We start from the raw sequence: 72,089 nt of genomic DNA, 5'->3' as shown, positions 1-72,089 counted from the left end.
AGGTGCCAGGAGAAACAGTGTATTGTAGATGCCAGGAGAAACATTGTATTGTATGTGCCAGGAGAAACAGTTTATTGTAGATGCCAGGAGAAACAGTGTATTGTAGATGCCAGGAGAAACAGTGTATTGTAGGTGCCAGGAGAAACAATGTATTGTACATGCCAGGTGAAACAATGTATTGTAGATGCCAGAAGAAACAGTGTATTGTAGATGCCAGGAGAAACAGTGTATTGTAGGTGCCAGGAGAAACAGTGTTTTGTAGATGCCAGGAGAAAATGTGTATTGTGGGTGCCAGGAGAAACAATGTATTGTAGATGCCAGGAGAAACAGTGTATTGTAGGTGCCAGGAGAAACAGTGTATTGTAGGTGCCAGGAGAAACAATGTATTGTAGGTGCCAAGAGAAACATTGTATTGTAGATGCCAGGAAAAACAGTGTATTGTAGATGCCAGGAGAAACAATGTATTGTAGGTGCCAGGAGAAACAGTGTATTGTAGGTGCCAGGAGAAACATTGTATTGTAGATGCCAGGAGAAACAGTGTATTGTAGGTGCCAGGAGAAACAATGTATTGTAGATGCCAGGAGAAACAGTGTATTGTAGGTGCCAGGAGAAACAGTGTATTGTAGGTGCCAGGAGAAACAATGTATTGTAGGTGCCAGGAGAAACAGTGTATTGTAGATGCCAGGTGAAACAGTGTATTGTAGATGCCAGGAGAAACAATGTATTGTAGGTGCCAGGAGAAACAATGTATTGTAGGTGCCAGGAGAAACAGTGTATTGTAGGTGCCAGGAGAAACAATGTATTGTAGGTGCCAAGAGAAACAGTGTATAGTAGATGCCAGGAGAAACATTGTATTGTATGAACCAGGAGAAACAGTGTATTGTAGATGCCAGGAGAAACAGTGTATTATAGGTGCCAGGAGAAACAGTGTATTGTAGATGCCAGGAGAAACAGTGTATTGTAGGTGCCAGGAGAAACAATGTATTGTAGGTGCCAGGAGAAACAATGTATTGTACATGCCAGCTGAAACAATGTATTGTAGATGCCAGAAGAAACAATGTATTGTAGATGCCAGGAGAAACAGTGTGTTGTAGGTGCCAGGAGAAACAGTGTATTGTAGATGCCAGGAGAAACATTGTATTGTAGGTGCCAGGAGAAACAGTGTATTGTAGATGCCAGGAGAAACAGTGTATTGTAGATGCCAGGAGAAACAATGTATTGTAGGTGCCAGGAGAAACAGTGTATTGTAGGTGCCAGGAGAAACAATGTATTGTAGATGCCAGGAGAAACAGTGTATTATAGGTGCCAGGAGAAACAGTGTATTGTAGATGCCAGGAGAAACATTGTATTGTATGTGCCAGGAGAAACAGTTTATTGTAGATGCCAGGAGAAACAGTGTATTGTAGATGCCAGGAGAAACAGTGTATTGTAGGTGCCAGGAGAAACAATGTATTGTACATGCCAGGTGAAACAATGTATTGTAGATGCCAGAAGAAACAGTGTATTGTAGATGCCAGGAGAAACAGTGTATTGTAGGTGCCAGGAGAAACAGTGTTTTGTAGATGCCAGGAGAAACAGTGTATTGTGGGTGCCAGGAGAAACAATGTATTGTAGATGCCAGGAGAAACAGTGTATTGTAGGTGCCAGGAGAAACAGTGTATTGTAGGTGCCAGGAGAAACAATGTATTGTAGGTGCCAAGAGAAACAGTGTATTGTAGATGCCAGGAGAAACAGTGTATTGTAGATGCCAGGAGAAACAATGTATTGTAGGTGCCAGGAGAAACAATGTATTGTAGGTGCCAGGAGAAACAGTGTATTGTAGGTGCCAGGAGAAACAGTGTATTGTAGATGCCAGGAGAAACAATGTATTGTAGGTGCCAGGAGAAACAATGTATTGTAGGTGCCAGGAGAAACAGTGTATTGTATATGCCAGGAGAATTAGTGTATTGTAGATGCCAGGAGAAACAGTGTATTGTAGATGCCAGGAGAAACAGTGTATTGTAGATGCCAGGAGAAACAGTGTATTGTAGATGCCAGGAGAAACAGTGTATTGTAGGTGCCAGGAGAAACAGTGTATTGTAGGTGTCAGGAGAAACAGTGTATTGTAGGTGCCAGGAGAAACAGTGTATTGTAGGTGCCAGGAGAAACAGTGTATTTTAGGTGCCAGGAGAAACAGTGTATTGTAGGTGCCAGGAGAAACATTGTATTGTAGGTGCCAGGAGAAACAGTGTATTGTAGATGCCAGGAGAAACATTGTATTGTAGGTGCCAGGAGAAACAGTGTATTGTAGGTGCCAGGAGAAACAGTGTATTGTAAGTGCAAGGAGAAACATTGTATTGTAGGTGCCAGGAGAAACAGTGTATTGTAGGTGCCAGGAGAAACAGTGTATTTTAGATGCCAGGAGAAACAATGTATTGTAGGTGCCAGGAGAAACAGTGTATTGTAGGTGCCAGGAGAAACATTGTATTGTAGATGCCAGGAGAAACAGTGTATTGTAGGTGCCAGGAGAAACAATGTATTGTAGATGCCAGGAGAAACAGTGTATTGTAGGTGCCAGGAGAAACAGTGTATTGTAGGTGCCAGGAGAAACAATGTATTGTAGGTGCCAGGAGAAACAGTGTATTGTAGATGCCAGGTGAAACAGTGTATTGTAGATGCCAGGAGAAACAATGTATTGTAGGTGCCAGGAGAAACAATGTATTGTAGGTGCCAGGAGAAACAGTGTATTGTAGATGCCAGGAGAAACATTGTATTGTATGTGCCAGGAGAAACAGTGTATTGTAGATGCCAGGAGAAACAGTTTATTGTAGGTGCCAGGAGAAACAGTGTATTGTAGGTGCCAGGAGAAACAGTGTATTTTAGGTGCCAGGAGAAACAGTGTATTGTAGGTGCCAGGAGAAACATTGTATTGTAGGTGCCAGGAGAAACAGTGTATTGTAGGTGCCAGGAGAAACAGTGTATTGTAGGTGCCAGGAGAAACAGTGTATTGTAGATACCAGGAGAAACATTGTATTGTAGGTGCCAGGAGAAACAGTGTATTGTAGGTGCCAGCAGAAACAGTGTATTGTAGATGCCAGGAGAAACAGTGTATTGTAGGTGCCAGGAGAAACAGTGTATTGTAGGTGCCAGGAGAAACAATGTATTGTAGATGCCAGGAGAAACAGTGTATTGTAGGTGCCAGGAGAAACAGTGTATTGTAGATGCCAGGAGAAACATTGTATTGTATGTGCCAGGAGAAACAGTTTATTGTAGATGCCAGGAGAAACAATATATTGTAGGTGCCAGGAGAAACAATGTATTGTAGGTGCCAGGAGAAACAGTGTATTGTAGGTGCCAGGAGAAACAGTGTATTGTAGGTGCCAGGAGAAACAGTGTATTGTAGATGCCAGGAGAAACAGTGTATTGTAGGTGCCAGGAGAAACAGTGTATTGTAGATGCCAGGAGAAACATTGTATTGTATGTGCCAGGAGAAACAGTTTATTGTAGATGCCAGGAGAAACAGTGTATTGTAGGTGCCAGGAGAAACAGTAATTTGTAGATGCCAGGAGAAACAATGTATTGTAGATGCCAGGAGAAACAGTGTATTGTAGGTGCCAGGAGAAACAATGTATTGTAGGTGCCAGGAGAAACAGTGTATTGTAGGTGCCAGGAGAAACAATGTATTGTAGGTGCCAGGAGAAACAGTGTATTGTAGATGCCAGGAGAAACAATGTATTGTAGATGCCAGGAGAAACAGTGTGTTGTAGGTGCCAGGAGAAACAGTGTATTGTAGATGCCAGGAGAAACATTGTATTGTAGGTGCCAGGAGAAACAGTGTATTGTAGATGCCAGGAGAAACAGTGTATTGTAGATGCCAGGAGAAACAATGTATTGTAGGTGCCAGGAGAAACAGTGTATTGTAGGTGCCAGGAGAAACAATGTATTGTAGATGCCAGGAGAAACAGTGTATTATAGGTGCCAGGAGAAACAGTGTATTGTAGATGCCAGGAGAAACATTGTATTGTATGTGCCAGGAGAAACAGTTTATTGTAGATGCCAGGAGAAACAGTGTATTGTAGATGCCAGGAGAAACAGTGTATTGTAGGTGCCAGGAGAAACAATGTATTGTACATGCCAGGTGAAACAATGTATTGTAGATGCCAGAAGAAACAGTGTATTGTAGATGCCAGGAGAAACAGTGTATTGTAGGTGCCAGGAGAAACAGTGTTTTGTAGATGCCAGGAGAAACAGTGTATTGTGGGTGCCAGGAGAAACAATGTATTGTAGATGCCAGGAGAAACAGTGTATTGTAGGTGCCAGGAGAAACAGTGTATTGTAGGTGCCAGGAGAAACAATGTATTGTAGGTGCCAAGAGAAACAGTGTATTGTAGATGCCAGGAGAAACAGTGTATTGTAGATGCCAGGAGAAACAATGTATTGTAGGTGCCAGGAGAAACAATGTATTGTAGGTGCCAGGAGAAACAGTGTATTGTAGGTGCCAGGAGAAACAGTGTATTGTAGATGCCAGGAGAAACAATGTATTGTAGGTGCCAGGAGAAACAATGTATTGTAGGTGCCAGGAGAAACAGTGTATTGTATATGCCAGGAGAATTAGTGTATTGTAGATGCCAGGAGAAACAGTGTATTGTAGATGCCAGGAGAAACAGTGTATTGTAGATGCCAGGAGAAACAGTGTATTGTAGATGCCAGGAGAAACAGTGTATTGTAGGTGCCAGGAGAAACAGTGTATTGTAGGTGTCAGGAGAAACAGTGTATTGTAGGTGCCAGGAGAAACAGTGTATTGTAGGTGCCAGGAGAAACAGTGTATTTTAGGTGCCAGGAGAAACAGTGTATTGTAGGTGCCAGGAGAAACATTGTATTGTAGGTGCCAGGAGAAACAGTGTATTGTAGATGCCAGGAGAAACATTGTATTGTAGGTGCCAGGAGAAACAGTGTATTGTAGGTGCCAGGAGAAACAGTGTATTGTAAGTGCAAGGAGAAACATTGTATTGTAGGTGCCAGGAGAAACAGTGTATTGTAGGTGCCAGGAGAAACAGTGTATTTTAGATGCCAGGAGAAACAATGTATTGTAGGTGCCAGGAGAAACAGTGTATTGTAGGTGCCAGGAGAAACATTGTATTGTAGATGCCAGGAGAAACAGTGTATTGTAGGTGCCAGGAGAAACAATGTATTGTAGATGCCAGGAGAAACAGTGTATTGTAGGTGCCAGGAGAAACAGTGTATTGTAGGTGCCAGGAGAAACAATGTATTGTAGGTGCCAGGAGAAACAGTGTATTGTAGATGCCAGGTGAAACAGTGTATTGTAGATGCCAGGAGAAACAATGTATTGTAGGTGCCAGGAGAAACAATGTATTGTAGGTGCCAGGAGAAACAGTGTATTGTAGATGCCAGGAGAAACATTGTATTGTATGTGCCAGGAGAAACAGTGTATTGTAGATGCCAGGAGAAACAGTTTATTGTAGGTGCCAGGAGAAACAGTGTATTGTAGGTGCCAGGAGAAACAGTGTATTTTAGGTGCCAGGAGAAACAGTGTATTGTAGGTGCCAGGAGAAACATTGTATTGTAGGTGCCAGGAGAAACAGTGTATTGTAGGTGCCAGGAGAAACAGTGTATTGTAGGTGCCAGGAGAAACAGTGTATTGTAGATACCAGGAGAAACATTGTATTGTAGGTGCCAGGAGAAACAGTGTATTGTAGGTGCCAGCAGAAACAGTGTATTGTAGATGCCAGGAGAAACAGTGTATTGTAGGTGCCAGGAGAAACAGTGTATTGTAGGTGCCAGGAGAAACAATGTATTGTAGATGCCAGGAGAAACAGTGTATTGTAGGTGCCAGGAGAAACAGTGTATTGTAGATGCCAGGAGAAACATTGTATTGTATGTGCCAGGAGAAACAGTTTATTGTAGATGCCAGGAGAAACAATATATTGTAGGTGCCAGGAGAAACAATGTATTGTAGGTGCCAGGAGAAACAGTGTATTGTAGGTGCCAGGAGAAACAGTGTATTGTAGGTGCCAGGAGAAACAGTGTATTGTAGATGCCAGGAGAAACAGTGTATTGTAGGTGCCAGGAGAAACAGTGTATTGTAGATGCCAGGAGAAACATTGTATTGTATGTGCCAGGAGAAACAGTTTATTGTAGATGCCAGGAGAAACAGTGTATTGTAGGTGCCAGGAGAAACAGTAATTTGTAGATGCCAGGAGAAACAATGTATTGTAGATGCCAGGAGAAACAGTGTATTGTAGGTGCCAGGAGAAACAATGTATTGTAGGTGCCAGGAGAAACAGTGTATTGTAGGTGCCAGGAGAAACAATGTATTGTAGGTGCCAGGAGAAACAGTGTATTGTAGATGCCAGGAGAAACAGTGTATTGTAGGTGCCAGGAGAAACAATGTATTGTACATGCCAGGTGAAACAATGTATTGTAGATGCCAGAAGAAACAGTGTATTGTAGATGCCAGGAGAAACAGTGTATTGTAGGTGCCAGGAGAAACAGTAATTTGTAGATGCCAGGAGAAACAATGTATTGTAGATGCCAGGAGAAACAGTGTATTGTAGATGCCAGGAGAAACAGTGTATTGTAGGTGCCAGGAGAAACAGTGTATTGTAGGTGTCAGGAGAAACAGTGTATTGTAGGTGCCAGGAGAAACAGTGTATTGTAGGTGCCAGGAGAAACAGTGTATTTTAGGTGCCAGGAGAAACAGTGTATTGTAGGTGCCAGGAGAAACATTGTATTGTAGGTGCCAGGAGAAACAGTGTATTGTAGGTGCCAGGAGAAACAGTGTATTGTAGGTGCCAGGAGAAACAGTGTATTGTAGATACCAGGAGAAACAGTGTATTGTAGGTGCCAGGAGAAACAGTGTATTGTAGATGCCAGGAGAAACAGTGTATTGTAGGTGCCAGGAGAAACATTGTATTGTAGGTGCCAGGAGAAACAGTGTATTGTAGGTGCCAGGAGAAACAGTGTATTGTAGGTGCCAGGAGAAACAGTGTATTGTAGATGCCAGGAGAAACAATGTATTGTAGGTGCCAGGAGAAACAGTGTATTGTAGGTGCCAGGAGAAACAATGTATTGTAGGTGCCAGGAAAAACAGTGTATTGTAGGTGCCAGGAGAAACAGTGTATTGTAGATGCCAGGAGAAAAATTGTATTGTATGTGCCAGGAGAAACAGTTTATTGTAGATGCCAGGAGAAACAGTGTATTGTAGGTGCCAGGAGAAACAATGTATTGTAGGTGCCAGGAGAAACAGTGTATTGTAGGTGCCAGGAGAAACAGTGTATTGTAGTGCCAGGAGAAACAGTGTATTGTAGATGCCAGGAGAAACAGTGTATTGTAGGTGCCAGGAGAAACAATGTATTGTAGGTGCCAGGAGAAACAGTGTATTGTAGGTGCCAGGAGAAACAGTGTATTGTAGGTGCCAGGAGAAACAATGTAATGTAGGTGCCAGGAGAAACAATGTTTTGTAGATGCCAGGAGAAACAATGTATTGTAGATGCCAGGAGAAACAGTGTATTATAGGTGCCAGGAGAAACAGTGTATTGTAGATGCCAGGAGAAACAGTGTATTGTAGGTGCCAGGAGAAACAGTGTATTGTAGGTGCCAGGAGAAACAATGTATTGTAGGTGCCAGGAGAAACAATGTTTTGTAGATGCCAGGAGAAACAATGTATTGTAGATGCCAGGAGAAACAGTGTATTATAGGTGCCAGGAGAAACAGTGTATTGTAGATGCCAGGAGAAACATTGTATTGTATGTGCCAGGAGAAACAGTTTATTGTAGATGCCAGGAGAAACAGTGTATTGTAGATGCCAGGAGAAACAGTGTATTGTAGGTGCCAGGAGAAACAATGTATTGCACATGCCAGGTGAAACAATGTATTGTAGATGCCAGAAGAAACAGTGTATTGTAGATGCCAGGAGAAACAGTGTATTGTAGGTGCCAGGAGAAACAGTGTTTTGTAGATGCCAGGAGAAACAGTGTATTGTGGGTGCCAGGAGAAACAATGTATTGAAGATGCCAGGAGAAACAGTGTATTGTAGGTGCCAGGAGAAACAGTGTATTGTAGGTGCCAGGAGAAACAATGTATTGTAGGTGCCAAGAGAAACAGTGTATTGTAGATGCCAGGAGAAACAGTGTATTGTAGATGCCAGGAGAAACAATGTATTGTAGGTGCCAGGAGAAACAGTGTATTGTAGGTGCCAGGAGAAACAATGTATTGTAGATGCCAGGAGAAACAGTGTATTATAGGTGCCAGGAGAAACAGTGTATTGTAGATGCCAGGAGAAACATTGTATTGTATGTGCCAGGAGAAACAGTTTATTGTAGATGCCAGGAGAAACAGTGTATTGTAGATGCCAGGAGAAACAGTGTATTGTAGGTGCCAGGAGAAACAATGTATTGTACATGCCAGGTGAAACAATGTATTGTAGATGCCAGAAGAAACAGTGTATTGTAGATGCCAGGAGAAACAGTGTATTGTAGGTGCCAGGAGAAACAGTGTTTTGTAGATGCCAGGAGAAACAGTGTATTGTGGGTGCCAGGAGAAACAATGTATTGTAGATGCCAGGAGAAACAGTGTATTGTAGGTGCCAGGAGAAACAGTGTATTGTAGGTGCCAGGAGATACAATGTATTGTAGGTGCCAAGAGAAACAGTGTATTGTAGATGCCAGGAGAAACAGTGTATTGTAGATGCCAGGAGAAACAATGTATTGTAGGTGCAAGGAGAAAAAATGTATTGTAGGTGCCAGGAGAAACAGTGTATTGTAGGTGCCAGGAGAAACATTGTATTGTATGTGCCAGGAGAAACAGTGTATTGTAGATGCCAGGAGAAACAGTTTATTGTAGGTGCCAGGAGAAACAGTGTATTGTAGGTGCCAGGAGAAACAGTGTATTTTAGGTGCCAGGAGAAACAGTGTATTGTAGGTGCCAGGAGAAACATTGTATTGTAGGTGCCAGGAGAAACAGTGTATTGTAGGTGCCAGGAGAAACAGTGTATTGTAGGTGCCAGGAGAAACAGTGTATTGTAGATACCAGGAGAAACATTGTATTGTAGGTGCCAGGAGAAACAGTGTATTGTAGGTGCCAGCAGAAACAGTGTATTGTAGATGCCAGGAGAAACAGTGTATTGTAGGTGCCAGGAGAAACAGTGTATTGTAGGTGCCAGGAGAAACAATGTATTGTAGATGCCAGGAGAAACAGTGTATTGTAGGTGCCAGGAGAAACAGTGTATTGTAGATGCCAGGAGAAACATTGTATTGTATGTGCCAGGAGAAACAGTTTATTGTAGATGCCAGGAGAAACAATATATTGTAGGTGCCAGGAGAAACAATGTATTGTAGGTGCCAGGAGAAACAGTGTATTGTAGGTGCCAGGAGAAACAGTGTATTGTAGGTGCCAGGAGAAACAGTGTATTGTAGATGCCAGGAGAAACAGTGTATTGTAGGTGCCAGGAGAAACAGTGTATTGTAGATGCCAGGAGAAACATTGTATTGTATGTGCCAGGAGAAACAGTTTATTGTAGATGCCAGGAGAAACAGTGTATTGTAGGTGCCAGGAGAAACAGTAATTTGTAGATGCCAGGAGAAACAATGTATTGTAGATGCCAGGAGAAACAGTGTATTGTAGGTGCCAGGAGAAACAATGTATTGTAGGTGCCAGGAGAAACAGTGTATTGTAGGTGCCAGGAGAAACAATGTATTGTAGGTGCCAGGAGAAACAGTGTATTGTAGATGCCAGGAGAAACAGTGTATTGTAGGTGCCAGGAGAAACAATGTATTGTACATGCCAGGTGAAACAATGTATTGTAGATGCCAGAAGAAACAGTGTATTGTAGATGCCAGGAGAAACAGTGTATTGTAGGTGCCAGGAGAAACAGTAATTTGTAGATGCCAGGAGAAACAATGTATTGTAGATGCCAGGAGAAACAGTGTATTGTAGATGCCAGGAGAAACAGTGTATTGTAGGTGCCAGGAGAAACAGTGTATTGTAGGTGTCAGGAGAAACAGTGTATTGTAGGTGCCAGGAGAAACAGTGTATTGTAGGTGCCAGGAGAAACAGTGTATTTTAGGTGCCAGGAGAAACAGTGTATTGTAGGTGCCAGGAGAAACATTGTATTGTAGGTGCCAGGAGAAACAGTGTATTGTAGGTGCCAGGAGAAACAGTGTATTGTAGGTGCCAGGAGAAACAGTGTATTGTAGATACCAGGAGAAACAGTGTATTGTAGGTGCCAGGAGAAACAGTGTATTGTAGATGCCAGGAGAAACAGTGTATTGTAGGTGCCAGGAGAAACATTGTATTGTAGGTGCCAGGAGAAACAGTGTATTGTAGGTGCCAGGAGAAACAGTGTATTGTAGGTGCCAGGAGAAACAGTGTATTGTAGATGCCAGGAGAAACAATGTATTGTAGGTGCCAGGAGAAACAGTGTATTGTAGGTGCCAGGAGAAACAATGTATTGTAGGTGCCAGGAAAAACAGTGTATTGTAGGTGCCAGGAGAAACAGTGTATTGTAGATGCCAGGAGAAAAATTGTATTGTATGTGCCAGGAGAAACAGTTTATTGTAGATGCCAGGAGAAACAGTGTATTGTAGGTGCCAGGAGAAACAATGTATTGTAGGTGCCAGGAGAAACAGTGTATTGTAGGTGCCAGGAGAAACAGTGTATTGTAGTGCCAGGAGAAACAGTGTATTGTAGATGCCAGGAGAAACAGTGTATTGTAGGTGCCAGGAGAAACAATGTATTGTAGGTGCCAGGAGAAACAGTGTATTGTAGGTGCCAGGAGAAACAGTGTATTGTAGGTGCCAGGAGAAACAATGTAATGTAGGTGCCAGGAGAAACAATGTTTTGTAGATGCCAGGAGAAACAATGTGTTGTAGATGCCAGGAGAAACAGTGTATTATAGGTGCCAGGAGAAACAGTGTATTGTAGATGCCAGGAGAAACATTGTATTGTATGTGCCAGGAGAAACAGTTTATTGTAGATGCCAGGAGAAACAGTGTATTGTAGATGCCAGGAGAAACAGTGTATTGTAGGTGCCAGGAGAAACAGTGTATTGTAGGTGCCAGGAGAAACAATGTATTGTAGGTGCCAGGAGAAACAATGTTTTGTAGATGCCAGGAGAAACAATGTATTGTAGATGCCAGGAGAAACAGTGTATTATAGGTGCCAGGAGAAACAGTGTATTGTAGATGCCAGGAGAAACATTGTATTGTATGTGCCAGGAGAAACAGTTTATTGTAGATGCCAGGAGAAACAGTGTATTGTAGATGCCAGGAGAAACAGTGTATTGTAGGTGCCAGGAGAAACAATGTATTGTACATGCCAGGTGAAACAATGTATTGTAGATGCCAGAAGAAACAGTGTATTGTAGATGCCAGGAGAAACAGTGTATTGTAGGTGCCAGGAGAAACAGTGTTTTGTAGATGCCAGGAGAAACAGTGTATTGTGGGTGCCAGGAGAAACAATGTATTGAAGATGCCAGGAGAAACAGTGTATTGTAGGTGCCAGGAGAAACAGTGTATTGTAGGTGCCAGGAGAAACAATGTATTGTAGGTGCCAAGAGAAACAGTGTATTGTAGATGCCAGGAGAAACAGTGTATTGTAGATGCCAGGAGAAACAATGTATTGTAGGTGCCAGGAGAAACAGTGTATTGTAGGTGCCAGGAGAAACAATGTATTGTAGATGCCAGGAGAAACAGTGTATTATAGGTGCCAGGAGAAACAGTGTATTGTAGATGCCAGGAGAAACATTGTATTGTATGTGCCAGGAGAAACAGTTTATTGTAGATGCCAGGAGAAACAGTGTATTGTAGATGCCAGGAGAAACAGTGTATTGTAGGTGCCAGGAGAAACAATGTATTGTACATGCCAGGTGAAACAATGTATTGTAGATGCCAGAAGAAACAGTGTATTGTAGATGCCAGGAGAAACAGTGTATTGTAGGTGCCAGGAGAAACAGTGTTTTGTAGATGCCAGGAGAAACAGTGTATTGTGGGTGCCAGGAGAAACAATGTATTGTAGATGCCAGGAGAAACAGTGTATTGTAGGTGCCAGGAGAAACAGTGTATTGTAGGTGCCAGGAGATACAATGTATTGTAGGTGCCAAGAGAAACAGTGTATTGTAGATGCCAGGAGAAACAGTGTATTGTAGATGCCAGGAGAAACAATGTATTGTAGGTGCAAGGAGAAAAAATGTATTGTAGGTGCCAGGAGAAACAGTGTATTGTAGGTGCCAGGAGAAACAGTGTATTGTAGATGCCAGGAGAAACAATGTATTGTAGGTGCGAGGAGAAACAATGTATTGTAGGTGCCAGGAGAAACAGTGTATTGTATATGCCAGGAGAATTAGTGTATTGTAGATGCCAGGAGAAACAGTGTATTGTAGATGCCAGGAGAAACAGTGTATTGTAGATGCCAGGAGAAACAGTGTATTGTAGATGCCAGGAGAAACAGTGTATTGTAGGTGCCAGGAGAAACAGTGTATTGTAGGTGTCAGGAGAAACAGTGTATTGTAGGTGCCAGGAGAAACAGTGTATTGTAGGTGCCAGGAGAAACAGTGTATTTTAGGTGCCAGGAGAAACAGTGTATTGTAGGTGCCAGGAGAAACATTGTATTGTAGGTGCCAGGAGAAACAGTGTATTGTAGATGCCAGGAGAAACATTGTATTGTAGGTGCCAGGAGAAACAGTGTATTGTAGGTGCCAGGAGAAACAGTGTATTGTAAGTGCAAGGAGAAACATTGTATTGTAGGTGCCAGGAGAAACAGTGTATTGTAGGTGCCAGGAGAAACAGTGTATTTTAGATGCCAGGAGAAACAATGTATTGTAGGTGCCAGGAGAAACAGTGTATTGTAGGTGCCAGGAGAAACATTGTATTGTAGATGCCAGGAGAAACAGTGTATTGTAGGTGCCAGGAGAAACAATGTATTGTAGATGCCAGGAGAAACAGTGTATTGTAGGTGCCAGGAGAAACAGTGTATTGTAGGTGCCAGGAGAAACAATGTATTGTAGGTGCCAGGAGAAACAGTGTATTGTAGATGCCAGGTGAAACAGTGTATTGTAGATGCCAGGAGAAACAATGTATTGTAGGTGCCAGGAGAAACAATGTATTGTAGGTGCCAGGAGAAACAGTGTATTGTAGATGCCAGGAGAAACATTGTATTGTATGTGCCAGGAGAAACAGTGTATTGTAGATGCCAGGAGAAACAGTTTATTGTAGGTGCCAGGAGAAACAGTGTATTGTAGGTGCCAGGAGAAACAGTGTATTTTAGGTGCCAGGAGAAACAGTGTATTGTAGGTGCCAGGAGAAACATTGTATTGTAGGTGCCAGGAGAAACAGTGTATTGTAGGTGCCAGGAGAAACAGTGTATTGTAGGTGCCAGGAGAAACAGTGTATTGTAGATACCAGGAGAAACATTGTATTGTAGGTGCCAGGAGAAACAGTGTATTGTAGGTGCCAGCAGAAACAGTGTATTGTAGATGCCAGGAGAAACAGTGTATTGTAGGTGCCAGGAGAAACAGTGTATTGTAGGTGCCAGGAGAAACAATGTATTGTAGATGCTAGGAGAAACAGTGTATTGTAGGTGCCAGGAGAAACAGTGTATTGTAGATGCCAGGAGAAACATTGTATTGTATGTGCCAGGAGAAACAGTTTATTGTAGATGCCAGGAGAAACAATGTATTGTAGGTGCCAGGAGAAACAATGTATTGTAGGTGCCAGGAGAAACAGTGTATTGTAGGTGCCAGGAGAAACAGTGTATTGTAGGTGCCAGGAGAAACAGTGTATTGTAGATGCCAGGAGAAACAGTGTATTGTAGGTGCCAGGAGAAACAATGTATTGTAGATGCCAGGAGAAACAGTGTATTGTAGGTGCCAGGAGAAACAGTGTATTGTAGATGCCAGGAGAAACATTGTATTGTATGTGCCAGGAGAAACAGTTTATTGTAGATGCCAGGAGAAACAATGTATTGTAGGTGCCAGGAGAAACAATGTATTGTAGGTGCCAGGAGAAACAGTGTATTGTAGGTGCCAGGAGAAACAGTGTATTGTAGGTGCCAGGAGAAACAGTGTATTGTAGATGCCAGGAGAAACAGTGTATTGTAGGTGCCAGGAGAAACAAACAATGTATTGTACATGCCAGGTGAAACAATGTATTGTAGATGCCAGAAGAAACAGTGTATTGTAGATGCCAGGAGAAACAGTGTATTGTAGGTGCCAGGAGAAACAGTAATTTGTAGATGCCAGGAGAAACAATGTATTGTAGATGCCAGGAGAAACAGTGTATTGTAGGTGCCAGGAGAAACAATGTATTGTAGGTGCCAGGAGAAACATTGTATTGTAGATGCCAGGAGAAACAGTGTATTGTGGGTGCCAGGAGAAACAGTGTATTGTAGGTGCCAGGAAAAACAGTGTATTGTAGGTGCCAGGAGAAACAGTGTATTGTAGGTGCCAGGAGAAACAATGTATTGTAGGTTGCAGAAGAAACAGTGTATTGTAGATGCCAGGAGAAACAGTGTATTGTAGGTGCCAGGAGAAACAATGTATTGTAGGTGCCAGGAGAAACAATGTATTGTAGGTGCCAGGAGAAACAGTGTATTGTAGGTGCCAGGAGAAACAGTGTATTGTAGATGCCAGGAGAAACAATGTATTGTAGGTGCCAGGAGAAACAATGTATTGTAGGTGCCAGGAGAAACAGTGTATTGTAGGTGCCAGGAGAAACAGTGTATTGTAGATGCCAGGAGAAACATTGTATTGTATGTGCCAGGAGAAACAGTTTATTGTAGATGCCAGGAGAAACAGTGTATTGTAGGTGCCAGGAGAAACAATGTATTGTAGGTGCCAGGAGAAACAGTGTATTGTAGGTGCCAGGAGAAACAGTGTATTGTAGGTGCCAGGAGAAACAATGTATTGTAGGTGCCAGGAGAAACAGTGTATTGTAGATGCCAGGAGAAACAGTGTATTGTAGGTGCCAGGAGAAACAATGTATTGTAGGTGCCAGGAGAAACAATGTATTGTAGGTGCCAGGAGAAACAGTGTATTGTAGGTGCCAGGAGAAACAGTGTATTGTAGATGCCAGGAGAAACAATGTATTGTAGGTGCCAGGAGAAACAATGTATTGTAGGTGCCAGGAGAAACAGTGTATTGTATATGCCAGGAGAAACAGTGTATTGTAGATGCCAGGAGAAACAGTGTATTGTAGATGCCAGGAGAAACAGTGTATTGTAGATGCCAGGAGAAACAGTGTATTGTAGATGCCAGGAGAAACAGTGTATTGTAGGTGCCAGGAGAAACAGTGTATTGTAGGTGTCAGGAGAAACAGTGTATTGTAGGTGCCAGGAGAAACAGTGTATTGTAGGTGCCAGGAGAAACATTGTATTGTAGGTGCCAGGAGAAACAGTGTATTTTAGGTGCCAGGAGAAACAGTGTATTGTAGGTGCCAGGAGAAACAGTGTATTGTAGATGCCAGGAGAAACAATGTATTGTAGGTGCCAGGAGAAACAGTGTATTGTAGGTGCCAGGAGAAACAATGTATTGTAGGTGCCAGGAGAAACAGTGTATTGTAGGTGCCAGGAGAAACAGTGTATTGTAGATGCCAGGAGAAACATTGTATTGTATGTGCCAGGAGAAACAGTTTATTGTAGATGCCAGGAGAAACAGTGTATTGTAGGTGCCAGGAGAAACAATGTATTGTAGGTGCCAGGAGAAACAGTGTATTGTAGGTGCCAGGAGAAACAGTGTATTGTAGTGCCAGGAGAAACAGTGTATTGTAGATGTTAGGAGAAACAGTGTATTGTAGGTGCCAGGAGAAACAATGTATTGTAGGTGCCAGGAGAAACAGTGTATTGTAGGTGCCAGGAGAAACAGTGTATTGTAGGTGCCAGGAGAAACAATGTATTGTAGGTGCCAGGAGAAACAATGTTTTGTAGATGCCAGGAGAAACAATGTATTGTAGATGCCAGGAGAAACAGTGTATTATAGGTGCCAGGAGAAACAGTGTATTGTAGATGCCAGGAGAAACATTGTATTGTATGTGCCAGGAGAAACAGTTTATTGTAGATGCCAGGAGAAACAGTGTATTGTAGATGCCAGGAGAAACAGTGTATTGTAGGTGCCAGGAGAAACAATGTATTGTACATGCCAGGTGAAAAATGTATTGTAGATGCCAGAAGAAACAGTGTATTGTAGATGCCAGGAGAAACAGTGTATTGTAGGTGCCAGGAGAAACAATGTTTTGTAGATGCCAGGAGAAACAGTGTATTGTGGGTGCCAGGAGAAACAATGTATTGTAGATGCCAAGAGAAACAGTGTATTGTAGGTGCCAGGAGAAACAGTGTATTGTAGGTGCCAGGAGAAACAATGTATTGTAGGTGCCAAGAGAAACAGTGTATTGTAGATGCCAGGAGAAACAGTGTATTGTAGATGCCAGGAGAAACAATGTATTGTAGGTGCCAGGAGAAACAGTGTATTGTAGGTGCCAGGAGAAACAATGTATTGTAGATGCCAGGAGAAACAGTGTATTATAGGTGCCAGGAGAAACAGTGTATTGTAGATGCCAGGAGAAACATTGTATTGTATGTGCCAGGAGAAACAGTTTATTGTAGATGCCAGGAGAAACAGTGTATTGTAGATGCCAGGAGAAACAGTGTATTGTAGGTGCCAGGAGAAACAATGTATTGTACATGCCAGGTGAAACAATGTATTGTAGATGCCAGAAGAAACAGTGTATTGTAGATGCCAGGAGAAACAGTGTATTGTAGGTGCCAGGAGAAACAGTGTTTTGTAGATGCCAGGAGAAACAGTGTATTGTGGGTGCCAGGAGAAACAATGTATTGTAGATGCCAGGAGAAACAGTGTATTGTAGGTGCCAGGAGAAACAGTGTATTGTAGGTGCCAGGAGAAACAATGTATTGTAGGTGCCAAGAGAAACAGTGTATTGTAGATGCCAGGAGAAACAGTGTATTGTAGATGCCAGGAGAAACAATGTATTGTAGGTGCCAGGAGAAACAATGTATTGTAGGTGCCAGGAGAAACAGTGTATTGTAGGTGCCAGGAGAAACAGTGTATTGTAGATGCCAGGAGAAACAATGTATTGTAGGTGCCAGGAGAAACAATGTATTGTAGGTGCCAGGAGAAACAGTGTATTGTATATGCCAGGAGAATTAGTGTATTGTAGATGCCAGGAGAAACAGTGTATTGTAGATGCCAAGAGAAACAGTGTATTGTAGATGCCAGGAGAAACAGTGTATTGTAGATGCCAGGAGAAACAGTGTATTGTAGGTGCCAGGAGAAACAGTGTATTGTAGGTGTCAGGAGAAACAGTGTATTGTAGGTGCCAGGAGAAACAGTGTATTGTAGGTGCCAGGAGAAACAGTGTATTTTAGGTGCCAGGAGAAACAGTGTATTGTAGGTGCCAGGAGAAACATTGTATTGTAGGTGCCAGGAGAAACAGTGTATTGTAGATGCCAGGAGAAACATTGTATTGTAGGTGCCAGGAGAAACAGTGTATTGTAGGTGCCAGGAGAAACAGTGTATTGTAAGTGCAAGGAGAAACATTGTATTGTAGGTGCCAGGAGAAACAGTGTATTGTAGGTGCCAGGAGAAACAGTGTATTTTAGATGCCAGGAGAAACAATGTATTGTAGGTGCCAGGAGAAACAGTGTATTGTAGGTGCCAGGAGAAACATTGTATTGTAGATGCCAGGAGAAACAGTGTATTGTAGGTGCCAGGAGAAACAATGTATTGTAGATGCCAGGAGAAACAGTGTATTGTAGGTGCCAGGAGAAACAGTGTATTGTAGGTGCCAGGAGAAACAATGTATTGTAGGTGCCAGGAGAAACAGTGTATTGTAGATGCCAGGTGAAACAGTGTATTGTAGATGCCAGGAGAAACAATGTATTGTAGGTGCCAGGAGAAACAATGTATTGTAGGTGCCAGGAGAAACAGTGTATTGTAGATGCCAGGAGAAACATTGTATTGTATGTGCCAGGAGAAACAGTGTATTGTAGATGCCAGGAGAAACAGTTTATTGTAGGTGCCAGGAGAAACAGTGTATTGTAGGTGCCAGGAGAAACAGTGTATTTTAGGTGCCAGGAGAAACAGTGTATTGTAGGTGCCAGGAGAAACATTGTATTGTAGGTGCCAGGAGAAACAGTGTATTGTAGGTGCCAGGAGAAACAGTGTATTGTAGGTGCCAGGAGAAACAGTGTATTGTAGATACCAGGAGAAACATTGTATTGTAGGTGCCAGGAGAAACAGTGTATTGTAGGTGCCAGCAGAAACAGTGTATTGTAGATGCCAGGAGAAACAGTGTATTGTAGGTGCCAGGAGAAACAGTGTATTGTAGGTGCCAGGAGAAACAATGTATTGTAGATGCCAGGAGAAACAGTGTATTGTAGGTGCCAGGAGAAACAGTGTATTGTAGATGCCAGGAGAAACATTGTATTGTATGTGCCAGGAGAAACAGTTTATTGTAGATGCCAGGAGAAACAATGTATTGTAGGTGCCAGGAGAAACAATGTATTGTAGGTGCCAGGAGAAACAGTGTATTGTAGGTGCCAGGAGAAACAGTGTATTGTAGGTGCCAGGAGAAACAGTGTATTGTAGATGCCAGGAGAAACAGTGTATTGTAGGTGCCAGGAGAAACAATGTATTGTACATGCCAGGTGAAACAATGTATTGTAGATGCCAGAAGAAACAGTGTATTGTAGATGCCAGGAGAAACAGTGTATTGTAGGTGCCAGGAGAAACAGTAATTTGTAGATGCCAGGAGAAACAATGTATTGTAGATGCCAGGAGAAACAGTGTATTGTAGGTGCCAGGAGAAACAATGTATTGTAGGTGCCAGGAGAAACATTGTATTGTAGATGCCAGGAGAAACAGTGTATTGTGGGTGCCAGGAGAAACAGTGTATTGTAGGTGCCAGGAGAAACAGTATATTGTAGGTGCCAGGAGAAACAGTGTATTGTAGGTGCCAGGAGAAACAATGTATTGTAGGTGCCAGGAGAAACAGTGTATTGTAGATGCCAGGAGAAACAGTGTATTGTAGGTGCCAGGAGAAACAATGTATTGTAGGTGCCAGGAGAAACAATGTATTGTAGGTGCCAGGAGAAACAGTGTATTGTAGGTGCCAGGAGAAACAGTGTATTGTAGATGCCAGGAGAAACAATGTATTGTAGGTGCCAGGAGAAACAATGTATTGTAGGTGCCAGGAGAAACAGTGTATTGTATATGCCAGGAGAAACAGTGTATTGTAGATGCCAGGAGAAACAGTGTATTGTAGATGCCAGGAGAAACAGTGTATTGTAGATGCCAGGAGAAACAGTGTATTGTAGATGCCAGGAGAAACAGTGTATTGTAGGTGCCAGGAGAAACAGTGTATTGTAGGTGTCAGGAGAAACAGTGTATTGTAGGTGCCAGGAGAAACAGTGTATTGTAGGTGCCAGGAGAAACAGTGTATTTTAGGTGCCAGGAGAAACAGTGTATTGTAGGTGCCAGGAGAAACATTGTATTGTAGGTGCCAGGAGAAACAGTGTATTGTAGGTGCCAGGAGAAACAGTGTATTGTAGGTGCCAGGAGAAACAGTGTATTGTAGATACCAGGAGAAACAGTGTATTGTAGGTGCCAGGAGAAACAGTGTATTGTAGATGCCAGGAGAAACAGTGTATTGTAGGTGCCAGGAGAAACATTGTATTGTAGGTGCCAGGAGAAACAGTGTATTGTAGATGCCAGGAGAAACAGTGTATTGTATGTGCCAGGAGAAACAATGTATTGTAGGTGCCAGGAGAAACAATGTATTGTACATGCCAGGTGAAACAATGTATTGTAGATGCCAGGTGAAACAGTGTATTGTAGGTGCCAGGAGAAACAGTGTATTGTAGGTGCCAGGAGAAACAGTGTATTGTAGGTGCCAGGAGAAACAATGTATTGTACATGCCAGGTGAAACAATGTATTGTAGATGCCAGGAGAAACAGTGTATTGTAGGTGCCAGGAGAAACAATGTATTGTAGATACCAGGAGAAACAGTGTATTGTAGGTGCCAGGAGAAACAATGTATTGTAGATGCCAGAAGAAACAGTGTATTGTAGATGCCAGGAGAAACAGTGTATTGTAGATGCCAGGAGAAACAGTGTATTGTAGATGCCAGGAGAAGGAATTTCAGAAGCCCAAACATGCAGGAAAATGCTTCGCACCAGGTGCATATTATGATTACTGGGAAGTGTTAGTGTTTGGAGAAAAAATATAATAATTCTTTATTCACCTTTAATCTACGCTGTAGATGCCAAGAGTCCACAGCGCTTTCCTTGACCCATAGCAGGCTAAAGGAGACGTGAGCGTATTGTTTGGTCTGCGTGGGGCATCGCAATTAAAAATGTGAGAAACACTGGCCTAATGATTGGAGACACGAAAAGATATCGTATTAAGAGCACGGAGTCAAACATGGCATGGAGTTTCATTTTCATTGCAACATAAACAGTGATACAAATAAATCAATTTAGAGGAAGAAACTATTTTGGTGTCATCCGGTGTAGTCAACTGCCTTCCCATCTCCTATCAAAATGTACCTTGAGTTTTTCTCCGACTTTACTCCTGAATCTTAATATAAAAGCCCGTCAAGCGCAAGGGCGGATCTAGTATTTTGAAGCATTGTCTGTGTGCTGAGGGGGGGGGGTCAATAAAAAAAAGATATAAACCTATATATATATATATTAATTTGATAACTTGTATTATGAAGCCTTATAAAAACAGAACTGTTTATAAAAATGTATGTGACTTAAACAAAATAATTGAGATAATTCAAAAGTGAGCTGTATACGCATTTTTACAAAGCTTATAATCAATTCAATCTGTCTGTCTGATAATAAGTCTGTACATGTTATTTCTCCCACACCCATTTTAGGATAAAGTTGAAACTTTGCACAATTACTCATTGGCATGAACCAATGAACAAAATTTAACCAGTTAGTAAATTAATTACTGATAATTGATTACTTTGATACTAATAAAAGAAATTAATCCTTCAGTATTTACAGATACGGTTAAATATGTAGGGCTTCGTCCCCTTTAAGTCCCCTTAGATAATTGAACCCATTATTTCTCCCACACCCATTGTCGGATCAAGTTAAAACTTAAAACAATTATTTATTGTACTCACGTTGTACCTAACAAAACATTAATCAATAGGAGAATGAACTCATGGTCGATAGTGCTCCACGGGTTTCCTCTCTTTGTTGAAAACTAATTTGGGCCGGAAGTACTTTTTTCCTTATATCCCTTTTGCATTTTTCAGTTCTCTTTTTAAATTTAAACTGACATCATAAGGCTGTGAATCTAAGTGTAACAGAAGGAGAAAATTATTCTAAACAAAAATACAAGAGTTGAATTCAAACCCGATACCGGATATAAAAAGAAAAGACCTCAAACAAGGAACGCGAAGATCTGTGTATTTTTTAGGACTAGCTTTTTTTTTTAAAGTACCCGGCATTTTCCGATAAACAATTTCACATACAAAAATATTTTAAAATAAAAATTATAGTGATTTTAAAATTATATTAACCATATCATTTGTAAAATTAAAATCTATAACTAAATTAAAAAGTAGTCATGGTAGCCACTACGACGCACCCAGCCAATTCTTTCTGGCATGTCTTCCTTCCCTCTATTTCCCTTCAAGCAGCCATTGGAAGACATTGGCAGCCATTGGAAGACATTGGCAGCCATTGGAAGACATTGGCAGCCATTGGAAGACATTGGCGCCATTGGAAGACATTGGCAGAAACAAAATGCCAACTATTTGTACATAGTTATCAATATTTTAAAAACCGCATGGCGGCTATATTAACATTGACACGTGTTAGTTACTAGCTCATACAATAATTCTTTGCAGAAATAGACATAATTTTCATTATTTCTGTAATACAAAGTCATATAATAACTTTTAGTTTCTAGTACCACTATTCTAGAAAAGAATAATAAGCAGAATTATACAAGAAAATAATGCCTGTGTATTATTATTATTATTATTTTTGTAATCTGTTTGAAAATGTAACTTACAAGATTACATGAGAGTTTTCGTTTTTAAACATATATAGATATGGGTCAGTCCACTTTCTCTTATTGTTAAGAAATAATAGGTAAAAGTTAGGCTCCGATATTTTCTGTTACACACTTTTAAATACCCATATATTGCCCTTCCATAAAATATTGTATTTAAAAAATAAAGTTAACCAATGCACAAGATCCCAATTGTATACTTATTAATAGATCCAGCGTCAACATAGGATTTTTTAGCTAGAGACAAAGAGTTGACAACATTTTGTACATGTAATATTTTCACATCCTCGCCCTGGCACAGCCATAACAAAGTTACAAAGACAGTTTATGAGGAAACACAAACTCAAAATCGGCCCCAAAAGAGGTCCACCCAGGTAAAGGCAGGTTTCAATAGTTTCACATCCTCGCCCTGGCACAGCCATAACAAAGTTACAAAGACAGTTTATGAGGAAACACAAACTCAAAATCGGCCCCAAAAGAGGTCCACCCAGGTAAAGGCAGGTGTCAATAGTTTCAGACAAAATATATCAGCATGAAATTCTATCCAAGGCAAATGACAGAGAGGAATGGAGAAAGTAGGTAGGCAGATCTTGTGTGGTGTCCCAACGGTCCAGCAGATCAAAGGAAAGGTGAAGTGAAATGTGAGCCTGGCCTGAATGATGTCTTATAATGATTATCTAATTGATCTAATTGTTTGTAAAGGGCTAATCTCTTATTCAATGCCTCAACAAAAAAAAAACATTCTCTAAAAAAAACCTTTTCCGTTTAGTGACGTGTTCCAAGGTTATAGTGAAACACTAAAGTCCAGGCGAGACTTGGAAACACTACGTATTAATTGTTGTTTTAAATGATGTTCTACTTATAGGCATACTAAATAGATTTGTTCTCTTTAAAAAAAAAGAAACATTTTTGGTAAATACAGTAGTTACAGAACTTATTTAACTTTGCAATACAATTGACTAAAAAAATTTAAAACCTTTTGCATAAATGTGTCAAAAATAGGGTAAATTGTCATCCCCCTTACTAAACAGTCTCCCGTGTTGTTGTTTTAACTATTAATAGTGAATAGTTATAAAAACGGTGTATTTTTATGAAAAGAAAACTGCTTGCATAGTTCATTATAAAAATTATTTTTTTTTGCTTTTAGAAAAAAAAAAAGTAGCCGTTGCATCAGAACTTTGAAAGGTCTAAAATATGATCTTTTACGAGAACTAAACGGGACGGACGGACAGACCACCAAAACTAATAGCGGCTATTCCCCTTTCGAGGGCCGCTAATTACAAAATGAATGAACGAAGAAAGAAAATGTGAAGACACGAAACAAAGTCACGTACCAGAAAAAGGTGTAAATGAGCGCTTAAAGCGGAAATACTCTTAAACATGGGTATGTCAGCTTTATGGAAACGTATGGGGGTGAAATAATATTTCTTTCAGGACATTTATCCGTTGTTGTTTCGATCGTTTAAAGGGTTTAGTTGTTCTATGTACAGGGTAAGTAATAACAGGTGGCATAGGTAAGTAATAATAGGTGACATAGGTAAGTAATAACAGGTGACATAGGTAAGTAATAACAGGTGACATAGGTAAGTAATAACAGGTGACATAGGTAAGTAATAACAGGTGACATAGGTAAGTAATAACAGGTGACATAGGTAAGTAATAACAGGTGACATAGGTAAGTAATAACAGGTGACATAGGTAAGTAATAACAGGTGACATAGGTAAGTAATAACAGGTGACATAGGTAAGTAATAACAGGTGACATAGGTAAGTAATAACAGGTGACATAGGGTAAGTAATAACAGGTGACATAGGTAAGTAATAACAGGTGACATAGGGTAAGTAATAACAGGTGACATAGGGTAAGTAATAACAGGTGACATAGGTAAGTAATAACAGGTGACATAGGTAAGTAATAACAGGTGACATAGGTAAGTAATAACAGGTGACATAGGTAAGTAATAACAGGTGACATAGGTAAGTAATAACAGGTGACATAGGTAAGTAATAACAGGTGACATAGGTAAGTAATAACAGGTGACATAGGTAAGTAATAACAGGTGACATAGGTAAGTAATAACAGGTGACATAGGTAAGTAATAACAGGTGACATAGGTAAGTAATAACAGGTGACATATGGTACGTAATAACAGGTGACATAGGGTAAGTAATAACAGGTGACATAGGTAAGTAATAACAGGTGACATAGGGTAAGTAATAACAGGTGACATAGGGTAAGTAATAACAGGTGACATAGGGTAAGTAATAACAGGTGACATAGGTAAGTAATAACAGGTGACATAGGGTACGTAATAACAGGTGACATAGGGTAAGTAATAACAGGTGACATAGGTAAGTAATAACAGGTGACATAGGGTAAGTAATAACAGGTGACATAGGGTAAGTAATAACAGGTGACATAGGGTAAGTAATAACAGGTGACATAGGTAAGTAATAACAGGTGACATAGGGTAAGTAATAACAGGTGACATAGGTAAGTAATAACAGGTGACATAGGTAAGTAATAACAGGTGACATAGGGTACGTAATAACAGGTGACATAGGGTAAGTAATAACAGGTGACATAGGTAAGTAATAACAGGTGACATAGGGTAAGTAATAACAGGTGACATAGGGTAAGTAATAACAGGTGACATAGGTAAGTAATAACAGGTGACATAGGGTAAGTAATAACAGGTGACATAGGGTAAGTAATAACAGGTGACATAGGTAAGTAATAACAGGTGACATAGGGTAAGTAATAACAGGTGACATAGGGTAAGTAATAACAGGTGACATAGGTAAGTAATAACAGGTGACATAGGTAAGTAATAACAGGTGACATAGGTAAGTAATAACAGGTGACATAGGTAAGTAATAACAGGTGACATACGTAAGTAATAACAGGTGACATAAGTAAGTAATAACAGGTGACATAAGTAAGTAATAACAGGTGACATACGTAAGTAATAACAGGTGACATAGGTAAGTAATAACAGGTGACATAGGGTAAGTAATAACAGGTGACATAGGTAAGTAATAACAGGTGACATTTTCGTGTTTTTGTTTCTGGTGATCAAGTAACAAGATCATAGTAACAACAGCCCATAGTAACAACAGCCCAAAATAACAAAAGCTCATAGTAACAAAAGCCCAAAGTAACAACAGCTCACAGGAACATTCTCCGAAAGTAACAACAGCCCACGGTAACAACAGCTCACAGATACAACAGACTACAGCGTAGCATGTCTAACAATGAGAGAGAGACATGATTAACAGCCCTTCTGTAATGTTGGATAGAATGAACAATGGATTTCCCATTGAATGTCTTTTAACATCAGTGCAAACACGTGAAATAGATCTAATGCCAACAATGATTGATTTCCCATGAAACACTTCTTGATACAGTTTAATCAGAGGTCATGTTAGTATGAAAATATTTCCAGCCTGGATAGAGTTCAATGATCCAAATAAATTGATCCTAAGTCAATATAGTGTGAGAACGAAGTAACAGAAATACCAAAAACAATTGAGTCCAGGCACGTTGTGTCAACTTAACCCTCTCGACAAGTAGCACACATCAACTACCTGCTCTATCAAATATCCAGTCTTGGATCCTGTCGCATTCATAACAATGATTCTATAGATTTAATGATTGAACACTGTCTGGACTGGAGACTTCTCTCTGAGAGACAACAAAATGGGACGCAACCTATGACCGTTATTCTGTCGAAGTGAAATATTTTATTAGGCCCCCCCCCCCCACCAAAAAAAAATATATTATAGAAAACTTTAAAATATAAATAAAAAATTATGTTTCAGATACAACTGAAACTATTTGCTTGTCACTTCTTGTAATTGTTAATAAAATTGTACCGAAAAATGACAGTATAGAAGAAATGTCAATCTACATCATAGGAAAATTATTTAATAAACACAAACTTTGAAAATCAAAAAGAACACAACTATTATAACAGAGCGATGCCTATTAAAAAGTTATGAATCAAATCGCTACCTGGTCGTGCGGTTTGTGCACTGAACTGTCGTTCGGACTTATCGATGGTCCGGGTTCAAACCCTGCACGATCCCATCCTCAGTCTTCCTGCGGGAGGTTTGAACCAGGACTCTGAAGGAACATCCGAAAAATGTAAAACATGTTCTAAAACAAACAAAACATTTGACAAATCAGCGGATCGAGAATAAACCTGTGATGTATCTATGTGTTAATGTATGTGGTATACCAATGTGTTAATGTTTTTGATGTCTCAATGTTTGTGATGTGGGGCATCTCGATGTGCTAATTGATGTGAAGTCTCGATGTGCTAATTGATGTGAAGTTTCGATGTGCTAATTGATGTGAAGTTTCGATGTGCTAATTGATGTGAAGTTTCGATGTGCTAATTGATGTGAAGTCTCGATGTGCTAATTGATGTGAAGTTTCGATGTGCTAATTGATGTGAAGTTTCGATGTGCTAATTGATGTGAAGTTTCGATGTGCTAATTGATGTGAAGTCTCGATGTGCTAATTGATGTGAAGTTTCGATGTGCTAATTGATGTGAAGTCTCGATGTGCTAATTGATGTGAAGTTTCGATGTGCTTATTGATGTGAAGTCTCGATGTGCTAATTGATGTGAAGTTTCGATGTGCTAATTGATGTGACGTCTCGATGTGCTAATGATTGGGATGACAGAGTCAAGAAGAGAAGGTAAAATCATTGTGTAATTTGAAACTTTCTGAAGGACTTGTTCAGGAATACTTCACATTTGTTAAATAGAGCATACAGATATTTGAAATAGTTGTTCTTAATTTGAAACAATCGGGCTATAAAGTCTTGCAACTAGTCTACGTGTGGGCTAGAAACTCGAGATCTCTCTACATCTCATTTCATCAAGTGAACGAAACAGAGTAACGTGCCCTTGCTACTTCTATTTCTAAATTGTACATTGCAGTCAAATTAAAGTCCTGTAACTTGAAACAACTCAGTTTAGTGTCAATAGGTTCACATAACAACCTTCTTGTAGAAATGTATTAGCATCTTATCTCTCTCTATAATTAGTATATATCAAGTTGTAGGCCTCGTGTTCTCATGTTGTGCACACATTTACCATCGAGAGTTTTTAAAATCTAGACTAACGTACTAGCTTACAATTTTTTTTTTCTATTTTATGTTTAAATAATTTAGTAAACGGAACAATTTATATTTTATTTTTCAGAATTTTTAAATAGTTAACTAATTCATGTCTAAAATTAGACATATTCATTTAATACATTATTTACAAAGGTCGTGGGATACACATTTGAGACCAATCCGCAGTCGTGGACAGACGTAGAAGGCGAAAGAAAATCTAAATCGTCCATGGGCGGACAATGGTTATGCTTGCCCTGGATGTGGCAAAATATGTAGTTCACAGCTGGGGCTGCGTAGCCACGGAAACACTGCATTCCTCTCTAATCTTCAGACTTGAAGACAAGCCTTATTATTATTATATATATTCTATAGATATATATTTAGGCAGTAGGGTAGCCATATTCAAAAGGGATATTACTGATACACATTAGTGAGAAAAGTTCAAGAGAAAAATAAAATGTATAATTAATTCAATAATTTAACGAAGTCTTTCTAAGATGTTTAAATATGTATTTGTCACGCAGTAAGAGCTGATGTGCAAAATGTCAGCTCCATTGGGAAAAAAAAGTTGGCACAAGAAATGATTCAAACTTTTGATAAGGACGAAAGTGTAGTCTAATACTCTAAGAATTAACAACAACAACAACCAAAACTAGAGAGAAAATCGCTGAGAAGAATTGAGAGAAGCTTTTGGCAACACATAATAGTAGCAATAGGAGAGAAGTAGATTGCCATTAAGATAGAATTGGATTGCTATGAGACAGAAAGGATTTGCTATGAGACAGAAGTACTTTGTCATAAGACAGCAAGTGATCATTGGCCGTGCTTTGTTGTCTCGAGACAGAAGTTACCATTAGACAGAGACGTGATCAGAACGTAGTATTCACTTATTGATTCAAATCTCTGTAGTTAAATGATCTCGATGACGTCACTCATGGTGTTTAACAAAGTTCTTATTACTTTTTGTTGAACATTATATTTAAGATTAACCCTTTTTTTTTAACCTAAACTTCTTAAATAATCTATTTGAACACACAAGGAACATAACAAAAAGTATCTTTCATCCTATTGGTCAAACCTGCTAATCATTCACCAATGGAATCAATACACTATCCTCTTTCATTTAGTCAATAGAATCAACGATCATTATAAAATGTCCTTTTATCTTTTCTTGAACTAGATCAAGACGGAGACTTGTTCAATGTCGACACATTTATGTGAACTGTATTAGACAGTTTCTACATTTTGTGTTATGTATTAAAGTTTCGTGTCCTGTATCCTGCCATATTGTATTCTTTAATGATACCAAGGTTGGTGACATACATTTTGCCTAGCCCAAAAGATTCAGTCTGTGATGTGCTGGCTGACGTATCTCTTGAGTCTCTGCCTCTATGTCGGTGTACAGTCAGGGGACAATATGTTCCTATTGAACTCAAAGAATGTGACGGCAGATCGTGCACTAGGCCAGATCTGTTTTAGTTATAACACATACATACCAAGCTGTGGATGGACATTGGCTTTGTCAGCGAACAAGAACCTGTCAGGAGTTATGGTAAGAGAGATTTTGTCAGGGTAAGAATCTGGTTCAAACTTTAAAGCGGTACTTCTTCTTCTTAAACTGTCAGGTAGAGTTGAGCCTTCAGCTCTTGGAACTCTAGGCCAGCAAAAGTGAACAAGAGCTCCCTCTCACCGGCCTGAATGAGAACAGTGTACACTGTTCTGTCTGACAGGTGGGTCAGACTCGCGGCAAGAGACCGCGTACGCTAAGACCCCCGTCATTTTCCTTTTCTATACCAGGCTAACTGTGCGGGACACGCCATTTATGTAACAGCCCCTTGAGGAACAGCTTGGATTGTGACAAGGTTGTGGGAGCTTGCAATGAGGATGATCTCGCACCCCCTTAGGCACCACGGGAGTCTTGTTTCGCTACCCTTTAGCCTAATCGTTTCCTCTTACGATCGTTTCCATCCGGGCGCCACTATGAGGCAGGGTAGCATGCCCGGGTTAAAGCGGTACAAAGTATACAAGGGGACTGATTCAATGTATACCACTTCATTAGTAAGTACAATTTCTTCCCCTTTGTTCGATACCAAACAAAATAATTAATTACCAAAAGACCAAAAGTTGATTAACCAATTGGTTAATGTTTTTAAATTGATTTTTGTGTTGTCAGTTAAAAGAAATAATTCAACAAAATTTCAGCTTGATCCGAGATTGGGTGTGGGAAAAATAATGTGTACAAACGTTTTACCAGACAGACAGACAGACAGACAGACAGAGTGAGTTGATATAAGATTAGTAACAATGCTTACTATCTTAATGCTAGAGTAATGTTATGTGTAATGGGTTTTGCTATTATAGAGATTTGTTTGAATTCGACAGTTACTATGGAGGTGTTTGACTATCTTGTACAGGCGTATCTCAGCTAATGCTAGTTCGATAAGTGCAACATTCTACAAGTACAAAGAGAAAGTTCAGATCCTTGAACAAGTTTAATGCACAGTCGAGTCTTTGTCGCTACTTGATGTCACCTTGAAGTCCAAATACCAACTGAATAAGATACTATATCAACAAACTAAGCCCCCACTATAGATGACATCATTACATGTGAAAGTCCGCCATCTATAGTGCATCACTAAGTTAAATACGTCTCTAACATGTGACAAAAGATTGAGTCCTCAACTAATTATAACCTGACAAAAATTTGACGATCTGAATTTGTTAAAACTACAACCAAATGTTATCATGTTAGAAGTTCTGTACAACGTTTTTGTTGTAGTCAACTCAATAGGATTTCTTTGGACTGGCAAGAGATTATTAAACTTAGAGCGACTCTAGACAATATGATGATATTAACTTCGCATATCTTATTATCTTTGATTTCTACTTTCTATTTATACACTCATTTCAACATGTGTACCAATAAAACGAAAGCAGATCTATATTTATTTAAATCGGATATAAGTCTAAATAAATTAGACACTTATAGAATTGAAATCCTATGTCAAAAAAAAAAAAAAATCAGAAGATGATAGAAATATAGTTTTAAAGGAATTAATGGCATGTAAATAAAAGTTTCTAGAGTAGATATTTGGTATCTATTTATTATTTCTTATATTATATATTTATAGCTTTTATATAGCGCTACTTTCATGCTTATAGCATGCTCAGAGCGCTTTTGGTCCAATCTCATTTGTGGACCGGTGGGGGGGAGGGGGTATCTAAAAGTGTTGGTTTTCCGTGCTGCCTTTAGGCGCTCAGTATATGTTCTTCTGTTCAATCCGCTACGGGACATTTGTTTGTGAACACCATTGGCGATGATTCCAGTCGCTCAGCTACAGTTTTCACATCGGTAGTTGAACCCAAACCTCTTCATTCTGTATCCAACGCGGTTTCTGCCATTCAGTGCAATATCCCCCCCTTCAAGTCATAGACAGTCGAGGCCAGATTTCAAATGTTGTCACGTGAAGCAGTTCTTTACACTTGAACGTATCAATAGAAATAATGTTAGTATTTGACTACTCAATAAAGTACTGAGCAAGCCGATACAATTTCATGGACATTTGAGCTTATTTTTTGTAATATTTTTTTCTCAGTACTAATACTTACTTTAGTTAGAGATAAAAGAATTCCTCAGGAAAACTAAAATGACTGCCCGGTGATCTATATTATAAAGTAGAATGTGAGATGTATGTATGTATGTTACTTATATACATCAAAACCGCTTGACCAATCTTGATAAAACTAGGCAGGAATGTTCCTTGGGTACTAACTTAGACCGTAGTGTATGTATTGTAGCCCTAAAACAAACTTAAGACCCTCAAAAAAAAAAGTTGTCCGACTCTATTACAGCTATAGTATTTTATGGATCTAGCCCATGGTTAACAATGTTGACATGAGAAAAGATCGAAAGGATTTAGACCTAGATCTAATTTTAAGAAATACACTTTGCGCACATAGTTTTTTACTTTGACACATGAAAATACAAAAGAAGATCCATTGATTTCATTATGTAATAAAATTAACCTTCAATTTTGTGTTTCAAAAGCATTTTTTACATAAATTAGTTCCTGATATCTGTGACTACAGATTTCCTGGCGAACATTCTTTCATTATACATTACCAATTGGTTACACATTAACACATCTCTCTACTGAGTCTATTCCTAGGTCTAGGTCTAAAACTCTTATTGAACTCTAAGATGATAAAACTTCTTTTCGCAAAGATAGTTTTATGCTTTGACACATAAACATACTAATTATTGTCCATTCATTTGATATTTTAATCAATTTAACATTCAAATTTGATTTTCTAAAGCATTTTTAATACATTCGTTCGCTGTTCGCTAAAGTTGCGTAGCCGTGTTGAGATAGGCCTATATTCATTCACTAAAAAAGGTCACGCATGCGCAACACAGAATGAACTCTATAAAAGCCAATTTGTAACTCTAGATTAGTGGTGATTTAGATCTATGTCTACCTCAAGATTTACTTTATACTTTAACACATGAACATACAAAATTAAGTCTATTCATCTCAAATTGTAATCAAATATATGTAGGCCTACAAGCAAATGTTTTAATTTGAAAAAATGGATTTAAGCCTATTAGCTATTTTTATTTGATAGCTTCATTCACACTATTTTTACATTGACACATTCGCTTTACTTATTACATTATTATTTCGTCATTCTTTCATTAGACAATACCATAATGAATCGCGTACTAAAAATTCATTCGTTTAATTGTTTACTTTATAATCCCATCCCTAGATCTAAAACTCTAATTCAACTCTAAGATGATAAAACTTCTCTTCGCACAGATAGTTTTATACTTTAACACATAAACATATTAATTAAAGTCCATTCATTTCATATTTTGATCAAATAAACATTCAAATTTGGTTTTCTAAAGCTAAATTCGTTACGAAAGCTGCGAAGCCGAGTTGAGATAGGCCTAGATCTGTATTCATTCATGAATCACGTACTAAAAATTATTTCGTTTAATTGTTCACTTTATAATCCCATTCATTTAACAAAGCTATCGCTCTTTTCGTTTTTAATAGATATGACTGTATCGGCTTCGGGTAAAGCCATTTTCGCAAAACTAATTTTATTTTCGTAGCGAAAGAGAAAAAACTTGAAAGGATCATTAGCTAAGTTTAACATACATCTAAATCCAATTCACTAGATTAGTAAACACAAACTTAGACCCGCAGGCCGCGGGTAATGTCAGGCTAGTATATATATATATATATATATATATATATATATATATATATATATATATATATATATATATATATATATAGTGTTGTAACCCTGCCTTGCATCAGTGCTTGAGGTGCGCACTAGCGCACTAGTGAACGTAAACAGGAAGATACTAGGATAGAGAGAATAACAGTGCATCAGGGATTGTGAAGAGTCTGAATGTTTGGGAAACTAAGAGGCCAACTTTTGTGCTGCCTGAAGGTTGTAGTATGGACCTGGAGCGAAGCGGGTAAGGCTGTCGTTGGTCCACATTCGGTTTAAGTAGCAAAGGACTGGTATACTTAGTAGTAAGACTCTGAGGAAGCTGAAGGATGAATCATCATGTTATGTGTTTGTCCTATTGAATAAACACCTGTCTTTATTTCCTGTTAAACTGGGTTCAGTTGCATGCCTTTTCGTTGAGTGCCTACACTACAGTTGCAACAGAATGATAAGAATGACAACGCTTAGGAAGCTAGATGAACTTAGCTGTAAACAGTTAAAAGAGGAGCTCCGAGCCAGGGAGCTGAAGATCTTCTGTGACAAAGAGAAGATGAGAGCCAGTCTTAGACAGAACCTGGTTGATGAAGGGGAGGATCCCGAGACCTACCTGTTTGAGGTAGAACCAGATATCAGAGAGGTCATGAGTGCCGTGCTGAAAGAGGTCAACAAACAGATCTGTACCATGATTAAACAGAAAGGTACCATTACCTCACTGAACAAGACTGATGAAACGTTTGATACCGTGATGAACAAGAACGATGACCAGATAGCTACCATGTCGACAGGTATAAACAATCCGCTACTCAACGGAGACGCCGTTAATGGTGGTGTTGTCTATGACTGTAATAGCGAGCCGTGCAAGCTTGGCTCCTACGACAAGAATCCTGACATTTGTTGTGACAGCGCTGAGCACAGATCTGATCATGTCATCGTGATTCCTACCTGCACCCAGACGTTCAATAAGAACTGTGCTGACGGGGCCGCCTCGAGGGGAGAGTATGATCACCGAAAGACATGCCAACAAAGTCTTGACCAAACCGACGTTTGTTCTGATACCAGTAGCAGCAAGAGAGGCGCTGATGGTGGTGCAGCAGATGGACTTGTGCACATAGGACGTTGCCCACGTGCCCCACAGACATGTCTTTCGGACACGCTTGAAGATTATGCCGTGTTTGACAACCTGGCCTCCTGGGGGCCTATGGTGCATCGAGGAAATGTGCTGGAGCAACGTGTAAGACCAATGGTCTTGATGACCACCGCCATGACATCTACTGCCTCTCTTCCTGCCATGAAGCTGCCGTCGGTGCTGACTGAGAGAAAGGCCAGACAACGAAAACGACGTCCCCTTAACCGAAGGCAGATCAACTGGAGAAGGAGAAAGCGGCACATGCAGAGAGCAGTGTGGATGGCTTTGTGGGGAGCACGCTCCATTCAATCTGTGACTCCCACTGACCGACCTCCACCTGCACTGACCAGCCGTGAACATGTTTCTTTTCGGGACGTAGTAGTAGTAGTAAGACTCTTAGGAAGCTGAAGGAGGAATCATCATGTTATGTGTTTGTCCTACTGAATAAACACCTGTCTTTATTTCCTGTTAAACTGTGTTCAGTTGCATGCCTTTTCGTTATATGTATGTATGTATGTATGTATGTATGTATGTATGTATGTATGTATGTATGTATGTATGTATGTATGTATATGTGTGTGTGTGTGTGTATAGCTCCGCCTTCGTGGTCGAAGATGAGCACATTTCTCATTTCCTATGGACTCGAAGATGACTGTAAAGTCCAATCCTCGCTTTGAAAAGCCGGCCACATGGGTGGGTTTGGTCAGTTGCAAATAGGCCTGCTTCTTCTCTCAGCTTCTTGTTGGTTCGGCGCCCCTTCACACTGGCCACTCTTCTTGCTTCAAATCTTGAGACTCACAGCTTCACTGCCCAGGTGATACCTTTGTCATGAATGTAACTGAAATAGAATGATTTTAAGAGATAAATAAAGTAACATGGAAAAGCCTAGAGACATATTTTATACAATGTAGAGGTTACTTACAAAAGATAATTATGTCCTACGCGTGTCCCTAGGTCAGTCTACTGAAAGTCTAGTCAATGACTTAAACTCTGCAAAGTCGTTGGTTTTCCTGGATGATTCAGGTAGCCCATTCCAAGTTCTAGTTTCTTGTGAGACATTTTAAGCTTGAGTTTCTTAACAATGTCTCTAGGTTGATGGTGTGACAATTGCAAGACAAACACCGAGCATGTTTCAGTTGATCAGCACGACATGTAATAAAAATTTATCTTCAACACCTGCAGACCTGTGTCTTAATGTTACTCTTTACGGACTGTTTAAGTAAGTACAACTCTCTCTCTCTCTCTCTCTCTCTCTCTCTCTCTCTCTCTCTAGCTAACGATCAATCAATCAATCAATCAATTTATCTATCTATCTATCTATCTATCTATCTATCTATCTATTACACAATAATAACGCTGCTGCTAAATATTTTACTGTATGGTTTAAAACCCCTGGCTTTTTAACAAGAGTTTTTCATTTGATTTTTGGAACTGAGTGCTCAAAGATAGCGTGGAAACTTTCTGCTAGATACTTCTCCATATAACTAAAAAGTATTTCAACCTGAGTCCATATTTCAACCACTCAACAGGCTACTAATTTTCAGATGTGCGATAAAAAAGCAATAATAATAATAACTCAGTAATTTCTGAAAAGCTAAACTTTTGATGTGTTTTTTTTCTGTTCGATATATTTTCATGCATTCTCTATAAAACCTTTCTAATTGTTTGTCTGTAGTTTTAATTATAGTTTGTTTTTGTGTGCACATTGAACTGCACTTTGCTTCTACAACGGCTTCGTTTGTATCCTATGTGGAAACTCTGCAGGTCTCAGCTTGGTTTGTATCCTATGTGGAAACTCTGCAGGTCTCAGCTGGGTTTGTATCCTATGTGGAAACTCTGCAGGTCTCAGCTGGGTTTGTATCCTATGTGGAAACTCTGCAGATCTCAGCTGGGTTTGTATCCTTTGTGGAAACTCTGCAGGTCTCAGCTGGGTTTGTATCCTATGTGGAAACTCTGCAGGTCTCAGCTGGGTTTGTATCCTATGTGGAAACTCTGCAGGTCTCAGCTGGGTTTGTATCCTATGTGGAAACTCTGCAGGTCTCAGCTGGGTTTGTATCCGATGTGGAAACTCTGCAGGTCTCAGCTGGGTTTGTATCCTATGTGGAAACTCTGCAGGTCTCAGCTGGGTTTGTATCCTATGTGGAAACTCTGCAGGTCTCAGCTGGGTTTGTATCCTATGTGGAAACTCTGCAGGTCTCAGCTGGGTTTGTATCCTATGTGGAAACTCTGCAGGTCTCAGCTGGGTTTGTATCCTATGTGGAAACTCTGCAGGTCTCAGCTGGGTTTGTATCCTATGTGGAAACTCTGCAGGTCTCAGCTGGGTTTGTATCCTATGTGGAAACTCTGCAGGTCTCAGCTGGGTTTGTATCCTATGTGAAAACTCTGCAGGTCGCAGCTGGGTTTGTATCCTTTATGGAAACTCTGCAGGTCTCAACTGGGTTTGTATCCTATGTGGAAACTCTGCAGGTCTCAGCTGGGTTTGTATCCTATGTGGAAACTCTGCAGGTCTCAGCTGGGTTTGTATCCTATGTGGAAACTCTGCAGGTCTCAGCTGGGTTTGTATCCTATGTGGAAACTCTGCAGGTCTCAACTGGGTTTGTATCCTATGTGGAAACTCTGCAGGTCTCAGCTGGGTTTGTATCCTATGTGGAAACTCTGCAGGTCTCAGCTGGGTTTGTATCCTATGTGGAAACTCTGCAGGTCTCAGCTGGGTTTGTATCCTATGTGGAAACTCTGCAGGTCTCAGCTGGGTTTGTATCCTATGTGGAAACTCTGCAGGTCTCAGCTGGGTTTGTATCCTATGTGGAAACTCTGCAGGTCTCAGCTGGGTTTGTATCCTATGTTATAACTCTGCAGGTCGCAGCTGGGTTTGTATCCTATGTGGAAACTCTGCAGGTCTCAGCTGGGTTTGTATCCTATGTGGAAACTCTGCAGGTCTCAGCTGGGTTTGTATCCTTTGTGGAAACTCTGCAGGTCTCAGCTGGGTTTGTATCCTATGTGGAAACTCTGCAGGTCTCAGCTGGGTTTGTATCCTATGTGGAAACTCTGCAGGTCTCAGCTGGGTTTGTATCCTATGTGGAAACTCTGCAGGTCTCAGCTGGGTTTGTATCCTATGTGAAAACTCTGCAGGTCGCAGCTGGGTTTGTATCCTTTATGGAAACTCTGCAGGTCTCAACTGGGTTTGTATCCTATGTGGAAACTCTGCAGGTCTCAGCTGGGTTTGTATCCTATGTGGAAACTCTGCAGGTCTCAGCTGGGTTTGTATCCTATGTGGAAACTCTGCAGGTCTCAGCTGGGTTTGTATCCTATGTGGAAACTCTGCAGGTCTCAACTGGGTTTGTATCCTATGTGGAAACTCTGCAGGTCTCAGCTGGGTTTGTATCCTATGTGGAAACTCTGCAGGTCTCAGCTGGGTTTGTATCCTATGTGGAAACTCTGCAGGTCTCAGCTGGGTTTGTATCCTATGTGGAAACTCTGCAGGTCTCAGCTGGGTTTGTATCCTATGTGGAAACTCTGCAGGTCTCAGCTGGGTTTGTATCCTATGTGGAAACTCTGCAGGTCTCAGCTGGGTTTGTATCCTATGTTATAACTCTGCAGGTCGCAGCTGGGTTTGTATCCTATGTGGAAACTCTGCAGGTCTCAGCTGGGTTTGTATCCTATGTGGAAACTCTGCAGGTCTCAGCTGGGTTTGTATCCTTTGTGGAAACTCTGCAGGTCTCAACCGGGTTTGTATCCTATGTGGAAACTCTGCAGGTCTCAACTGGGTTTGTATCCTATGTGGAAACTCTGCAGGTCTCAGCTGGGTTTGTATCCTATGTGGAAACTCTGCAGGTCTCAGCTGGGTTTGTATCCTATGTGGAAACTCTGCAGATCTCAGCTGGGTTTGTATCCTATGTGGAAACTCTGCAGGTCTCAGCTGGGTTTGTATCCTTTATGGAAACTCTGCAGGTCTCAGCTGGGTTTGTATCCTATGTGGAAACTCTGCAGGTCTCAGCTGGGTTTGTATCCTATGTGGAAACTCTGCAGGTCTCAGCTGGGTTTGTATCCTATGTGGAAACTCTGCAGGTCTCAACTGGGTTTGTATCCTATGTGGAAACTCTGCAGGTCTCAGCTGGGTTTGTATCCTATGTGGAAACTCTGCAGGTCTCAGCTGGGTTTGTATCCTATGTGGAAACTCTGCAGGTCTCAGCTGGGTTTGTATCCTATGTGGAAACTCTGCAGGTCTCAGCTGGGTTTGTATCCTATGTGGAAACTCTGCAGGTCTCAGCTGGGTTTGTATCCTATGTGGAAACTCTGCAGGTCGCAGCTGGGTTTGTATCCTATGTGGAAACTCTGCAGGTCTCAGCTGGGTTTGTATCCTATGTGGAAACTCTGCAGGTCTCAGCTGGGTTTGTATCCTTTGTGGAAACTCTGCAGGTCTCAGCTGGGTTTGTATCCTATGTGGAAACTCTGCAGGTCTCAGCTGGGTTTGTATCCTATGTGGAAACTCTGCAGGTCTCAGCTGGTTTTGTATCCTATGTGGAAACTCTGCAGGTCTCAGCTGGGTTTGTATCCTATGTGGAAACTCTACAGGTCTCAACTGGGTTTGTATCCTATGTGGAGACTCTGCAGGTCTCAGCTGGGTTTGTATCCTATGTGGAAACTCTACAGGTCTCAACTGGGTTTGTATCCTATGTGGAAACTCTACAGGTCTCAACTGGGTTTGTATCCTATGTGGAAACTCTACAGGTCTCAACTGGGTTTGTATCCTATGTGGAAACTCTGCAGGTCTCAACTGGGTTTGTATCCTATGTGGAAACTCTGCAGGTCTCAACTGGGTTTGTATCCTATGTGGAAACTCTGCAGGTCTCAACTGGGTTTGTATCCTATGTGGAAACTCTGCAGGTCTCAACTGGGTTTGTGTAGTCAACTGAAATACTGCACTTATCTTAATAGTTTTTCGGAACAAAATTGTGACTTCGTATACGAAGGGGTTAAACTTCGGAATCGAAGACATTGCCCTAGCTAATCGCTCCATTTGTTCTCTTTTGTCAGTAACATCAAGCCGTATGTTGTGGCTTGCTGGCAGCGCATATGTAACTCTTCAACCAATGGCGTGCAACAGGTAACATAAAACTTAACTCATTTTGTTTTAAGATTGTGTTTTAATTAATTAAAATAAATTCACTCATTAATTACATCTACATACAGAGTGAGAACACCAGCTGTTGATTTGTTTGTTGTGCAAATACAAATTAAACATGCACTAAATTACTGACACTTGTTGATGGGACTGAGCCACTCTCACTCACTTGCGGATCCGGGATGGGGTGTTGGGGTGGTAGGGACGAATCTTGGTACAAAAATCACTCAAATGGTTTGCGAATTCATTACTTATGTTAATAATATATACTAATTATTTATATTGTAACCTATTTTTTGACTGTGTCGCCCCCCTCTAGTATATTGGCCGATTTGCTGGTGTGGGGGTGGGCTATTGCATCAACCCCCGCCCCCTCCGACCCTAATCCTTGGACTGTGGGAGACCGGTCGAATTTTTTTTTTTTTTAGAAATCACAGTTTGTTAATTTAATTAGTTACATATGTATATAAGGCGGGGGGGGGCTATTACATTTACAGCCCTGCCCACCCAAAAGTGATCCAATTAGTATTTAGAAGTCATAGTTTGAAAACAAAATTAGTTGAGTGGGGAGGGCGGTTCAATATTTATGTAGACCTCATAGTTTGTGAACAAAATTTGTTGAATATCTATATAATGTGTGCTACTAATTGATATGTGAACTCATTTGTATATTTTGTCGCACCACACTCTAATTTCAAATTAAATCATTAGTAAATATAAAATGAAAGAGGGTGGTACCATATGGGAGGGGACATGGATGCAATGCCCCCCCCCCCTCAACTGGATTGACCAATACATTTTTCGTTTGTATTTTAGTTAAGAAATGACAATTTTTTTTTACAAAACCATCACTCTTACATAATTAATCGTTTTCACTCTACCGTCCGTTCCTTTTCCAGACGAAAACATGACGTTTTAAAACAGCATAGCCAAAAATGGCGACAGAGTTGTCATAATTATTAAAAAAAAGACTTTGTTTTGGAAAATTTAGATTCATGAGAAATTTTTAAGTATATCAGAGGAGTTCTGAGTTTTTCCTAGTCGCCTTTTCCCAACCTTTACTCAATCTGAGATCTTTCTATTGTATAAATAGCTTTAAGACTATAACTCACAATATACTTCCTAAAAATACAAAAAATTTAGAGCAGAATTTCATTGGTTTACTTAAGGTTTCCCCTCTTCCGAAGTTTTTTTTTAAAATCAGAGCTTTGAAACGAAGCTACAATAAAAACAGGTGTATTTAACAAAATTAATCACATATAAACGAATTTATTTTGTAAATATTATTTTTCTAAGACATATTTTGCTGCGGCGACCCTCAAAGCCTTATCTAAATCTATGGGACATCTTTTGTTTTAATGTAACAAAACGGTTGTATGTGCAATGTAGTTAGGGCCTATACATTCATATTAGAAATTTTTTTAAAAGTAAAAACATTATTCAAATGGTTAATAAAATGATTAGAAACGGTCGAATATCTAAAGAGTGTTAAACCATCGTTCTGTTGGCATCTTTCTGACCGAAACAGGCCACAACTACAAGAGGTCTCGATGAACACTCAAATAATATCACAATAAATACGCCTAATAAAGATCTACTTACACTACCTGTATCTCGAGTGTCACTCACACTTCAGGATCGGCCATTGCCCCCCCCCCACGTCACTTTATTTCATATACTTTGACATTTTGAATTGGATGAGTAATAAGCTTCAGATGTCAAGAGAGCTTTAGATGTCAGGAGAGCTTTAGATGTCAGGAGAGCTGTAGATGTCAGGAGAGCTGTAGATGTCAGGAGAGCTGTAGATGTCAGGGGGCTTTAGATGTCAGGAGAGCTTTAGATGTCAGGAGAGCAGTAGATGTCAGGAGAGCTTTAGATGTCAGGAGAGCTTTAGAGTTCAGGAGAGCTTTAGAGATCAGGAGAGCTTTAGATGACAGGAGAGCTTTAGATGTCAAGAGAGCTGTAAATGTCAGGAGAGCTTTAGATGTCAGGAGAGCTTTAGTTGTCAGGAGAATGTGTTTCTGAAGTGAAGAATGCTTAAAACGTATGAACTGAATGAACTGATGACAGATCTTAAAATAAGTTTGTCTCCTCTAGGCTCTACAAAATGTTTTTTAAAAAACGAATCATTTCCCTTTCTGTGTATAAACTAGAAGCTTGGATCAGGCGATGCGTCAATACACTTCCTGTTTACACTTCTCTTTGAACTAATTAGACACTCGATAGTTTTTGTAGAACACTTTTCTTCCCAGTGTTCACCATTCGCGAGGAGTGCTCACCTACACTCTAGTAAGACAGTAATCTTTTGTTTATCATTACCCACAGTTAGTGTCTTACTTCGGTCCTTACGTTGGTCAGTCCTATCCAGCTAATGAGACCGGCTACGTCATGACCGTAATGGCTCCTCCAACATTGTCTTCAGTTCTTGGTCTATGTCCAAGTGCCAGCAGTAAGTCATTGGTTGGTGTACAAGTTGCTGTTGATATTGTAGTTGTAACTATTGTTCTAGTTGGTGTTGCTGTGATTGTACTTAGTACTTAGAGTTGTTCCTGTTGATGTAGTTGTCGTTTTTGTTGTTACTGATACATTATGTTTCGTTCTCAAATCGTATTTATGCTATAACGAAAACGAGATCTACCGTCACCACTTCTTACCTCATCAATCTATAGGCTGAAGATGTAAAGGTATTCTGTTTCTGTAGCCAACGCTTGAAGAGGGTGTCGTGTGGCCAGAACAAAGATTGACCACCTTTACTTTTCCCAGAATAATTTCAGGTACCCCCATTAGAGCTGGATAGACTCAGATGCACCCTAAAGATCTCGAAATTAAAAATCCCAGTCTTGACCAGGATTCGAACCTAAGAACCCCGGTTTGGAAGCCAAGCACTTTACCACTCAGCCACTGCACAGAGAAAATAAGGTTGAACTATATCTGTAGCATGATCTATTTTATACCTTTTTAAACTGTAGCATGGCCTGTTTTATACTTATGGGATTTCACACACACACCAACCTTTTCATCACAATTCAAGCTGGTGGTAGTCAATTAGCAGGCCTGCATCATGATAAAGAAGTATTGAGGCCTGCATCATGATAAAGAAGTATTGAGGCCTGCATCATGATAAAGAAGTATTGAGGCCTGCATCATGATAAAGAAGTATTGAGGCCTGCATCATGATAAAGAAGTATTGAGGCCTGCATCATGATAAAGAAGTATTGAGGCCTGCATCATGATAAAGAAGTATTGAGGCCTGCATCATGATAAAGAAGTATTGAGGCCTGCATCATGATAAAGAAGTATTGAGGCCTGCGATCTTTTTGGCCTCTTTCAGTCGTAGACTGACCAGGGTCCATCTCGCAGAACACCTTTTTACGTGGTTGAAATCACGTTTCCTTACATCCACATATTGGAAGTGGGACGACCAGTGAGCCCATCGCTTCTTGTCCATAAAGGATGTTTTACAACTGTCCTCCAACCGGCGGCCATGACCAGTGCAAGGGAGGTTATCTGGGAATTGTAAAGAAGATGGGAAGACCCGTTCAACAAGTATCCCAATGTTGCTCTCTTTCTTGTCAGGGGATTTCCAGTATCCTCCGAAGGCAGAGCAAGAGAAATGAATTTCAATTAAATTTTCTTTCTTGCTTTGTATACATGACTCACTGCCGTATAGTATATCATTTATTAAAGTTTGCAGGCTTGCGATCTGTCATGTTATTAAAGTTTGGAAAGGGATCGATAAATTTCAAACTCTTTATAGCTTATTTACATTGAAAATTATAAAAGAATTATCTACACTTGAATCACTCGGTGTACCTTGTGCTTGATTTAGACTCTAATGTAGGGACAAATGGCTATTGGACATTTGGTGACATAGTACGGAACTGTCCTAGCATTGTAACAGCTATCTGCCCCTACGGTCCTGCCAATTTCACCTTACTATTTGCTATTTAGTGTTATCAATGACAGATTAGTTTAAAATTATTTTTTTTGTTCATTTCAGTGTCTAGTTTTGCTTCTCTTGAACTAGCTGGTAACTTTTGTTATAACGGTCAACATCAGGTGACCTACCGCAACACGTACAGCCATACAGGCTGTAGTCTGCTGTGTTTAAACTGCCCACTGTGTCTTGGAGTCAGCTTCGTCAGCAGTCAAAATCTATGTCACGTGATTACAGAGGACACAGACTTGAACCCGGGTCTACTGGACAACAGCACTAATTGTCTGTACTTCTCCGTTACCACGAGAGGCTAGCGACAAAGAAAATCAGTGATTAGGCTTGATTAGAGGGTTGAGCAGTGTGTGGTTGAGCAGTGTGTGGTTGAGCAGTGTGTGGTTGAGCAGTGTGTGGTTGAGCAGTGTGTGGTTGAGCAGTGTGTGGTTGAGCAGTGTGTGGTTGAGCAGTGTGTGCTAGGTAGATAAATAGTTTTGTAGAAAGTACAGTTACAAGCAGTCGAACATCTGATTGCATTTGTTTAAGAGCTTTATAAATTCCAATCAAATACTCAAAAACAACACTGGGTAGAACAACTTAATACTGAAAGAATGTAATCTGTGAATCACAGTGAGTTTGGTTTACAAATAAAGTAAATTTATTTACAGAGCTATACCAATGTGTCCAACCATTCCATTAACAGGAAGATGCATTCTTAATAACGAAAAAGGTCACAGAAAGAAACATTCATAAGATAGACAGATAGGTGACTTCATTTCGAAGCCTCGCTTTCTCAGAAAGACATATTGCGCCCAAGACGATAAACAAAATAAAACCCCTTCACACACTCACACATATATCCCCTTCACACACCCACACATACATCCCCTTCACACACCCACACATACATGCTTTTTGACCATGAAGTCTACCACGTTAGACAATGAAATGCTTTAAAAACACAGGGAACTGTTCACTGTATACATTATACATCTATTTCTATTTCTCTATAAATGCAAGACAAATCGCCATGAACCTTGACCTGCAACGTAGCAACTTGAAGCAGTAATGACCAAAAGCTCATTGCCACGTCACAAGTCTGTACCATTTGGCAAACGAGCTACTGCCCACGGGTTGCGACGTCGCTTGTCAGAGTTGAGGCCTTATGTAACGATTGGTCTCGGTCTAACACCCTCCCTCCCCCCCCCCCAAAAAAAAAAAAAGAAAAAAAGTGTAACCTAAATAATCATGGTAGGCAAGAACGTCAATTTCTTTGGGTTACTGATTTAATCTTTGGTTTAATAGTAGACTCTATCAAAGAAATAACCAAGAACTTAGTAATCAGTCTGCTGAGCTTTATGTAACCTTTACATTATGGAGTTTAAGAGTTCAATTGTTAACAATCAATTTGTTAACCATTTCTTCAGCTCTTAATTGCATTTATTTTAAAATCACTGGACCAGCAAATAGTCTGTATCTCTTCTTGAATAAAATGTTCATGTTGTATTCAAAGCAATTCTTTTTTTTTCATTTTGTTAAATACCGTACATTGATACTTGTCTAAGTTTTGTAAAACTCCTATCTCGGGTTTTATGTTTACTTACTAACATTTCAAAGAAGCTTTACAGTACAAGAGAGAACAACTGGAATGGTTTGAACAGCTCGAATGGTTTAAAATGAGAAAGTGTGACTTCAAAGACAAGAGAGAAAAGTGGATAGTTGGTGTCGTGACAGAATTCATACGATGCAAGTCATCTCCATCATCAAACTCCTTTTGAGTGAGAGCTTGACAAGCTTACTTCCTCTCTTGCAAAAGTCCTGGACAGAAACCTTGCTGTTATACGCAGTGCATACATGTCACCATACAGGTCGAGAATTTTTGGTTTCCCAGACCTGTCGAGACGGAGGGGCATCTTGAGTCAAAGTTAGGTCATAGATGTGAGAAATATGAGCCAACAGGACAGTGGTCTGTCCTGCACTGTGCTATAGAAGCGTGCTCATGCCTGAACAGCCTTCACCACGGGAAAGAGCGGTCAGGGCGCCTCATGCGCTCCCAGGGTCGGCGGGCTTTTTGGGACTTGTCCCAACACTGAAACCACCTATTTCTACATTTTATATTGTAGACAGAGCATGATAAAAAAACTCACAGCCTACTCGGTCAATGTGACTAAAAGAGACATAAGAATACTCACCAAAAAGCCAATTTAAATGACGTCATCAGATTGGGGCCTCAATAAAAGCAAGAACAAAATTAAATCAGAAAAAAGAAATCAGTAACAACATTTCAGCCTCACAAGGTTAGGTCCAAGTAAATTATAGTTAGTCTGATTAGAATTTATGTGTAACACCCACAAGTGATCCTCACTTAGATCTAGATCTAGACAACATTACTTCAACTGAAACTGATTATTTTGCTCTACTTGTAGAAATAAAAAAGCAATAGATCTAGAATTTAACATCTAGATGTCTAGAACAATTTTAATTGTATTAACACTATTATTATGAATTTATGAATATAGATCTAGATTTAGAATTTCTAGCTTAAATTAAATTTAGATCTAGACTTTATAGATCTATCTACATCTAGGTGTACATCGTCTACATAAAGATGACTAGATAAGAAATGTAAAACAGGACTAGATGTATAACAGAATCTAGATCTTTCGTAATCAGGCGCGTACTGGATGTCAAACTTGACCCTGCACTCATAGGCGTAGCCATGGGGGTCCCCCCCCCCACACACACACACCGAAATGAAATCATACATTTCTGGACCTCTTCCAGCTTGATTTTCCTCTCTGTAAACCTCACAAAGCTTTACTTTTTAAATCAATCAGTTGCATTTCAGTTGCATTTCTAGAGATTCAGTATCAATCTCAAATGGATAAATGTGGATTTCGTTACTAGTTGTGTTGAGAGGATTTACTATAAGTGCTAGTTAGAATGGTTAGAATAGTTAGAATTGTTTTGAATTGCTCAAACCTTCAGTCAATTGATCTTTAATTGTCTTCTAACTGTGCTGAAGTAGTTTATGTTAACAGTTGCACTGGTTTTATTGCGATATTACTCTAGAGCGTGAAGGGGAAGTAATTTACCATTCTGAATAACTTCTGCAAAAATATTTTTTTTCTCTTCAAAACAAACCAATTCTTCTACCAAAACATATGCTGGATTTCCCTTTACTGGATGTTGTAGCTTCAACTCATTTAAATTTAGTTTTTATATCCACTATAATGTTAACCTCCTGTATATGGCCCCTTGCTCTCTAAAACGTTTCAACATCTTATCTTTAGAAAGTCATCGCACTTGATTGGGCAGTAAGAGAGTAGTAGTAAGATGAATACCAAGTAGTCTCCATTTCGTTAAAGAATTCTTGAAACTGACGCTGGTAAAGTGCTTTTAACAAGATACTGTCCACAGTCTTATTACCAAATTCACGACCTCAACATTTTCGGCCGGAAATGTTTGGAGACAAAGCGTTTCTCTGTGTATTATGTAGTGAAACGTAAGAATTTTGCGGTTTATTTTTGCTTCCAGTCACACTTCCAGGAATCGTTGTTACCCTTTTATTTTTTCAGTCATACTTCTGGCTCCATCAGTTGCTATTAAAAGATTTTATTTAAATCGATCTTAATGTCTTCAAGGTTTGCTCGGCATTCACTGTATCTTCCCCTCTAGTTTGTTTTTATTTAATCTTTTTTTTTTTTAAATAATATGACGAGCTCTAAAATACGTAAACAAATAGATTTCTCTATTTTTTTGACAAAGACCTTTGGTCACTGGCCATCGCCGCTGTGTCACCATGGGGAAAGAAAAGTCCTCCAGTTCATCAGTACTCCAAGCGCATTATTCTGAAATCAAAGTAAGTAACAAAGACTCCACCAACACCATGAACTTTGTTTTGACCAGAATCACAAATGAGAAATTTTAACATTTGAGTTATTCGACAGATAAATTGAACAAAAATATTGAATTTATTAAATTTCCGAAGAAAAAAAAATCCACCAAGTTTCTTTCAAACGTTCCAAAGACAAGACAGTGACTATCTAGAGAGTAACATCCGTAGTTGAAGTCATCCGTGACTATCTAGAGAGTAACATCCGTAGTTGAAGTCATCCGTGACTGTCTAGAGAGTAACATCCGTAGTTGAAGTCATCCGTGACTATCTAGAGAGTAACATCCGTAGTTGAAGTCATCCGTGACTATCTAGAGAGTAACATCCGCAGTTGAAGTCATCCGTGACTATCCAGAGAGTAACATCCGTAGTTGAAGTCATCCGTGACTATCCAGAGAGTAACATCCGTAGTTGAAGTCATCCGTGACTATCCAGAGAGTAACATCCGTAGTTGAAGTCATCCGTGACTATCCAGAGAGTAACATCCGTAGTTGAAGTCATCCGTGACTATCTAGAGAGTAACATCCGTAGTTGAAGTCATCCGTGACTATCTAGAGAGTAACATCCGTAGTTGAAGTCATCCGTGACTATCCAGAGAGTAACATCCGTAGTTGAAGTCATCAGTGACTATCTAGAGAGTAACATCCGTAGTTGAAGTCATCAGTGACTATCTAGAGAATAACATCCGTAGTTGAAGTCATCCGTGACTATCTAGAGAGTAACATCCGTAGTTGAAGTCATCCTGATGCCACACATGTTCTTATTCACTAATGATTGTGTCTCACACATGAGAGATCATTTTCTAGGGTTTACAGTTGCTTTCATAAAGTGTAGCATGTGGAGACTTTTTTTCTCTGATAGTTTCTAGTTTAATTTTTATTTGAAAGTGTATTTCATTTTGAAATGATTCCATTACACTTAGTATTCATTTAATTTTCGTAAGGCCCTTTTTTTTGTAGCGGATGTTCTAGCGTGCCTCTACGTTCTATTATTGTATAGGGTTTGAACGTGCGGTACTGCTCCCGTCACTCATGCATCAGAGTCCTTATATTCGCGCCACATCAAAAAGCTAAGCTCCTTCCACCTACGCTGTCTAAGGAAAATTCATAAGATGCATTGGTCTGACCACATGCCAGATACTGAAATCTGACATGAACAGTATCAATGCCACAGTAAAAAGGTCCCTATTTCGATGAGCGGGGCATGTAGTCTGCATGCCAGACACTCGCCTTCCCAAACGACTTCTGCAGAGGGAGCTGTTTTCAGGAAAGCGCTGTCAGGGAGGTCAATACAAGCGCTATAATGACACCATTAAGAGCTCCTTCAAGGAGTCTGATATTGCCATTCACGTCTGGGAAGCGCTCTCGATCGCTCCTCAAGGCGTTAAACTGTGAGTCACAGAGTCATGAGATATGAAGCAAGGAGAGTGGCCAGCGTGAAAGAGCGCCAAAGCAACGAAAAGCTGAGAGAAGAAGCAGGCCTAACTGAAACTGACCAATTCTACCCTTGCCACTTATGCGGCAGGCTTTTTAAAGCAAGGATTAGACTTTACAGTCACCTTCGAGTTCATAAGATATGAGAAATGTTCGATCCTGAAGGAGGACTCCGAGGAGCTATGCATATATATTGTTGTAACCCTGCCTTGCACCAGTGCTTGAGGTGCGCACTAGCGCACTAGTGAACGAAAACAGGAAGAGACTAGAACGGAGAGAATAACATTGCATCAGGGATTGTGAAGACTCTGAATGTTTGGAAACTAAGAAGCCAGCTTTTGGTGCTGCCTGAAGGTTGTAGAAGGGACCTGGAGCGAAGCGGGGAAGGCTGTCGTTGGTCCACATTCGGGTTGCTGTCTAAAGGACTGGTAAATTAGTAGAAAGACTCTGAGGAAGATGAAGGATGCTATGTGTTTGTCCTAGTGAATAAACACTTGTATTTATCTCCTGTTACACTGTGTTGAGTTGCATGCCTATTCGTTGAGTGCCTAACCTAGAGAGTTACAACAATATATATATATATATATATATATATATATATATGCTTCGAATGGTACAGAGTAAATACTATTGTCCTATACGACTAGTGTATCCTTTTATATCAATTCATTTTATACTTCTGTGATGTCATTAAATCCTTACCAATTATGTGGACACGATCCATTGGGGTATTGTAAGTGAACTCTTGAAGAACTCTTTTAATATGACTCCTGCTTGCAATGTCTCTGCAGGAAGAGCTGCTAATGCCAGACATTGTGATCAACCAACCTTCCTTTACCAGTCCATCCAAGACCAAGGGGAATATCGGTGCCATAGGAAGTTTTGAGCATGCTGATGAGGGCAATGTCCAACACGCTCAGCTGCACCACAACGACATCGTGGAGGCGGACAGCAATGAAGTCGCGAAAGAGTTAGAACTGGAGCTGCCAGACCAGCGCGTGTCTCATGGAGAAGTCGCTAAATTTGTTCTACCGGATTCTCAAAGTCACATTCCAGGTGTCGAGAACGAGGCGCAACGTTCTGATTCTAAAGATCAAGATGACATGTTACTTCCGTAAGTGACCTTTTTTCTTCAGTGAATGACCTTTGAATTCAAAATGTGACTATGTACTTCATGAAGTGACCTTTTACTTTAATAAGTAATACTTTTACTAATCTTTGACATAAGTATGTGACCTGTGTCTGGAGTCAGACGATTAGAATATCGATTGGATTTGATCGGACTGGAAAACTTCTGGTACTATCTCCTGATTTTGCCTTGCGGTCACCCCCCCCCCCCATGTGTGTCCAGACAGCCGAGATGTCCAATGCTTCCATACTGTCCACATCGGCCTTCAGCAGTGTGACAAGTCAAAAGCTTGCTGTCAGAGTCACTCAAATTTATCACAGCATTAATTATTATTATTTATTATTTATTTATTTTATTTATTTCCCCGTCCTATCCCCAATTTCTTCACCCGCCCCATCTTTCCCTTTCCAGGCTAGACTGAGTCCACCACCTTGGGACAACTAGACCAAGGCTTTCACTTCTCTCCCTTGACCGGGGTAAAGATAAACACACAGTCTCTTTGATGTCTGACGGTCGCAGTTGACCCCACCTTGGGTGGAATGCAAGTCAATCTTTCTCCCCCCCCCCTCCCACATCTCTCTTTGATCAAAAAGATTACTAGGGTCAACACGCCTCGTGACGCTCCAAGGTGCGACTCTTGTCGGACTTCACCCACGTGTAAGATAAATCTTAAGCCTAGGACATTTCCTGTTTCCGCCCACATTTTCCAGGCCTATATATAAGATAGATTAAATCAAGCCAGACCCTCTTATTTCTCTATCGCTGTCAATCGAGTCTGGACTATATCATTTATTCTTACTCCTAGAGGAATACCTGGTGGTAAACCGAACTTAATCACAAGTTCCACTTAATTACTTTGTGCATATTTTTCACTGGATATTATCATGTGTATTTTATTATTTCATTTATATTTAATTAGTGCATTGTATTTCTCACTGCCGTAAGTAGAAAACACAAACATGTCCTATGTATGTATTTAAGTATTGCATTAATCTATTAAGGCTACGTTGCTCAATTGATCGTTGATGCAACCATGTATATATTTGTACATCTTATTTTATTTCCTTTATCTCGGCTGACCGCCTTGATAATTTTACTAGCGCACTAATACTGCGTCTAGAAAAGGGATATGAATTATCTCCCCTGTAGTCATTTTACTTTATCGAGAGTTGCGCCTCTTGAACGGACACCCTCTCCATTCAAGCGCGCTCCATTGTTCTCGGCCGACGGTCGTATGTAAACAAACCGTCATGGTCGCTGACCATCGCCCATTCCCCCCACCCTTTTTTTTAATCCAACTTGTGTTATACATTTTTATATTATTATTTCCCCTTTTGTGTACATTTTTATATTATTATTTCCACTTTTGTGTACGTTTTTATATTGCTACTATCTGCCATCTGTTTTTCCATATCCCATTTGTCATCATCTCCCCATTGTGCTCTAAAGCAATTTTACCAATCTGACGAATGCACCTCAGTCGAGGGCATCGATAAGATGCATGAGAGACATGTCCTAACTTGTCTTTATTTATCCGCAGCCTCCCTCAGGTGTCTGCCTATTTACCTGCCTATTCATTTGGCATTATCTGCCTATTCATCGGATCACTTGCCACTTGCTGTTGAGTATCATCTTCTGCCTACGTGGATATACTCAACTCTACTACTTGGCGCTATCGGATCTATTTGCCCGCCTATTCAACAGCCCACCTGTCAACTTATTAGGTGCGACGTCCCTATAGACCCAGATCTGAGCGAGACGTCATAGCTACGCCAAACCCTCTGCAACTCACTGGACTTATCCTGTCAACTACGCTGCCCACCGCAGATCAGCTCTGCCCGCAGTAGCCTTGTGCCCACGGTAGCCGGCCACCCGCCCTACTGTGCCCACTACAGATATCCGAACAGATTGAGACTCCACAAGAACTGTATCACCAGCGTCCCTCTACCCGCTGGAGCGCCACCTCCAGCTGCAGAACCCCAAGCCAGGATCACAGCCAGCTGCGACATCAACAGGACAAGCAGCTAAGTTCAGAAGACAAAGTGACATTCTCTCTTATTAAGTGCAAGAGTGATGATCAAAATTAGTATCAATTAGAGATAGATACAAACCCTCCCCCTTTTTATTCTTTTATGTAAATATTTATGTAAATAAATATTCCTCATTTTTAACTTTGTATCTTTCTTTCATTGCTTGTCTCGTTGCGTGCCTGCTCCCGATTTATATGCTGACGGGTTGGTGTGTAATCATGTCAAAAATAATCATCCCCTAGACATTAAACGCGCCAAACACACGTCACTTTCCCAAACCTGTCACAAGCAGAACATAATAATTTTTAATTTTCTAAGATAGTCTTGCCAGCGTATGCCCATTATGGAGCAGAGGCGCCGCCTTTGAAAGAAGTGGTCGGAGAGACTTAGATGTCTTCAACACATCATGGGAAGAGGGGGACTGGGTGACATCATCCCGACCATTATTTCTATGACATGGTTTCTAGTTGATGATTCATAGTAGGTAGGTAGGTGGTAAGGTAATTAGGTAGGTTGGCTGGTTGGTAGGTTGGTTTTGTTACACGCTGAGTGCATCGAATAGGTGTCTGTAAGAATCTATCTACTGCAGATATGACGCTGTGGATCTCCGTGATGTGTTCAAGACACAGCTAGTACTGAGACATGTGAGAGATATGTCTTCTCAGACAGATTAGAAATGGAAGGTGATGGCTGAACGCTGGGGGCATGGCAGAATTCTAAAGTCCAGCAGTGAATGTAAGTCGATTAACATTAAGAACAGCCATACAATTAGTGAATATCCAAACAACTAGTGAACAACCAAATAACTAGTGAACAGTCACACAATTAGTGAACACCCACACAACTATAGTTCGTCCATCGTGGTTCGATGAAGACCACTTTGTCATCCAGAGGGCTGAGAGCTTTGCACTGGGGTTTTGTGCCTCTTCATATGGCTGGTGAGACCTATGTGAGCCCGGAATGTTCGGCCGCACACTGGGCAAGTTTATTCCAGCTGGAGCTAGTGTCATTGGCCTTGCTTTTCTTCTCTGGCGTTTTTCTTCTGCCAGCGTTGTTCTCTTTTCCTCAGCAACATGTGCGCCAGTTTTTACAGCGCGACGCCATGATTCTCTGTCATGTGCCTCTGTCTCCCAGGTGGCTGAGTCTATGCTGCACGCCTTCAGAGAAGCTTTTAGGGTTCCTTGAAGCATTTTCTTTACCGCCTTGCGAGCGCTTTCCTTCGCTTAGTTGGCCATACAAGAGTCGTTTAGGGATGCGGCGGTCTTCCATTCTGCAGACGTGTCCTACCCATCGCAGCTGGGACTGCACCAGGATTGTGTGGATGCTTTGCAGACCCGCTCTTCGAAGGACTTCAGTATCTGATATTTTGTTTTGCCATTTGACATTCAGTATTTTTCTTAGACATGTCATGTGGTAGTGGTTCAGTTTCTTTGCATGATTTCTGTACACTGTCCACGTTTCTGAGGCATTGAGCAATGTTGGGAGGATGACAGCTCGATAGATCCCTAGCTTTGTATTTGAGGTGATACCTCGTCTGTTCCAGACATTTTTAGACAGTCTGCCATAGGATGCAATGGCCTTGGCGATACGCAGGTCGATTTCATTATCGATCTTTCCGTTTCTGGAGAGTGTGCTGCCAAGATATGTGAATCTGTCCACTGCCTTTATATCATGTCCATTTATCTTGATGCTTGGATCCTAGTAGGCTTTCCCCGGTGCGGGCAAATATAAGACTTTAGTCTCTTTTGTGTTAATGATAAGGCCAAAGTCTGAGCATGCTGTTGAGAAGTCACTTGCGATGCTCTGCAGATCATTTTCAGAGTGGGCATTTAGGGCACAATCGTCAGCAAATAGCAAGTCCCTGATTACTGTTGATTTTATTTTTGATTTTGCTTTGACCCGCCTCGGGTTGAATAGGCCACCATCAAATCTGTATGTTATATTTATCCCGTTGTTTTCTCTATTTGTGAATGCATCTGTCAGCATAGCGGAGAACATGATACTGAACAGTGTAGGTGCTAGGACACAGCCTTGTTTTACCCCATTTGATACTTCAAAGGGCTCTGAAGGTTCTCCACTTTCTTGGACACGAGCCTTTATGCCATCATGAAATAGTCTCACCATGGTTATGAATTTTTGTGGATATCCATACTTTGACATAATCTTCCAGAGTCCTTCTCTACTAACAGTGTCCAATGCATTTGTTAAGTCGACATCTATTGAGAAGAGTTCAGCATTTTGTTCTTTGGCATTTTTCCTGAAGCTGCCTTGCCGCAAAGATCATGTCTATGGTTCCACGCTCTTTTCTGAAGCCGCACTGGCTTTCTGGGAGTAGACCATGTTCTAGGTGTTGCATGAGCCGATTTAGTAGAATGTGTGCACAACTAGTGAACAACAAATAACTAGTGAACAGTCACATAACTAGTGAACAGTCACATAACTAGTGAACAGTCACATAACTAGTGAACACCCTCACAACTAATGAAAAGCCACACAACTTGTGATGATTTGTCAAGCATCAAGCAAAGTGTTGGTTTTATAAAGCTTATATCAACTCACCCTGACAGTCTGTTTGGTACAATTTCAGTAGACGCTATTTCTCCAGCACCCATTCTCGGATCAAGATAAGACTTAATACAACTATTTATTGTACCTTAAAAAACATGAATCAATTGAAAAAAAAAACAATTTGTTAATTTTTTAGTGGTATTTAATTATTTGATTTGATATCGAAAAAGAGAAATAATACCTACCGTACTAAGAGATATAATAAATGTGGAGTTGCCATCATTTGTGGGCACGGGGCTTGACCCCTTTGGGGGCCCCGGCCTTTGGCGTAATATTTAATATAAAAAAATGTCGAACACTCATTAGGGGGCCCCCTCAAGTGGGCGCCAGGAGTGATTTTCAAATTCTCGCCCCACCCTATCTACGCCACTGCCTCTGTTGCCTTTTGACCGAAACCCTTTTTTTTTTAAAGTTATCCTGTCGCTCCTTATACGTTCGTCCTTGATTAGTTCAGGACCTAAACATGATCTGTTAAGATTGCTCAAGTTAGTCTCTACTATCTTCTAAGTCATGCTACTTTCTACACACAGATTGGATCTATCATCTCCCAACTGTTCCATTTGTACATCCACAGGGGGAGCAGTGGACAAGACTGTAAGTACACAATTAGAAAATGAGTGACACGTTTACATTCGCCTTTCAAGTTTAGAGATTGAAGACTTGTCGGAAATGTTCGTCAAGAGTTGTGTTGACCACACTATCCATGGGCTACACATCGAAGAAACTTAAAACAACTCGTTAATCTCATCAAACTCAAAGCAATGACAAAATCCTCCAACAATTAACACAAATCCGCGACTAATATAAATCACTTGTATAAATCAAACAAGTATTCTAAGTAGCTTGAGTGACACAAACTATCGATATTAAACAGACCAGTGAATACTGAATAATGACCGATAACTATAATCCATAAATACTGATCCAATGACCAACGACCTGACACCTTGTCTCCTTTTACTTTGATCTTCTTACAAATAAACTTCGAGTATAAACTTCCCTTTGACCTTTGACTGAGTCACTCATTTAACTCTTTGTTGTTACTGGTTGTTAGCTTGTAGCACCAAACTTCTGGTACACAACTAAACCGTTGAAGGCGAAATGTATCTTAACTAATAAAACTTCTAATAACTTGAATGACTAAAAACTAAATAGAACTTTATTTATAATATAGACAAAATCAACTTGTGATGAAATAGATGTAGTAGACTTAAGTATCCTTTAACAAAATCTCACTCACTAAAATAACACAACCTTTCAGTCTTACGTTCTAAAGCCGTCTCCCCTAGTGACGACAATACCACCTATGTTGCATCATTCATAACCAATCGTTAACCTCTTCCCACCGTCACCATAGAAGCACACACACACACCATAACACTTTTCATTAGAACTTTTACTGAATCACTCATTTATTTCTACACACAAAAATGAGCTCCAATTAGTTCCTCTGGCCAGACCAACATGTCCATTCTTTGACCTCTTTCTAGCCCTAGCCGCGATGTGCAGTCCAGTGTGACACCATAGCTAGGTATACTCTTCAAGTTGGTTGCTGAACTGAGTGAGCTATACCGCTGTCAAAGAGGAGGGAGGTTTGAGATGGAGGTGTTCAAACATAAGTTCTAGGATTTAGTATTAGTTATTTCCAAATGTACATTTTTTTAGTTGGCAGTATTAAAGTTCAGGCATCGTGAAACTCTCTGAAACATAGTTTTACATACAACCTTCTCTTTTGACATGTCCACATAAAACATGATTGGGTGGCACTAAACAGTAACATTTACTTGACTAATAATACTTGACTAATAATACTTGATTAATAATACTTCACTAATAATACTTGACTAATAATACTTGACTAATAATACCTGACTAATAATACTTGACTAATATTACTTGACTAATAATACCTGACTAATAATACTTCACTAATAATACCTGACTAATAATACTTGACTAATAATACCTGACTAATAATACCTGACTAATAATACTTGACTACTATTACTTTATTGTAGCGTTAAGACGCCTTAAATTTAAGATTAATTAGATTGGAAGAATCCATTGCTTGTATTATACTAATAAATATCCAAAGCAAATGTATGTAATGTTTCTTTGCAGATTTTGAAACTGGGTATGGATTTTGTTTTGTTTAGATTGGTTCATTTCAGTTTGATATTCCTCTGTTGTATTTGTTACATCAGATTGTGGTTTCTGTGTTCCATTTACTTATTGGAATTTTTTTTTTTTTTTTTTTTTACCGAGCTTATGTCACTCCGTCAGTCTGGTCGAAATCTTTGACACATCAGAGCTTACTTCCCATTTAGAGCTGCTAATATTTGAGACATTTGTGAACCACGTTTTTACATTTACCTGATTTTCTTACCAAATAGCGAATCCAGAAGACCCATAGTAGCTGCCAATGAGTTTTATTTGAAACCACAAACTCTCTTAAACAATCTTTTTTTTATTATAAAATCGTTTGCTTGAAGTTCTAAAATAACTAGTTGTTGTAATGAGCCACATTTTATGTTGTAAGTAGATATTTACTCAGTGAACAACTAAATGCCAGCCAACTTGAAAACTAAAGAGTAGTGATGGTAAGAGGTTAGGGTTAGATGGCGAGTTTGGCGACCTGATGCTGTGGTGAATCAGGATAACACTTACAACATCCTATACATCTGAATGTCGACTACTTTGTACTGGTAGCTCACTGACCTAGTAATTCACTTGTAAGGTTTCTCTACTTGCATCTACCTTTGTGTTTCTACTTGTCAGGTGACCGGAAGAAAGCCACAAACAAAAATACTGTCAAGAAATTTGGTAAGTAATGGTCTACTAACTCTACTTCTACGACCACAAACACAATATTTTATACTAGTCGACCGGCGGCGTAGCATACGCCGCTATTTTGCAGGGCCGGCCATAGGCCACAGCAGCCTATCCGACCGCAGTGGGCCCAACACTTTCATAGGACCCGGATTTATTCTATGTGTAAATTATTAAATTAAACTATTTTATAACTTATAACAAATTTCTCGCGGCAGCCTGATTTACCAGGAGCTCCTGGAAATCTCCTGACATTGCAAAATATATGAAAAAGTCATGGAAATCTCCAGAAATTATTAAAAATATTTTGAAAACTCATACAAATCTCATGAAATATATAGACAAACATTTGCCATTTTGGGGTGTCATTCAATATGGAAAACGCCAATCCAACGGGCGATAAATAAAAATGGCATTATGCATTAGCCGTAATTGTGTACTCTGGTGAAAGAAGCTTCTCGCGCCTCAAACTAATGAAGAATTACTTTAGTTCAACAATTCTCGTAGATAGATTGAAAAATTTATTAACTGTTGCTATTGAGCGTTATCTATGTAGGAAATCAAATTTTCTTTATATACTGTAAGACTTCGCTTTACGCAAGGCTCGTAAAGTTTGTGGGATAACTCTATCCGCAGAAATAAAATAGTGATCTTTCCTTTACTTCTTATTCTCGTCCAAACTCTTGAGCAAAGAAGAGAATTATATATATAGATTCATAGGACCCTCACTTTCATAGGACCCGCACTTTCATAGGACCCGCGCTAATTCAAGGTGTATAAATAGTTAAATTAAACCATTTTATAACTTAAAACAGATTTCCCGCGCCCTCCTGTCGATTTACCAGGAGCTCCTGGAAATCTCCCAAAATCGTAAATAATACGAAAAAGTCCTTAAAATATAACTGGTGAAAGAAGCTTCTCGCGCCTCAAACTAATGAAGAATTACTTGAGGTCAACAATTCTCAAAGATAGATTGAAATAATTGGTAATTCTTGCTATTAAGCGTGATCTATGTAGGAAACAGAATTATTATGATATACTCTATGACTTTGCTACACGCAATGTTCGTAAAGTAATTCTGTACGTAGTTAAGAATGGATAAAATGCATAGACGAATTTACTTTCTAATACAAACTCTTAAATTTCACTTATTGTCCGCTTCCCTAACCAAACTTGGCCCCGCGAAATCCGTTTCGCATAGGGCCCCACAATGGTTAAGTATGGCCCTGCTATTTACATTAATATACATAGTAGATTACTTAATCTCTTTCCTTGACTTCTTGGTCACAATGGTTAAGTCCGGCGCTGCTGTTTTGTGTTTGTAAAATGTTTGTATGTAAAATGTCTCAAAAGTTGAAAGCACAGATTCTCTCTTTATCACGAACTGCCATGTTCCTTTTGTCCATGTAGTGCGGAATCTTGGAGTTTTCTTCGACTCAACACTATCTTTCGATCCACACATAAGTCAGCTCTGCAAAGGTCTTTATCTGCAGCTGCGCAGATTAGGCCAGATCCGACCATATTTAACAACAGAGTCAACAAAAACGCTAGCTGTGGCATTCATACTCTCCCGCATTGACTACTGCAACGCCGTGCTAGCAGGTATACCAGATGACAAAATAGACAAGCTGCAACGTATACAGAACAACGCCGCTCGAATAGTCCTTAAAAAAAACTAGACAAGATTCTGCTACTACGCTCTTGGGCACGCTCCATTGGCTTCCCGTGAAAGCGAGAATCGATTACAGGTCGCCACACTTTGTCATCAGTGTATATATAACAATGAAATGCCCCTATACCTTAGCGAACTGATTACTCCATATGTCCCCCAGAGAGCCCTGCGCTCAATGGACTCAACGCTTTTAGTAGTGCCACGTTTCTCCCTCAAAAGCTACGGTCTGCGGGCTTTTTCAGTTCACGGACCAAAGGTTTGGAACTCACTCCCCATTGATCTCAGACAGACAACATGCTACACCACTTTTAAGAAGAACATTAAGACCTATCTGTTTAAAACTTTTTTAGATTAACTGTCATTTTACCTCTCGTGTTTTTGTTTGTAATTTTGTTACAGCGCCTTGAGCCTACATTTTGTTTAATAACAGCGCTTTATAAATACAATTATTATTAATGTTTTACAATGTTTCGAATGTTCCGTCAGAGTTACTTTAACGTTTTTGTAAGTCTTTAACAGAACATGTCATTAGGCTTTACGTACGTCACGCTGGCCATCCAGCTATCCAGCTAGACATATCTATCCAGCTAAACATATCTATCCAGCTAAACATATCTATCCAGCTAAACATATCTATCCAGATAGACATATCTATCCAGCTAAACATATCTATCCAGATAGACATATCTATCCAGCTAAGCAGTTGCCACGTCTCGTTATGACATCAGACCTGTGAGGTGGCAACGAGATTTTTGTCTAAACTGCCCACAGGTAGCGACGTGGTTTCAAGCCTTCTAGAATGAGACAGAATGAGACAGAATGAGACAGAATGAGACAGAATGAGACAGAATGAGACAGAATGAGACATATTTAACGATTTGTCTTAATTGGACTCGACCTTTTTTTAAATTTTGTCGTGATAAGACATTTACACGCGTGAGGAGATCGGCCCCAGAGCCCCACGTGATAAGACATTTACACGCGTGAGGAGATCGGCCCCAGAGCCCCACGTGATAAGACATTTACACGCGTGAGGAGATCGGCCCCAGAGCCCCACGTGATAAGACATTTACACGCGTGAGGAGATCGGCCCCAGAGCCCCACGTGATAAGACATTTACACGCGTGAGGAGATCGGCCCCAGAGCCCCAAAAGGTGGTCGCGTAAGTATTTAACAGTACGGAGACAATGCGCTGTTTAACACATTGACCCCCAACACTTTATTACTGCTTGAAAGATATTTTTTCTATTTAATATCAATTTGTAGTGGTCCAACTAAGACATTGCAAAAAGATTTTTTGAAAAATTTCATATTCTAAAGATTTTATGAGATGCACACTGGCAGTATAAGCTAGCAGAAAATGGCCCGTGGTAATAATTATTTTAATTATTTTTAAAAAGTTTATTTTTTTACATTCTTAAAGGTAAAAATGATGTTATAACACCGAAAACACAAAATCAAGCATTTTAATGCTAAATAGTACATCTTTTATGTTTTAGTTACTATAAAATTATAACAATATAATAACAATATAGTGTACACACACAGAGAGAGAGAGAGAGAGAGAGAGAGAGAGAGAGAGAGAGAGAGCATGAAATGTACATTATCAGGAACTACCCAGTACTAACCTTCAATGAAGTCCAGTAGGGAATCGACGCCTACGAGGGCGCCATTATCCAGTTGATTGTTAAAAAGGCTTTTATCCAACAACCAGGCCTGAACATGCTGTTGTCCAACCCCCTGTCCTGTCTGAGGGCTCCCAGTAGTAGCGGCATGAGAGACCGTACCACGTACACAGGGCACAGCCCCCGATCCTGGGTCCACTCGCTAAAAGTGGCCGAGAGCAGCACTAACCATGGGGAGATCACCTCATATATCCCTATACTGTAACCGTCACTGTTCCATGTAACGACCGCCACTCCAGCTTAACAGCTAACTGGTGGCGGCCCCCTGTGTGGAACGGGGTGGCGGACTTTTTGGACTGGGGTGCGGGCTATTTGTTCCATCCCTACCCCGAGTGAGTACTAAAGTACTAACCAGTTACTTTGATCCACGACCCCCCCCCCACACCCACCCAGCCACGGCCATAATATACGTGCTCTCTCTTTCTCTCTCTCTTTTTTATCTCACTCTTACACACACACACACTAGCTGATACGCTACGCTACGGTTTAAATAGTTGCTCTATATGTTTAGTTTGCCCGGAACACTCTTACACTCATAGCCCGCATTACAACATCCCCCCCCCAACACAATTTTCTAGCCCTCAAATTCTGTCATTTTTTGTCTCTTTCATTCTACAAACAAAGGGCCCCCCCACCCCCCTATTATAAGGTATGCACAAACACTTCTTAGGCCCATCAGTTCGGCCATTGTATAGTCTAATGAAACGGCTGTCCTTGATTTCTAAAAGCGCATAGCTCTACCGATACCCATGCTACGCTACTGTTAAAATAGTTGGTCTATGTGTATACCGCCTTGAACACTTTCAAATCCATCAACAAAATGGCCCGTGTTACAACGCTACCTCATAGCGAAGAAAATTGTCTAGCCCTCAAATTCTACAAGTCCCCTTAAATTGTGTCTCTTTCATATTTCAATCAAAATGGCCCACAAACCCTAGTATGGAGAATATACAAACATTTCTTAGGTCCATCAGTTGTAGGTTATAGGGTAGGGCATGGACTAAGTCACAATGGCGGATTTTCCCTCTTAGACTTACAAACAGAGCGCTAGTATTCTAAAAAAGGTTTCATCAAATCCATTTTTGGATAAAAAAGTCGGAGCAGTAAAGTGTAAATATAAATGTAACATTTCTTTTAAAATGTGGATTTATATAATAGATTAAAGCAAAATAAAATATTACCCTGTTTACTAATCTAAACTGGGAACATACGGTGGCAAGCTTTTTCAAGAAAGATGCATTTCCAAAACACTCACGATTCTTAAAGACAACCTGCACCCATTAAACTACTGTTACATAAGATCTGAACGAGGACTAAAACATAAACATTTAAAAACTCCTTTATCCCACTATCGGTCAGAGTGTTACAAGATCAGCTGTCGTCATCGAGAAGTACATAGAAGTTAAACTCATAAATCGCTGATTGTGAATGTGTATGTGTTTCGTGTGTGAATGTTGTTCGAATTTTTCATCTATATTGTTATTGTACAGTAGTTACGCTGAGGTTGTCAATTGTAGTCAAACTGAATTTCCCTTTGACTGGATCAATAAAATTATCTTATCTTATCTTATCTTACTAAAAAAGGCAGGTCAAATTAAGTACAATAAGTACAGTGGGGGGAAAAGGTTGAAGTGTGACTGACATTCGAGGCACCAGGGGCGTAACTATATTCTTTTAGGCGTATTGATCCTACTAGTATCTTCATGTCCAACGAGATTGTTTGCAGTCGGCCTGTTTCACTCAGCATAAGACGCCAACAAAACGATGGTGGAACAATCTTTAGATATTTGACCGTTTGGACCTTTTGAATAATATTTTTACATGAGAAATATTCTAACATGAATTTATAACCTCTAACTACATTGCACATACAATGTGCTCCTTGAAAAGAAAAGATAACCCACTGATTGATGAAAATAGACGCAATCGTCCCACCCCCCAACCATCACATAATCCGCCAACATTCTAGAGGGGGCACCAAGTCGGCCAACATTCTAGAGGGGGCACCAAGTCGGCCAACAGTCTAGAGGGGGCACCAAGTCGGCCAACATTCTAGAGGGGGCACCAAGTCGGCCAACATTCTAGAGGGTGCATCAAATCGGCCAACGTTCTAGAGGGGGCACCAAGTCGGCCAACATTCTAGAGGGGGCACCAAGTCGGCCAACATTCTAGAGGGGGCACCAAGTCGGCCAACATTCTAGAGGGGGCATCAAGTCGGCCAACATTCTAGAGGGGGCATCAAGTCGGCCAACATTCTAGAGGGGCATCAAGTCGGCCAACATTCTAGAGGGGGCACCAAGTCGGCCAACATTCTAGAGGGGGCATCAAGTCGGCCAACATTCTAGAGGGGGCACCAAGTCGGCCAACATTCTAGAGGGTGCATCAAGTCGGCCAACATTCTAGAGGGTGCATCAAGTCGGCCAACATTCTAGAGGGTGCATCAAGTCGGCCAACATTCTAGAGGGTGCATCAAGTCGGCCAACATTCTAGAGGGGGCACCAAGTCGGCCAACATTCTAGAGGGGCATCAAGTCGGCCAACATTCTAGAGGGGGCACCAAGTCGGCCAACATTCTAGAGGGTGCATCAAGTCGGCCAACATTCTAGAGGGTGCATCAAGTCGGCCAACATTCTAGAGGGTGCATCAAGTCGGCCAACATTCTAGAGGGGGCACCAAGTCGGCCAACATTCTAGAGGGGCATCAAGTCGGCCAACATTCTAGAGGGGGCACCAAGTCGGCCAACATTCTAGAGGGTGCATCAAGTCGGCCAACACTCTAGAGGGTGCATCAAGTCGGCCAAAATTCTAGAGGGGGCACCAAGTCGGCCAACATTCTAGAGGGGGCACCAAGTCGGCCAACATTCTAGAGGGGGCACCAAGTCGGCCAACATTCTAGAGGGGGCACCAAGTCAGCCAACATTCTAGAGGGGGCACCAAGTCGGCCAACATTCTAGAGGGGCACCAAGTCGGCCAACATTCTAGAGGGGTCACCAAGTCGGCCAACATTCTAGAGGGGGCATCAAGTCGGCCAACATTCTAGAGGGGGCACCAAGTCGGCCAACATTCTAGAGGGTGCATCAAGTCGGCCAACATTCTAGAGGGTGCATCAAGTCGGCCAACATTCTAGAGGGGGCACCAAGTCGGCCAACATTCTAGAGGGGGCACCAAGTCGCCAACATTTTAGAGGAGGCACCAAGTCGGAAAACATTCTAGAGGGGCATCAAGTCGGCCAACATTCTAGAGGGGCACCAAGTCGGCCAACATTCTAGAGGGTGCACCAAGTCGGCCAACATTCTAGAGGGGGCACCAAGTCGGCCAACATTCTAGAGGGGGCATCAAGTCGGCCAACATTCTAGAGATGGCATCAAGTCGGCCAACATTCTAGAGGGTGCATCAAGTCGGCCAACATTCTAGAGGGTGCATCAAGTCGGCCAACATTCTAGAGGGGGCATCAAGTCGGCCAACATTCTAGAGGGGCACCAAGTCGGCCAACATTCTAGAGGGTGCATCAAGTCGGCCAACATTCTAGAGGGTGCATCAAGTCGGCCAACATTCTAGAGGGGCACCATGTCGGCCAACATTCTAGAGGGTGCATCAAGTCGGCCAACATTCTAGAGGGGCACCAAGTCGGCCAACATTCTAGAGGGTGCATCAAGTCGGCCAACATTCTAGAGGGGGCACCAAGTCGGCCAACATTCTAGAGGGGGCATCAAGTCGGCCAACATTCTAGAGGGTGCATCAAGTCGGCCAACATTCTAGAGGGTGCATCAAGTCGGCCAACATTCTAGAGGGTGCATCAAGTCGGCCAACATTCTAGAGGGGGCATCAAGTCGGCCAACATTCTAGAGGGTGCATCAAGTCGGCCAACATTCTAGAGGGGGCATAAAGTCGGCCAACATTCTAGAGGGGGCACCAAGTCGGCCAACATTCTAGAGGGGGCATCAAGTCGGCCAACATTCTAGAGGGGGCACCAAGTCGGCCAACATTCTAGAGGGGGCATTAAGTCGGCCAACATTCTAGAGGGTGCATCAAGTCGGCCAACATTCTAGAGGGTGCGTCAAGTCGGCCAACATTCTAGAGGGGGCATCAAGTCGGCCAACATTCTAGAGGGGGCACCAAGTCGGCCAACATTCTAGAGGGGGCACCAAGTCGGCCAACATTCTAGAGGGTGCATCAAGTCGGCCTACATTCTAGAGGGGCACCAGGTCGGCCAACATTCTAGAGGGGGCATCAAGTCGGCCAACATTCTAGAGGGGGCATCAAGTCGGCCAACATTCTAGAGGGGGCATCAAGTCGGCCAACATTCTAGAGGGGGCATCAAGTCGGCCAACATTCTAGAGGGGGCACCAAGTCGGCCAACATTCTAGAGGGGGCACCAAGTCGGCCAACATTCTAGAGGGGGCATCAAGTCGGCCAATATTCTAGAGGGTGTATCAAGTCGGCCAACATTCTAGAGGGGGCACCAAGTCGGCCAACATTCTAGAGGGTGCATCAAGTCGGCCAACATTCTAGAGGGTGCATCAAGTCGGCCAACATTCTAGAGGGTGCATCAAGTCGGCCAACATTCTAGAGGGTGCATCAAGCCGGCCAACATTCTAGAGGGTGCATCAAGTCGGCCAACATTCTAGAGGGTGCATCAAGTCGGCCAACATTCTAGAGGGTGCATCAAGTCGGCCAACATTCTAGAGGGGGCATCAAGTCGGCCAACATTCTAGAGGGGCACCAAGTCGGCCAACATTCTAGAGGGGGCATCAAGTCGGCCAACATTCTAGAGGGGGCACCAAGTCGGCCAACATTCTAGAGGGGCACCATGTCGGCCAACATTCTAGAGGGTGCATCAAGTCGGCCAACATTCTAGAGGGGCACCAAGTCGGCCAACATTCTAGAGGGTGCATCAAGTCGGCCAACATTCTAGAGGGGGCACCAAGTCGGCCAACATTCTAGAGGGGGCATCAAGTCGGCCAACATTCTAGAGGGGGCATCAAGTCGGCCAACATTCTAGAGGGTGCATCAAGTCGGCCAACATTCTAGAGGGGGCATCAAGTCGGCCAACATTCTAGAGGGGGCACCAAGTCGGCCAACATTCTAGAGGGTTCATCAAGTCGGCCAACATTCTAGAGGGGGCATCAAGTCGGCCAACATTCTAGAGGGTGCATCAAGCCGGCCAACATTCTAGAGGGTGCATCAAGTCGGCCAACATTCTAGAGGATGCATCAAGTCGGCCAACATTCTAGAGGGTGCATCAAGCCGGCCAACATTCTAGAGGGTGCATCAAGTCGTCCAACATTCTAGAGGGGGCATCAAGTCGGCCAACATTCTAGAGGGGCACCAAGTCGGCCAACATTCTAGAGGGTGCATCAAGTCGGCCAACATTCTAGAGGGTGCATCAAGTCGGCCAACATTCTAGAGGGGGCATCAAGTCGGCCAACATTCTAGAGGGGTACCAAGTCGGCCAACATTCTAGAGGGGGCATCAAGTCGGCCAACATTCTAGAGGGGGCACCAAGTCGGCCAACATTCTAGAGGGGCACCATGTCGGCCAACATTCTAGAGGGTGCATCAAGTCGGCCAACATTCTAGAGGGGCACCAAGTCGGCCAACATTCTAGAGGGTGCATCAAGTCGGCCAACATTCTAGAGGGGGCACCAAGTCGGCCAACATTCTAGAGGGGGCATCAAGTCGGCCAACATTCTAGAGGGGGCATCAAGTCGGCCAACATTCTAGAGGGTGCATCAAGTCGGCCAACATTCTAGAGGGGGCATCAAGTCGGCCAACATTCTAGAGGGGGCACCAAGTCGGCCAACATTCTAGAGGGTGCATCAAGTCGGCCAACATTCTAGAGGGGGCATCAAGTCGGCCAACATTCTAGAGGGGGCACCAAGTCGGCCAACATTCTAGAGGGGGCATCAAGTCGGCCAACATTCTAGAGGGGGCATCAAGTCGGCCAACATTCTAGAGGGTGCATCAAGTCGGCCAACATTCTAGAGGGGGCATCAAGTCGGCCAACATTCTAGAGGGGGCACCAAGTCGGCCAACATTCTAGAGGGGGCACCAAGTCGGCCAACATTCTAGAGGGGGCACCAAGTCGGCCAACATTCTAGAGGGGGCATCAAGTCGGCCAATATTCTAGAGGGTGTATCAAGTCGGCCAACATTCTAGAGGGGGCACCAAGTCGGCCAACATTCTAGAGGGTGCATGAAGTCGGCCAACATTCTAGAGGGGGCACCAAGTCGGCCAACATTCTAGAGGGGTTACCAAGTCGGCCAACATTCTAGAGGGGACACCAAGTCGGCCAACGTTCTAGAGGGTGCATCAAGTCGGCCAACATTCTAGAGGGGGCATCAAGTCGGCCAACATTCTAGAGGGGGCACCAAGTCGGCCAACATTCTAGAGGGTGCATCAAGTCGGCCAACATTCTAGAGGGTGCATCAAGTCGGCCAACATTCTAGAGGGTGCATCAAGTCGGCCAACATTCTAGAGGGTGCATCAAGCCGGCCAACATTCTAGAGGGTGCATCAAGTCGTCCAACATTCTAGAGGGGGCATCAAGTCGGCCAACATTCTAGAGGGGCACCAAGTCGGCCAACATTCTAGAGGGTGCATCAAGTCGTCCAACATTCTAGAGGGTGCATCAAGTCGGCCAACATTCTAGAGGGGGCATCAAGTCGGCCAACATTCTAGAGGGGCACCAAGTCGGCCAACATTCTAGAGGGGGCATCAAGTCGGCCAACATTCTAGAGGGGGCACCAAGTCGGCCAACATTCTAGAGGGGCACCATGTCGGCCAACATTCTAGAGGGTGCATCAAGTCGGCCAACTTTCTAGAGGGGCACCAAGTCGGCCAACATTCTAGAGGGTGCATCAAGTCGGCCAACATTCTAGAGGGGGCATCAAGTCGGCCAACATTCTAGAGGGGGCACCAAGTCGGCCAACATTCTAGAGGGTGCATCAAGTCGGTCAACATTCTAGAGGGGGCATCAAGTCGGCCAACATTCTAGAGGGGGCACCAAGTCGGCCAACATTCTAGAGGGGGCATCAAGTCGGCCAACATTCTAGAGGGGGCACCAAGTCGGCCAACATTCTAGAGGGGGCACCAAGTCGGCCAACATTCTAGAGGGGGCACCAAGTCGGCCAACATTCTAGAGGGGGCACCAAGTCGGCCAACATTCTAGAGGGGGCATCAAGTCGGCCAACATTCTAGAGGGTGCATCAAGTCGGCCAACATTCTAGAGGGGGCATCAAGTCGGCCAACATTCTAGAGGGGGCACCAAGTCGGCCAACATTCTAGAGGGGGCATCAAGTCGGCCAACATTCTAGAGGGGCACCAAGTCGGCCAACATATTAAAGAGGGTGGGGGGGACATAAGCTAGAAATGGGTTAAAATAAAAATAATTAGTATAGATTTTTAACACAAGTAAAGAATTGGTATACCAATGATAGGATTTCTCTACAAAAATTGGCCCGACGAGTGGGGGAGCGACCGAACCTACCCCCACCCTTCCCTGGATCCGCCACTGGTTAATTGTGTACAATTTAATGACAATTGTAAATAGCCTTATAGAAACTCTGGAATGTATTTATAAGATAACATTTGTTTGTTTTTCTCCAGGGAGCATTCATTCTATTCAAGAAACTGGTAGGTTTAAATCTAATCACACAATAGGTTTAGACATAATAATCACTCAATAGGTTTAGATATAATAATCACACAATATGTTTAGACATAACACCTACTCATAAAAAATGTATAGGCCTTCTCGTGTATAGATTTAGTTAGACAACCTATGTTTAGTTCAACAGTTTATTCGTATAATATAGATAGATTGATTGCTTGATAGATAGATAGATAGATAGATAGATAGATAGATATATTGCTTGATAGATAGATAGATAGATAGATAGATAGATAGATAGATAGATAGATAGATAGATAGATAGATAGATAGACAGATAGTGTACTTAATACTAACGACTTTGCAGAAATTCAACTTATGGCCTTGAGGAAAATGCGAGACATTGACAAATGTGTAGACACAAGTGACCTTGACTTTGACCCCGACGACTACGTCCAGTTTATGCGCCTGAGAAACAAACAGATGAGCAGACGATTTTCAAAACGAAGGTCAACACTAATCTCACACACCGAAGCTCCTAGAAAGGTATCGGACGAGGAAGTCTATCTCGAAGATGCTCCAAGTCAAATATCGTCTGATTGAACCGGAAGTTTCAAATCACGTGATGCGTCTGAAGAAGTGGGGAGTCATGGGATACGCCATTTCCGCCAAATATCATCCCAACATTTTGCTAATATCCCATGATACAATGCAAACATCCCTACATAGTTTACTCGACATATTAACATTATTAGTAAAACATGTGTACATACTTCTAATAATTTTTACTTTTCATTAGTAGAATAAAAAACACCACTTCATCCTATGAGTATATATACAAAGGTAGACATATTGTGATATATTTTTATATCTTTAAGCCGTACAATTATTAGCTTTAAGATTTATCTAGGCTATCATCTTTAATGTCAACTGTATAGTCCTAAAATGTTTATTATATATTCAATATATCATTTTTAATAGAACTTTTATATTAAAGATATCAAATGTTCGTAGTGTCATTAAAGGGAAGTTAATGTCACAACATTATTTTACTTGTATTTGTAAGAGTTATCTTCCTTGAGCCGACACAACTCGCAAGATCTACGTAAAACAACTCACTGTTCAGTTGACAATAACAACTAACAATTTGTGTTGTCTCTATACACATACATTTTCATGACGTAGTGCCGCAGAACATCCCTTAGTATTTATACGTAGCTTATATAACTCAAAGCACTTGATATATGTAACATATGAAACTAATGTCAGCATTGTATCTGCTTGTGTCTTGTTCAATAAATCTGTTTTTAAAACATAAAGAATCACGAAACAGACAATGCTCAATCATGGACAAATAGTTCAACATTTATGTCTACTAAGTCATTGGCTAGAGAATACATTGTATCATCTGTAGGATTAACACTGTAGTCATTGCAACAAGAAATTAAATCGTTAAAAATGAAATGAAGTGTTGGTGATTTTTATATAACTGCTTTGCAATGCAGGGCCGGACCCAGACTTTTAAAAAATTTGAGGTAAATTATAGATGTCCATAAATAAACATAGATGTCTGCAAGCTTACGCCCTGAAATTATAGATGTCCATAAATAAACATAGATGTCTGCAAGCTTACACCTTTAAATTATAGATGTCCATAGATCAAAATAAATATCCTGGTGTCCACTGCTCTGAGGTCCTCCATGAAAGTGTGACGCCAAGCCGTACTAGGATGTCCCTGTTTCCTCTTTCCTCGTAATGGCCTCTTATTAAACGTAATTCATTTTGACTGAGAACATGTCCCGCAAACCTCGTGGGACTCTGTTACAAGCTCACTAAGGGGTCGACTCCCAGTTCGGCATAGGACTTCCTTGTTTGAGAACCTATCTCTGTAACTGACTCCTAAAATCCGTCTCAGCCATCTCTGTTGAGCCACATTTAGTCTTTTCTCAAGTTTGACAGACGACTTCCATGTCTCGCATGCATACGTTGCTGCTGGGAGGACGAAGGTGTTAAATAGGTGGATTGTTAAAGTCTACTAGCTTGGCTTGTCCAATTAGAAAAACAAAAACCTCATCAAATACTTTGACAGACAGAAGGGTAGAAGCACATTTTTTGGTATTCCATTTGCTAGGACAAAGTCGAATAAATGCTCCTTCTTCCCTAGTGCCATTAGAGAATAGAATAGGTTGCCTGAGTCAGCCTGGAAAACCAATGACGTAGCAGAGTTTAAGTCATTGATCAATACGCATGACTAGATTGATACATGAAATATATAGGACGTAATTTCTCTTTGAAACTAACCTATGTCATCTGTATTGTCGTGTTGCTTTTATTGTCATCCACGGCAAGTGGGAGAATAAGTGAATAGGTCAGTGGATGAATCAATCGCTTAGAATAAGTGAATAGGTCAGTGGATGAATCAATCGCTTAGAATAAGTGAATAGGTCAGTGGATGAATCAATCGCTTAGAATAAGTGAATAGGTCAGTGAATGAATCAATCGCCTAGAATAAGTGAATAGGTCAGTGGATGAATCCATCACTTGTATTGATAAATGTAATCATGTCACTATGTAACAAGTATGTAAACACGTGAGGAGAGCTGTACATTATGAAAGCAAGCATTTTGTTTGTTTTTTTGCACTTGAAGAGTATTGGGATAGATTCTATTATTTGGTATCATTGGTGAATACTTTGATGGTTTCTCAGTTGACTTTCACAGTGAGTCTTTGATATATTATATTGTACGTACTGGCAGTACATTCTCATTTATAATATTTTTCTTTTAATCTTAATTAGCTTCTAATTTCGGGAGTATTTTCTTGGATAGTGTTAATACGACTTAATTTTTTTTTTTCAAAATGTCCAAGAGGTTGAGGAGGAGGAATGTCGCAGTTTTGGTGTACAAATTGTACGCTATTCTTCGTACGCTGTCATTGGCACACGAAATAACCACCTCTTTCTTGATATATGCGAGTTATGCTAGTTATTATTCATCATCAATATCATTTTCATTATATATATATATATATATATATATATATAATAACATTAAATTCATTATTTGTATTATAATTCATCATTCACATAGTCTGTACTCTGTACGACTGTGTGTGCATGATGTGTCTGTCAGGCTGATTTTAAAACTTAAATTTGTAAAAGTTCACAGAAACACATGCTAATATAGTGAAAGAAATGAAATAGAATAACTGAGCATAGAAACACAGTGGCCACATGCCATTGGGGCTTTCAAATTGAATTCTATTATAATGTTTTGTTTGGTGTAATGCACAAATTACCTTACGGACAATAAAGATTATTATTATTTGTTCAGAGTAGAATTATAAAATTCTAAGCCATCACACATGGCAAGAAACGTAACATCCTGTGATGACGTCATCTCTTTACTAAACAAATACAACGCTGTACTATAGTTGCCTGTTTGGGCAAACACACACACACATACACACACACAAGAAGTCATTCCAAGAGTGATATAAACATTTTATTTCAACATCTTCTAATAATATTTATGTATAACATTGGAATGAACAAATGAGACAAATTACTTTTCATGTTCAAACTATCTAACAATGGGATGTACAAAAGACGCGGCAATGAAGAGTGTTTAATGCTGGTAGGAGTAGATGGAGCTGATGTTGTATTATGAATGCAGTCGATCAAAGAACAAATAGGGCAAGGTCTCAGAATTGTAATGAGTAGGCCTACACCTGGATGATCTAACAGAAATATATTACAGAATAAACTTCTGACCAAGTTAAACAAAAAGTGAGAGGGCATTTCATTTTTCTCATGCATTTTCCAATAGTACTTGACACTGACGTGGTAAGAAAATAGTTCAGAGTTTGAATGTTCAGAGATACAATAGTTCAGAGTTTGAAGTTTAAGAGATACAATAGTTTAGAGTTTGAATGTTCAGAGATACAAAGGTCAAAATGTGAATGTTCAGAAAATTTTGACTAGTACTCAGGTGTTGGTCACTTTGCTGAACCTACTGCAGAGGGAAACAATCTTAGTTCTTCCTGGTGGGAGCTGGAGAGCTCACGTGAAGGATATCCCCCCCCCCCTTTGGCACTAGTTTGGGCACGACTTCTGGTGACAGTGATCACAGTTGGGACGCTTCCGATAAGGGCCGAGAGCTACACACGCAGTTGAGTAGACCAGACCTAAAGACGCATGGTGGGAGCTCTGCCGTGCGGAACAGGCAGTCCTAGCCCAGTTCCGAGTTGGACACTGTCCAATAGGCACGTACTTTGGACGGTGGAATAAGAATTACGACACACGGTGCCGCCACTGCGTCGAAGACGACGAGACAATAGTGCACTTTCTTTATGATTGCCTAGCTCTGCATGAGGGACGTTTGGGATAAGGAATTGAGAGAGAGAGCACTGGTCCATGTGTGACAAAGGGTATGTCCTTGTAGGGGGACAAGGTGACCTTAAACTCACCTCCCGCTTTCTCTTCCGTGCCCTAAGGGAGTAATTCTCAGCTTGGTTGTTACTAATGGGGTTTCTGATTCGGTGACAGTGATCAGTGGCATTGTTAAACAGAAAGTTAGGTCACTCCATTTTTAGTCTGGATCAGTTGCAGACGATGAGTATTTTTGATGTCACAATGAATTCT

At 41.0% G+C, this 72,089-nt stretch overlaps 2 protein-coding genes across 4 annotated transcripts; both read left to right on the top strand.

Annotated features, from left to right (window-relative positions):
* The first annotated feature begins 28,363 nt into the window (after window positions 1-28,363).
* On the top strand, window positions 28,364-44,110 carry LOC106064784 (uncharacterized). 2 transcript variants are annotated; one of them, XM_056045368.1, is made up of 5 exons: window positions 28,364-28,721; window positions 34,637-34,764; window positions 38,580-38,649; window positions 40,993-41,116; window positions 42,668-44,110. In XM_056045368.1, the coding sequence occupies exons 1-5, from the start codon at window positions 28,524-28,526 to the stop codon at window positions 42,916-42,918; spliced, it is 771 nt and encodes a 256-aa protein (XP_055901343.1). In that variant the 5' UTR covers window positions 28,364-28,523; the 3' UTR covers window positions 42,919-44,110. The 2 variants fall into 2 exon arrangements, with proteins under 2 accessions (XP_055901343.1, XP_055901345.1); XM_056045370.1 differs by lacking the exon at window positions 28,364-28,721 and adding an exon at window positions 32,516-32,666.
* Window positions 44,111-44,823: 713 nt separating this feature from the next.
* Window positions 44,824-68,911, top strand: LOC106064785 (uncharacterized). Of its 2 annotated transcripts, none has more exons than XM_056043481.1 (9): window positions 44,824-44,895; window positions 46,367-46,460; window positions 48,718-49,040; window positions 51,675-51,820; window positions 54,228-54,247; window positions 55,775-55,787; window positions 56,432-56,476; window positions 67,444-67,470; window positions 67,815-68,911. In XM_056043481.1, exons 4-9 carry the CDS (start codon window positions 51,772-51,774, stop codon window positions 68,048-68,050), a joined length of 390 nt encoding a protein of 129 aa, XP_055899456.1. In that variant the 5' UTR covers window positions 44,824-44,895; window positions 46,367-46,460; window positions 48,718-49,040; window positions 51,675-51,771; the 3' UTR covers window positions 68,051-68,911. The 2 variants fall into 2 exon arrangements, with proteins under 2 accessions (XP_055899456.1, XP_055899457.1); XM_056043482.1 differs by lacking the exon at window positions 44,824-44,895 and adding an exon at window positions 44,923-45,082.
* Window positions 68,912-72,089: the final 3,178 nt, after the last annotated feature.

The sequence above is a fragment of the Biomphalaria glabrata genome, chromosome 10, assembly GCF_947242115.1.
Source record: "Biomphalaria glabrata chromosome 10, xgBioGlab47.1, whole genome shotgun sequence".
Taxonomy (NCBI): Eukaryota; Metazoa; Mollusca; class Gastropoda; family Planorbidae; genus Biomphalaria; species Biomphalaria glabrata.
Note: the sequence above shows the minus strand (reverse complement) of the source record. Positions and strands in the feature narration are given on the sequence as shown.

Excerpts from the sequence above, each read along its gene's own strand:
- LOC106064784 (XM_056045368.1), top strand. The coding sequence starts at position 28,524 with ATGTGCTGGCTGACGTATCTCTTGAGTCTCTGCCTCTATGTCGGTGTA. Across the intron at positions 28,722-34,636 it reads AGAACCTGTCAGGAGTTATG|GTTGATGGTGTGACAATTGC; the intron begins GTAAGAGAGATT and ends CAATGTCTCTAG. Across the intron at positions 41,117-42,667 it reads TCTATGTCCAAGTGCCAGCA|TGTCTAGTTTTGCTTCTCTT; the intron begins GTAAGTCATTGG and ends TGTTCATTTCAG.
- LOC106064785 (XM_056043481.1), top strand. The coding sequence starts at position 51,772 with ATGGCTGAACGCTGGGGGCATGGCAGAATTCTAAAGTCCAGCAGTGAA. Across the intron at positions 51,821-54,227 it reads TCTAAAGTCCAGCAGTGAAT|GGGGAGCAGTGGACAAGACT; the intron begins GTAAGTCGATTA and ends GTACATCCACAG. Across the intron at positions 56,477-67,443 it reads AAATACTGTCAAGAAATTTG|GGAGCATTCATTCTATTCAA; the intron begins GTAAGTAATGGT and ends GTTTTTCTCCAG.